General features: G+C 42.7%; 2 protein-coding genes across 2 annotated transcripts; one reads left to right on the forward strand and one right to left on the reverse strand.

The window, feature by feature from the left end:
• Positions 1-32744: 32744 nt before the first annotated feature.
• On the forward strand, positions 32745-43819 carry AQP11 (aquaporin 11; the record flags this gene model as incomplete). Its single annotated transcript, XM_084200981.1, has 4 exons — positions 32745-32873; positions 32975-33617; positions 37725-37841; positions 43767-43819. The coding sequence occupies exons 2-4, from the start codon at positions 33023-33025 to the stop codon at positions 43817-43819; spliced, it is 765 nt and encodes a 254-aa protein (XP_084057107.1). The 5' UTR covers positions 32745-32873; positions 32975-33022.
• A 3490-nt stretch (positions 43820-47309) lies between these two features.
• On the reverse strand, positions 47310-59668 carry CLNS1A (chloride nucleotide-sensitive channel 1A). Its single transcript, XM_084224507.1, has 7 exons — positions 59511-59668; positions 56803-56939; positions 54480-54584; positions 53642-53752; positions 53031-53204; positions 50627-50711; positions 47310-48105 (listed from the first exon to the last, which is right to left on the reverse strand). The coding sequence occupies exons 1-6, from the start codon at positions 59657-59659 to the stop codon at positions 50644-50646; spliced, it is 744 nt and encodes a 247-aa protein (XP_084080633.1). The 5' UTR covers positions 59660-59668; the 3' UTR covers positions 47310-48105; positions 50627-50643.
• Positions 59669-67842: the final 8174 nt, after the last annotated feature.

A 67842-nucleotide genomic window follows, 5' to 3' on the forward strand; every position in this document is an offset into this window, starting at 1 on the left:
CTAGGATTTTATTTTCCTCCAGCCTCCCTCTTGCATGGAAACTGAGTACTCCAGAGCAATTTCTCATTTCAGCAAGATTGGCCCTGTGTCAGATGGCTCAAACCCTCTCAAGCAAATCCTTTATTAAAGATATCATTAAAAAAAAAAAAAGAAAATAAAAAGAAAATCCACAAAAAAACAGAAAAAAAAGAAGAATCCACACAATACTTAGTAAAGTAGAGAAATTCACATTGGAAATTCAGTTCTAAGTCATTTGAGGTTCCATAAGGCAATTAGATCTGTAGCTTTAAAAATTGCATTTATGTACAATGGAGGCAATATACATATTTCAGAAGGAACAACATGCCCTTTCTATGCCCCACATAGTTGTTCCTTGAGTTCCTGAGCTTGAATCAAAGAATTTTCCCCTGCTGTATTTTGAGACACATTTGTCTGATTTGCTAAAATTGGCCAGTATGTGAATATCTACCCAATATTAGTTTTTGACCTTACCTAAAACAACATTAGCCCAATTATATGCTAATTTAGATCACTCTCAATAAAAGAAACTTTTTAGTACTATGCCTACATCTTTGAGTCTATTGAAAACACCTCCCTACAAAACCAATGTTTTACTAAATAAACACTGATGAACTTGGGCTCTATTAAAAGTTAACACATTCTGTGGTTTGCAGAGGAAAATGACGTTAAAATTTGTCTTGTGTGAGATATTCCTGAAAGGATAAGGACATATAAATTGTTCTATTTCCAGAAAAACTGCAAAATGTAATAGGACTTTGATGATTGAGCGTCTTATTAATTTTAATGAGCTAATCAATATTGCATTTTGAATCCTGATGTGTCCATTTGCTGCTAATCCCTCTTTGTGCTGTGCACTCCCTGGTCTTTGCAGCTTTTACCTGACAAATCCACCTTCTGTTGTGAAGGGACACAGGAGTTGAGACCCAGGTGATAAGTTTAATGAGCAAGAAAAGCAGAGGATACATTACGAGCCTGGCCTCATTTTCTTCCCTCCTCTACCTTGACACATGCTGTCACACAGGTAAGCACAGGGTCTTGAGCTGAATGAATCTAACAGCTTCACTAGTGTGCAGAGAACTTGGGAAGAGGAGTTGGAATATCCCTCCCTTCTGCTACTGAAGGAAATCAGCTTTTGCTTCACCCCAAACAGGTCTGAACTCTGGAAGCACATGAATTCCACATCCAGCTGTGACTTCTCTCCTCTCAAAGCATGATTGAAATAAGACATTCTTGAAATACTTACTAAAGGCAAATCATGGAATCATCCTGGCACAGCGCCTTCAAGTTGAACTTGTTGGCAAAACTGCATAATGTTTACTTACAGATAGCTGGGGAAATCAAATACAAGTTTTACAAAAGGAATCACTTCTCTACTCTTTCCACAGGAGAGACTGGGTTAAGAGGCCAAGCCACTCTTATTTTCGGACCAGCAGAGAATGTGATTTTGGGAACATGTAGGTACCAATCTTGTGATTTCTTTATGCTAAATAAGTGACAAGGTATTTTGCATTACACTATATGCAAAACAGGAAAAAAAAAAACACATGATGCAAGCCACTGGTTCAATTAAAAATATTTCTCACTCCAGCTCTTACTTCATGAATAGAACATCAGCCCTCAGAAACGGGCTTTGCCTCGTAAGGGAGCATCATCTAAAATACTGGTGTGCCACTACCCTCATTAAGAAAGGGGATAGTTCAAAGCCCTGCTGATGCTTAGAGTAAGTAACTCGAAGCCATGCTGTGACCTTAGCAAGCCAGGCTGGCAGACTGTTTCCTAACCTTTTGTATGTGATTTTCCTTCTCTCTGCTGCCACCTGGAAAGTCATCAAACGCCATCAGCAGTAAACCATGGACAGACACTGTAACTACACTCAGCAAGCTCACAAGGGCAGGAAACAAAGCCTTAAGGTAAACTTGGAAGACTTCCCCATTCCTGAAACACTCACAATCTGAATAGCTATTATTTTCCTCTCCGTTACCCTTTTAGATTTTTTTTAGATTTTTATTCTTTTTAGATTATGGAAAAAGAAGAAAAAACAAAGCATGACAAGTCTTTATGCCCCACCTGCCTGCAGCATATATTCCCCACTTGACTTCCTCACAGCCCCACAGCTAAAGGCCCACGGAGATCAAGGAACTGTTTGCAGCTAGATGTCATATGCTTCAAGGCAGTCACAATGTATTTCGTGCACTGTCTCTCACACAGTAGTTGGGATCACGAAGGGCTAATCTGGTGGAAGTTATTTCTTTCCTGAAAGTACATTTGGTTATTACTTCTGCAGTCTTATGATTTGGCCCAATTTCCACAAATGAGGACTTTTTTTCTACACCAGTCACCTTTTTCTCTTCCTTTCTTTAAACCTAAGCTGATACAAGGTTGCCTGATTCGGCACCACTTCTGACTTTTGACAGGAAGTAAGAAATAGAAAGGCTTGAAGACCAGCTTAAGAGTAAAACAAACTCGCTGTATGGCAGGTCCAAAGAGTACAGATTGCAAGAAGGAAAGAAACCATGGAGGGGAAGTTATTGTTTAACCTGCATCTCAGACTACACATCAGAGATTGATAGTGTACAAGTGGAAGCCGGAACACTTGGATTGCCAGCCGGAAAGAGTGTATTAGTACACAAACCAGAACTGACCACTTGGACTTTTTCTTCAAATTCCCCTGGAAATCCACTTCTTAGATGGCTTTTTGTTTGTTTGTTTCCTCTTCCCCCATCCCAACAAAAAAAATGCTAAAATTAGGAGAAAGGGGGAAAGCCACGCTACAACAATGTTTTTACTGATGGATTTGTTAGCAATGCTGCCTGCCTGCATCCCCAAAGTGAGAGGAGCAGGTAAAACTCCTCTCAGCTGCTCCAACATACAACACATGGGAGACAGAGGAGACCAGGGAGACTACAAGAGGAATCAGCGTATTTAGAGAGCAACTCTCTGACCTCTTTTAAAAATACCTACAGGAGGGTGACACAAGGCACATCCTAAAAAGGCTTTTTTCTCTCTGCAGCTCATACTGGGAGCCTGGGGAGACATGTTCAGCTCAGAGCAACCATGTTTTGAAGCACCCATGTTTTCATCAAATGGGTCCCATGAAGGGCCCTGAAATTGTGATGTGCACCCCAGGGTCATATGCCAAAAAGAAGACAGACCATGGAAGGACCCAAAGACATCCCCAGCTCTGAGGATGTGCCTGAGGTGAGATGGGATAAAAGTCAGCTCCTTTTCCCGCACAAAGCCAGGAGCAGTCATCACTACTGGAGCACTGAGCATTACCCCTCACAGCCACAACATCCCATCTGCACATGCTGTGCATAACTGCACCCGAGGGCAGGAATCTCAAACTTGAACCTCAGTTTACATAAAAACCTGATTAGTACAAGCAGCATCAAGTACTTTTAACCTATTCATTCCCAAAGAGCATCATGTGCCTTAACCTCAGATAGGAAAAACTGATCACTGACTTCTCACTGACTTATTAGTGAGAACTGGCTGACAGTCCCAGTTCTGCTGCCACCAAGGGGAATGGACCCAGCCATTCCCATCTCTGGGAACGGGGTGCAAAGCTCCATCCAGGTGAGAGCTGTGCAAGTGCATAAGAAGAATCACACACTGGATTATTTTTTCCACAAGAGCAAGCCCTCAACATCAAGCAGAACATGCTTACATTGTCCTCAACTCCTATAGAAGCCAAGACATCAGGCTGAGAAAATTAGTTTGGCTCATGGCCAAGTATAGAAAAACACTCTGACACAGTACAATTCTGGTACACAGTTTTATTTTTCCTTCCCATAGAGGTAAAAAGCCAACAGTAGGCATTCTTGTCCCTGTCAGAGGGCCAATGGCTGACTAGGCTTTTAAGAAATACGGCTCAGTTTTAGTTGTCTAGTTTCAGTCTGTGTATTGCACATCCTCACCAAGACTGGTCAGTTCCTTTACAAAGTCTATTTGCTTCTGTTATCTGCTGTTGACAGGATGAACTGTAAAACCAGAACACTTTGAGGGTGGAGCTCTGGATCATTTCGGTATTTTTCAACTGTGAAAAGTTTATTTCAGCTCTAGGTTGTTCTGTACACTCTTAAGCATATAAGGAAATTGGACCATAGCAACAAGCTTTTGAAATTACAAACCTTCCCACACCAAGGAAGTGAGACAGGTGCACAAAAGGGAAAAAGAAGAAAAGAAGCCATACTGCAGCTCACATTTATAAAAAGACAAGGCACTAGTCAGCAAACTGGTGAAATTCATGCATTGGAATCAAAGCTGAGAGAAAAGGTGTCCTTTCAGAGACCTGGAAAAGGATAATAAAACAGTTCTTTGACCTCTCAAGCAAAGAGAGCTAGCATCAGTTTTCAACCCAGTGCAACCAAGGCAGTCAGAAACACAATAAACAAGCAATATATTTTCACTTGTGGCAGTTATATTGGACTTGTCACGTATTTCTTCCTATATCCCAAGATGCACAGAAAAGCATGAACTAAAAGCCTCACTTTTCCCTAGTCTTTTTTTTTCTAAGCAACATCAAGAGCACCTAGTATTCCTCAGAAACCAGTAAAAGCATTCTTGCTGTCATTCTACGAGAGCATTTTCCTCTTCAAGTTTATTTTTGGCTTTCATTTCCAAATCAAAGAATGGCAGTTATATCAGCCCATTTAAAGATGCAGGATTCAAAAAAGGCTAAAAAAATCACCTGACAGTTTATTGTCCAGTCTTAAGACTCCAGCTTTGTTATACAGTACAGCTGCAAACAAATTCTGTTCTGTGGCACAAGACAGGCAATCCAGAGTTAAACAGAATTAGTATTTAGACATATTCAAATTCCCACCATACCTTCTGTTCCCTGTGCAGAGATGAGCTTCATTTCTCTGACTTACCCACAAAAAAATGCACAGGGAAAAGCAGTCTCCAAGCATCCAGTGGACACACGCAAACTGTTCCACAAGGAGGAGTTTTTCCAGCCTTGCCCTATAAAGCTGAGAGCAGCACGCCCACACTAAGAGATATTGGAGCAGCAGACAGGAAGATGCTGCCTGCTTGGCCAGGTAATGTGTGCAGCACTGGGAAACTCCAGGTATGGAGAAGGGGGAGGAGGTTCAGTGAAAGGCATCAGTAAGCCACTGGGCAAAGAGTAATTGTGAGCAAAGAAAACAAACATTCTTCCGTCTGTGCCCGACACAGCCATTTCCCCCAGCTACAATACCTGCTTTCACTTTGAAAATGGAAAGCGGGGCTGACTGAACAGCTTTTATTTGTTGTTCTTACACACATACATCTCTCATCCATAATTACCACAGAAAGTACATGCCTCACAGCCAGTCCCAAGCAAGAGCCAGGTTTTCACACCTATTTATAAATCTTGCTCCTGAAGAAAAAAAACTCCTGGAGGCAACGTTGAAATAAGAATCAAGGAACGCTCAGCAGGAGCAGATGCACCGTGACACACATACGGATGCAGCCAGCTATTCCCAACAATCATGAATTTTAAGCCCTCTGGATAACAAAAGCAGCAAGACCAGGGATTGCAGGCACGGGAGAGCTGTGGATTGGGGCATTTCCATGCACAGCAGAAGACAGGAGCGCTACTGCCTCTGAAGTCTCGTCCTGCTGGTGCTGCCTCCTCTATGGAGCTCCCAGGTGCATTCAAGAGCACCCAGAGGTGCCACCCATCTTCGATGTCCCTTCACTGCTCCCCACTCCCCAGGCAGAAGCCCCTGCTTTGAAGGAGGCTGGATTAGAGACCACCTGACTTTCCCTCCAGTGTGAATTATGCCACCATCCCAAAGTTCAGCTTTGCTTGTAAGTACTTTACTAGCAAAAAAGCCGCGGTTTCGTACACACCCGCGGGCGGAGGGGTTAAAAGACAAGCTCCCACCTCTCCATCCCTCCTTCACCAGCCACACAAAGCCCGAGGCTTCATCACCCCATCGCCCAGCATGGGTCCAGCTCCTCAATTCTTTGCGTTTGCCCAAAGCGCCCGCCCCTCCGGCCGAAGCCAGTACGGGGTGCTTGGCAAAAACCGTGGGCTGAGCCCCGATTCCACCCCAACCTCTGCGCCGGGACCCCAAACATGCGGCCCTGAAGTGCTCTCCGCTCGCAAAGCCCGGGGGCTGAGAACAAATCCCTTTGTTAAATGAATGAGCCGGGGAGGCAGGAGCGGGGAGACAGGAGGGGGAAGGCAGGAGGGGGAAGGCAGGGTCAGTACCCTCTTCTAAAAGAAAATTTCAAAAGAAGGGAGGAAGCGAAAGGCTGAAGAAGAACGCACCCGTCCGCTCAACCCCTGCGCAAACTTCCCGGTTACAAAACAAGCGAGGAAATCCCCTTCCCCGGCGCGCCGGGACTCACCTTCCGCCCGCCGCAAGGTGCTGCCCGGCTCTCCCCCGGCTCCCCGCCCGGCCCCGCTGCCCACACCGCCCCTATTGTCGGCGCGGCGCCGCCCCCCGCACCCTGCCCGCCTTGCCGCGGCCATTGGCTCCGGGGGGCCCGCCCCGCAGCCCCCCTGCCGCCAAGGTGGGCAGCGGGGCCCGCCGGGGCGGGGAGCGGAGCGGGGAGGGGGTAAGGGGTCGGGGGCAGGTCCTTTCCGCTCCGCTCGGCGGCGGCCGGGGCGCGGCATCGGCGCGGAGTGGCCCGCGGTGGAAAGTTTTTTTGGGAGGGGGGTGGTACCTTCGCGGCGCCGCAGACCGGGACCCCGGAGCGCCGTGCGCTGCCTCGGGGAGCCGCGGGCTGTGCTCCGGCCGTGCTGCGGCTGCAGGCGGCTCCCGGAGCCCCGCAGCTCCGCCGGGCAGAGGGCGGGAGCGGCGCTGGCCTGCCTGGGACGTGGGAGTCTTGGGCGATCACGCCATCGGCGGAGCCGCCACGCCGGGAGTGGATCGCGGCAACTGCGCCCTTGGCGAGCGGCGCTGCGATGACTTTATGTGTGCTGCTCGTATCGCGCTGCGCTATCGCGGAGCCGGCTCCATTGTGCTGAGCTCTGTGTGCGTGCAGATCCAAAAAAGGCAAGAATAAAATGGGCTCTGCCCCGCTGCTGTGTTGCACAAGCCGAGGCGTCTATACCTTATATTGCCGGGAGCCGGGTGTCCCCTCTCCCCGTGATCCACAGCTTGCTGGAAACTTGTCACCCTAGTTAACTGGAGTTTTCGGCTCAGCGCTTGTGCTGCGCCCGGAGAGAAAAATAGGAGGGGTTTGACTGCACGTACAGCGCAGGGCTCTCGAGAAGAGAGCACGGGCATGCTGAGGTGTTCTTGGGACGTGCTCTCGAGAGGTGCGAAGGGGAAATGTTGAAGTGATGCAGGTAGTTACAGGCAAAAGGGAGAGAAGCTTTATACCGAGACAGCATGCCCCTACACACGACAGATAAAAACAGCGCTGCCACAGTCTCGCTCTTCCCCCTTGTACCAACATTTATCAGTTCCCATGATAAGTTTGTTCGGAGCTAAACCAGCAGAAAATTAACATCGCAAAAGTAAACAAATGGAGGAAGCGAAAATTCGAGTCTGGGACTGATAGGGAGAGTGGGAATGCCACGGAGCCGATTTCAGCAGCTGAACCTGCTGTGGAATTGAGCACTTGAAAGCACTTCCCTCGCTTGGATACATTTAACATTGGATTCAAATCCACGCACATGGGCAGATTGCATGAGCTCCCATCAAGCATCCTCTGCCTGTAGTCTGGTTGCAACATAAAAGTTTTTATGTAGTTCAGGGTAATATGTATCAGTCCCATCACTTCAAAGACAGGATCAGACCGTGTCAGGAATCCCAGAGATACAAGGGAATTTACAGGATTGCTGCTGGGGGGGAGGGAACGAACTGAGGCAAAAGCCTTGCAGTTCAGCTTAAATGCTGGATCCATAAAGGGGACTCCATCAAAGCTGGAGTTAAAACCCAAGAGTTACCCTTTGGCCCTGAACTGAGAGCTGAAGAGTGACTTCCTTTTGTACCACGCTTGAAATCCCAAAACATTTCAGAAACATGGATGCACACTGACAATTTTAAAAAATAAATTTTGAAGCCAGACAAGAGAACAGCCCAAAACACTCCATAAACATGCCTGTTTGACAAGATGTTTTACCACATACATTCATGCAACCACACGGAGAATGGGTAAGTCAGGAAATTGCAGAGTTTGACCTAAGGCCTTGTCCATATACACCGGGTGTACTGCACTCTACTGAGCCCTGGAGAGGTCCACCTGGAGTGCTGTGACCAGTGCCAGGCTCCTCAGCCCAAGAGAAACATGGAGCTCCTGTGTTTGCCCAAAGCACCCGCCCAAAGAGCTCCAAATATGATGAGGGGACAGGAGCATCTCTCTTGTGAGGAAAGGCTGAGGGAGCTGGGCATGTTCAGCCTTGAGAAGAGACAACTGAGATAACTGAGGGACAATCAATACACAGGGACAATCAATACACAGTTCAGAAATTCTTTTGAATAAACCTTTGTATATTTGCTGCCAAGGAACCTCACCAAAATCTTAAGAATCCTTACGTTTTGCTATTCTCCTACTGTGTAGTATTGTGGAATCCTAATGGAATATCCAGGAATTACAATACAGATTTCTGAATTTACCCAAAATTCAAGACTCCTTTGTCTGAGACTATTGCTGGATATTTCAGGGGGAGTTCCTAAAGAAAAGGAGGAAGACATCCATGAGCAGCATAAGAACAGGATAGAAAGCTACCACTGCAAACCAGAATTTGGTACTTCAGAAAGGAATGAGTGAAATGTAAATCTTTTAATTTGCATTTCTGAGCACTCACAGCTAAGCGTTCAGGAGTTTTCAGGCAAAGGATCCATCTTGCCTTGCACTCAGGTTCAAGTCAGATGGCCCTTTTCCAATATGGAGGAAAAAGGGGATCTCATACACCTCAAAAGGGTCTCCTGTGTTCTGTGGGAAGAAGCCTGACACCAGACCCCGGCCTCAAAGACCAACTCAGTTAAACAATCGATTTCACAGGGATCACATAAGAGCTGCGTTTTCCTCCCCTTCAGACACACAGCAGAACAAGCAGTACACTGCCATGGGGCACAGCCTGATGATTTCTTCTTTATCAGCAGCACCAGTGCCTTACTCTGCTGTGCATCTCTGCTCCTGAGCTACTCCCTGCACTGTGCCAACACAGCTATTTGTGCAGCTGTGTAATGGAAGGGATCAAAGAACTGGTCCACCTAGGAGTTTTCCTAGGTGTTTTTACCCAGATCAAATCCCCAAATACCTTGGCTGACACGATGCAGGAGGAGCACAAGAGCATGTGAAATCACAGGAGCTGAAGCTTAACTGAGGGACAGTAACTTGTTAGGATGTGCCCACTTAGTCACCTGCAATAACCTGTCCACTCATTTAATCTGCTCAAGCAAACAGAGACAAATTGAACCCAGCCTACATGGAAGAAAACAGAATTCATGAATGACTTGAAAAACTAATTACAGGTCTCTAAATTTTAGTAGCAGGGAAAGGAAAAAGACAAAAAGAAAAATGGAGTCCTATAGTTATACAACACAAAATTACAAAGTTCCTCAGCTAAATATCATACTGTGAAGATGAAGAAACAGCAAGCACCAGCAAGCTAAACTGAAGGTGATGGTGGGTCAGCACAGTACTGCCTGGAGGTTTCTCACCCAGTAAATCAGAAGTCAATCCAGAAAAGTAATGTTATAGTGGTGTGAAGTGAAGAAGAAGACAGACTATGATTCATCACTGCCCTACATATCATGTAAGCTTGTACAGCTCTGCAAAATGTATGTAAAACACTTTCAAATCACAACTATTTCCTTTTCATTTTGTCCAGATAATGCAGTACACTAAAGCAATGAGGAATGTGTTTCTGGACACAAATCTATGATGCACAAATGTTTTTGCTAAACAAACACACAAAAGCACGACAGCAACAATCTTTCATTTCCTCAGTAAATATTAGGGAGTTATAGGTCCAGAAAAGTAAAGTAAAAAACAAAAAAGGGGCAGAACACCTGACTAGCACAGAGTAGCATCTGGTTCCTATCTTAAATACCCAGATGTTGGATGGTATGTAATACCCATCACAACAGAAGTTAAAATAATTTCCAAAATGTATACAAAGCACATTACCTCTGATGCATATTTAAAATGGACATGCACCTCCTACCATCCTGTAGAAAGGTTTGCTGTGATTTCTCTGCCCTAAAACGAATTCAAATACAGGAGTAAGAAGCAGGGTCACCATCTTAGCAAAGCTGGCTCTGGGTTACACTTCTTGATCTTAGCACTGAAGTTGAAAACCCATCTTATGTAAACACATTTCTCAGTATTTGACTCTATGCAGCTGATTTACTCGGGATAAATGGTTAAGGCATCATACTAGACACGTTCCCACTTGCCACTTAGTCCTCTGTTTCTGTACTGAGAAGCTCACAGTAAAGGGTCAGGATCTGTCTGGTACAGTTATAACAGTAATTACAACTTGGTGGGGTTTTTTGTTTGTTTGTTTTTGTTTGTGGTTTTTTTTTCTTTCTTTTATTCTTTTTTTTTTTTTTGGAGGCTTAAAGCCTGAAAAATTCTGCTTCTTCTTATGGGTTATTTACTTGTTGGTTAAGTTACCCTACAGTTGGTTGAAAACTCAGAGGAACCTTCATGCCATTCCAATTTTAAATAATCTCTTACCGCTTCATTGAAGTCCTGGAATCTTGCAAAACCTCTGGTGATAAATACACTTTTACATTCCAGATCTCCTTTAGCCAGGAAATTGCACAGAGACAGCTAAGAGCACTCAGTGCTTTGGTGAGCAGTCAGCAAGTCGGGGAATACTAGGGAAGCCACAAATGACTGTTTGATTCTGGAAGCCTTGTGTATCTCTGGAAGTCATAAAATACAGATGGGCAATGGCTTAACAGTGAGGTCAGGCTTTGATTCATTAGCTAACAGCTGAATTTAAGCACATATATCTGAGTTTTGAGGCATGCTGCTAATTCAAGCTTAAAAGCAAAGGGGGAGTTTTACCCTGTGCTGTGACTTTCTTTGGAGCTGTACAGAATCGTGGCTTTGGCTTAGGTTTTGTATGTTCTCTCAATGATCTTAATAGTTTGGGTTTTGGAAAAATATTACTGGGCACTGCTAATCTTAGGTAAAAAAATATATTTAACTGCTGTAGGCTCTTCTTTGTGGGTGAAGGTATAAACTTCAAACACACTGGTTCAGTCACTGGAGCTATAAGAATTCACACCACAGGCTGGCCGTTTGTATTTTAAAACCTACATTGTGCAATCATCTGTGGAGATGAGTGCCATAACAGAAGAGCCTGTTTTCAGATATTAAAAACAGTACTGATGTGCTCCAAAAACAGGAATTTGGTTCAGAGTTTTGTCTTTCAATCTCCCAGCTGCAGTCATAGCTATGGTTCCCTATATCAAACTTCCCTCTGCCTGCAGTCTGAAAAACACCTATCCCTGCCTGCCCCTATTCTTCTCCACCTGTATCAAGAAACATATACTCATTCCTACTTCCTCTCCTTTCCTCTTCCTTCTACCTCCCAGCCTTATTTAATCATTCACCTCACTTTGAAAGTCCCTTTCCTCCCTGATCCCACCAGCCAACCTAAGGCAAGGATGTGAATACAGTCTAGACACTCTTTTAGGGATCCATGTCCCATCTTGACTGAAAATTATCCTAGAATGGTGGGGGTGGGAAGGGACCTTGAAGACCATTTTCTCCCAACTGCCCTGCCATGGGGAGTTTGATACCTCCCACTAGACCAGGTTGCTCAGAGCCCCATCCAACCTGGCCTCAAACACTTCCAAGGGATGGGCAATCCACCGCTTCTCTGGGCATCCCATTCCAGTCCTTCACCGCTTTTGTAGTGAAGAATCATGGCAGCAGCTCTGCTTTACAAAACACAGGCAGCAGCAGACAAAGAACGAGGCACCCAGGGAGAGCAAGAGGGGCACTGCTGAGAGGGAGGGGAGGGAAGGGGGAGGTCATAAACACTGCTCATTCACTTGGGCCTTTGGAGCATGAAGGAATTGCTGCCAATGAAGGAAGTGTGGAAAGCAGTATAGTAATGGCAGGCAGGCAAACATCTCAAGCACACGAGAGCCTGTCTCCCAAGTGACAAAATACCTGCAGAAATCACAGAACAATCTATGGTTTCTGGCTCTCGTTCAGCCACCAGTACAAGGACCTAGCCTGTGAAATTGTGTGGCACAGCTCTCTTAGAACTGTTTGGGTGACTGTCCTGGCCTCAGGTGTGGACTGGTTCTCTGCACTGTCTCAGAACCATGACTCTGATTTTCTCTCCTTAATATAAAGAAATCAGAAAAAAATAACTCAATACTGCCCAAAATGTAAATTTGCTACCTAGAACAGCTTTCCCAACAGACAAGTCTGTGACAGGTTTTCCTCCCAGAATTCAGCTTACAGAGTTGCAATGGTTTTATAGCAGACACTCAGAATCGCTTTTCCATTCATTTTGTTGTGGTTTATGATGAGAAAAATTCTCCTCTGTGGAAGAACATGGTAGAAGTAGATTTACGGATTTCTTGGGCTCAACAACTCCTGCTGAACCAGTAAGAAAACAAGAATAACACTACTGAAACTTAAATCAATCCAAATTATTCTGAAATATGCTATTTTTTTTTCTTTTACCTATAAGTGGGGAGAAATTTTTTAAAAAGCATGACATCAAGGGGACACAACTCCTAAAGTCTGGAAAAAGAAGAGTGCGCTAAATTTACCTTTCTTTAGGGACTCCTCAAGTTTATTGGGCTGCCATACAAGGAAAGGAACAATAAAGATAATAATAATAATAAAGATAATTTTAAAATCAATTACCTTTTCCTCTCTTTATTGACTTTTTAAAGAATGCCTCTTGAGAGTTTTCACTTCCAGTGTCAGGGCTTAAAAACATAGCTAGGTAATGCAAAAGACAGTCTGAATGAGACATCAGACAGAGACTACTAATCCAGGTTTATTTATTACTCAAAACCTAACAAAGGCAGCTCATTTTTCTATGCAGAAAGTCTTAGTTGCATGGGAGGACACTGTAAACAGAGGAGGGCGAGGCTGAGAGAGATTGTAACATCGTAATGGCACCACAAAAGTAGATTCTTTCGCTGGTTTTGCTGAGCTTATTCAAATTGAATGACTCTGAAGAGCTGATTCTGTTTTAACTGGAGCCAGTGAAAGATTTGACACACATTTCAGAGTACAAAACCAGCCCTTCAGTCATAGCACCTCTGCCAGATTTTGTTTCACACCCTGCCAAAATGTCATAGCTTGAATCACTTCAGTAGCTTGAGCCATTTAAAACTGGACTGAATAAAACCCTGGAGAATAAACTGCAGAGAGGAATCTTCCCCTGTTCTTTCCCTTATCTCTGCTCTTCTGCCTCACTGGGTTACATGAATAGCAACCAAAATCTGCAGAGCCCTGACAGACATGGTGTCTCTGGGCATTTTGGACGTTTCACAAGCAAGCTTTGAAAATGTGAGACCTCTGTCCTTCACTTCTACCTGTCTGCATTGTATCCAAGAGGACCTAAGTGGATCATGAGAGAAAGATTATAGAGAAGCTGACTTCAAATGTTTTGGAAAAACTACGTTGAATTTGAGATTTCATGGCAGCTTCAAACATCAGTGCAGTAAGATCTTATTAAAGTGCAAAGTAAAGGTCTTCAGCAACATAATCTGAACTGACCTGGAGCAGACAAACTATCATAGAAACAGCAAGATAATTCAAGTTATTAACTCATCAAAAAGCTGGAGAGATGGAACACCCATTTTGCAGTGACTTTGATAGTTAAGCAAATAGAGGGAGCTATACAAGCTCAGGGGCAATTTGGCTGAGGACAGTGATACTGATAATTTAATCATATTGGTTGGTCACACTATAACCAGAGTTACACTAGAGATATAGATCACAACAAGCCTGCCAAGAGAGCTGGCCCTGCAGAATTCCTTTGATATGATGTACATCTCAGTGCTGTCCAAATTGCTGATGAGTCATGGATTGTTCTGCAGGACACAGGAAAGCTTAATAAATTATTTTATTGCATAATCCTTTCCTATCGATTCCTTCAATATACCTGCAGGAACTGCTAAATAACAACATGCAACCTTCTGAGCTTTTTCAGTGGCTGCCTCAGCATACCACATAGGTCTTGCAAAACTGCCAGGATAAAACTGTGGTTTCAGGAACATACCAACCTCTAACTTTATATTCCTGTCAAGTTGTCTGTGCAATCAGAGGGATGTCAGGTTGCACTGGCTGTCAGGTTGCACTGGCTGTAATTGGCCATAAGATCCTTGATGAGGTTTCTATCCTGAATCTCACCATCTTGTTTGTTAATTAACAGTTTCATGGATGGCTATTTTCCCTTTCTTTTTGCCACATTTTCCGGGATATGCAGAGATTCTCATCAAATTATTACACACTTACCAAGTAATTAACTTCATCAGCATAAATTAATCACCAAACCATCCTAGGAGCTGTATTGCAGATGGGGAAAATTAGGTAAGAGCTCAATCCATAGCCTCAGGCTCTGCAGCAAAACTGCTGCAATAATGCTTTTTAAATTCAGGAGTTCCTACTTCCCATTTTTGCTCTCAGACGAAATCAATCCTTTAAGCTGCCTCTGAAAGCTTCCAATTGCAGCAAATATAAACCTTGTAGAAGGGACCTGGGCCTGCAGTCATACAGAACTAATCTTCAGCAGGCAGGTGAACTGTAGGGAAGAAACATTTAATGTTGCCATTTGCAATTGGCAGCCTCTGTCCACAGGCTTTGGGTTGCAGAGGGCAGCCCTGCAGGACACTGTGATACTGAACTGATCCTCTGGTGACAGTGGCCTTTATCACACACACAGAGATGAAGGTGCAAATGGCTGTCAAGAGAAAAAGGGTCTAGAGGTCCAAGGTAAATGATTTTCAAGAAACAGTGCAGAAAGTGAGTTAACTGCTGATGCCTGCAGACTGTGTTTGAAACAGAAGGGCAAAGCTACTTGCTGAAGGGAAAACAGGTTTGGGAACATTTGAGCTTCAGGATGGACAATGCTCTGTTGTGAAATCTGTGTATTGAGGATTTCTTATTTTGCCTGTGTGGCTAGATTTCTGGGAAGAGCCCTTTCCATAAAACCATGTTCAAGAAGCCAATGCTGAAGTAATTATTTTCCCCCTTTAGTTTTCAAGTGGTTACAAAACAATGAAGCTCTCAGTTCTTCACGCTTCGCAGGGGAGAATGTACAAAGAGCTGCTTAATCTCTTTCAGCTCAGCTCATTAATTCTCATGGGTATCCAGTTGCAAGGTATCTGTATCAGTCTCTGAGTTCTCAGCTGTGCATCAAACTGTTGGCTCTTGTTTTAACACGCTGTTTCAGAGCCCACCAGGTTTCAGCACGAACATGTGAGGGCTGCTGTGCCTAAACCCGTTTGACGTTGGCAGAGGAGCAACATCACAAATCCAGCAGTGCTGGCTCTGGTGATGAAATGCCAAGCAAGCACTTTCGCAGTGCCAGGCTAATCTTAACGCTGACGTTCGCCATCCAGAAGGAAGCAAGCTGTACAACTAAAGGAGGCACGTCACCAAGGAGGATTTGAATGCTTCCTGATTGGCTTCCCAAATATTTATGTCATTTGTTTCTAACTGAGGCTAGCTTGCAATTCAAGTATTAGATGGTTTTCTCAAGTGCAAACTGCAATTAAGGAATCAGAAGGCAAGATGCAAACCATACCAAAGGATCAGCTAAGAAAAAATGGTGAAACCAGACAAATTAATTTTCAATTTATTTCCTCGCATTATTGCTAGACAGTCTCAAATGCAAAGTGAAAAAAAAAGAACAGAAACATATTTACAGCTAATGCAATAAATTAACACCTGTATGCTATATTAATGCATGAAATTTGCTAAATTAAAATGCTAAACTAAAATGCTATATTTGGCTCAGTCACTTAGCAACAGCTGCATCAGTTTAAGACACTTCCATTCTGCAGCTGTGAGCTGGTACCTCAGGCTGGAGCTCCCAATGAATCATAGAATGGTTTGACTTGGAAGTGACCTTAAAGCTCATCTTGTTTCAGCCCCGCTAATATGGGCAGGGGCACCTTCTACTAGACCCAGTTTCTCAAAGCCCCATCCCACCTGGCTTTGAACACTTCCAGGGATGGGGCAGCCACAGCTTCCTGGGCAATGTGTGATGGTGCCTCACCACCCTGACAGGGAAGAATTTCTCCCTGGTATCTAATCTGAATGTACCCTCTTTCAGTTTAAGGCCATTTTCTCTTGTCCTCTGACTTCATGCCCTTGTCAAAACTCCCTCTCCACCTCTCTTGTAGCCCCTTTAGGCACTGGAAGGTGCCCCTCCAGGAGACTGGAAGGTCTTCCCAGAGCCTTCTCTCCTCCAGGCTGAACAACCCCAACTCTCTCAGCCTGTCTCCACAGCAAAGGTGCTCCAGCCTCCTGATAATTTTTGCAGCACTAGCCAGATCCATGTCCCCTCCATGCTGAAGACCCCAGAGCTGGATACAATATTCCAGGTCGGGTTTCACTAGAGCAGAGGGGCAGAATCGCCTCCCTTGCCCTGCTGCCTGCACTGCTTTGGATACAGCCCAGGACACAGTTGGGCTGGGAGTATTGTCAGGTCATGTCCAGCCTCTCTTCCGCCAGCACTCCCAAGTCTTTTTCTCAGTGCTGCAATCAATCCATTCATTCTCCAGTCTGTATTGATACCAGGCGTTGCCCCAATTCACATGAAGAATCTTGCACTTGGCCTTTTTAACCTCATGAAGCTCCCACAGACCCACTTCTCGGGCTTGTCCAGGTCCCTCTGGATGCCATCCCATCTTCCAGGCATATCAGCTGCACCACACATCTTTGTGTCATCTGCAGAGTTGCTGAGGGTGCCCTCATCCCTCCACCAAAGTCAGCAGAAGGCAATGTGTGACTGCATTTTGCCTGCTTCTCTCCAAAACCAAGTGTCTTCATTCAGATGCATCTTTATCAACTATCTACTGGTTTGGCTTGGTTGTCAGGTAGCCTCAGCACCTGCTCACTCTGACAGCTGTGAGGTGAAGCAGTGCCCCACACCAGAGGGCAAAACAAGCAGACACATCTTAAACTGCCACAGCAATAATCACCAGAGTGGACCCAGCAGTGCCTGAAGCGAAGATTAAAGTAGAATTGCGAAAAAGCGTGAAAGTGCCCAAGGAAATAATCACAAGAAAAATTGCTACAGGAATTTTGTCACAGTGCAACAAACTATTTAGAAATTACTCTGCCAAAAAGAAGGAGCATAAAGGTTAGAAGACACCCCAGGGAAAAGGGACATCTAGTCTTGGTCCGAGCTATCTTGACCATTTAACTGCAGTGCTGTGGTTATTTATTTACTTGTTTCCTGACGTGACTGTGAGTGCTGTGATGTGTGCTCAGGTCAGTGCTGTCCCCTGTGAGGCAGGTGTGCCTGGGGCACAGCTTCCAGATCACAACCCTCAGTAGATGCAGATAAAGGAATGCCTACTCTGAGGATCATGGGTGGAATTAAGAGCAACACGGGAGCTGAACTGCTTGCCAAGAAAAATTCAGAAAGCAAGAAGCTTTGCCAGCCGGAAAGAAATCTCTTGGGCTGGTGATTTTGAAGGACAATGCTTTTGAACCTATACATGTAAATTCCAATAAAATAATGCTTTAAAATTAATATTTTGATCCTTAGATATTCCTGCCAGAGAACGCCACCAGAATAAACAAATTCAATAAGTTATATTCGCAGAAAGATCATATCTTGGCATGTTGCTTACATTTTCTTGTTCAAATGGATCAAAGAAGTTTCTTTCTAGGAGCTGCAGCATCTCCAGCTTCACTGAATGCCCTTGGGCAGGGCATAGTGGTGTATCTGGAGCAATGGGGTACTGGGTATCACCAGATATCATATGCTGTTCATCAGGCTGGATCTCCCTCAAGCACAGGGATGCTTTCTTCCATGCTTTCCTTTGGCAAGAAAACTACACAAAATCCACAAGAATAGCACTGCAGCCTCCATAATAAAATTTAAGATAAGGATGGTGCCATCATGCTCAGCCACAAAGAAGCAATTGGTATGCTGGAAATGCTGCTTGTTTTATTAATCATTCTTATTTCTCATTGTGTTGTCTTTCTTCATGAACAGAAAAAGACAGGAAACAGCTATCTGCTCTCAGCCTGTGTATAATCTGCACAGTCACCAGGGATGCCACAATCTTTGGCTGATGCGTTTCAGTTTTAAAAACTAAGCAGACAAAACATGCACCCAGCCTAGGCCATAAGTCATTAAAATCCCATTAAATGTCCATATGTGAAAATCATACCTGGATCACATCTTACACAGACCAAGATCAAGACCTCCAGCTGATGTTTTTATCAGTACTCACAATGGCAAGGCCACGGCTTGTAGGCAGCACCATAACACTAATTATGAGTAATACTTCCCAATCTAAATGATCTGGTAATATTTTGCCAAGCCTGAACTCACAGCTCCAGCATGACACACACACACACACATCCAAACCACCCACTGGAACTGCAAAAAGCAGGAGTTACTGTGCTTATTTCCACTGGGAGCAGCACATCCTCTTGTAGAAATGGAGGAAAACCATCCAACATTGCAGATACATGACTAATCTCTGTAACAAACAGGCACTGAAAATACACCCAGGAAAACAACCTAATAAGCTGAGTGGGCCAAATCCTCCTCTGCTCATATCCTTGATAGTCTTTTATGTCATGCCAGGGAGTCGGATAACAAGAGTTCATTGCCTCTGTTTTGTCCTGCACCATGTACATATACAAATTAGAGCTATTAAAAATTTTATCTTCAGCTTATATGCTACTATATTCAAACTGCTAGTAAGTCCATTTAAGCTTTTGTTAGCCTAGGTAGGAATTGCATGTGGTTCCTTCCTACTAAAGGAGCTAAATTTCCTTCAGCAGATGGTCCTCAGGCTTATTAAGTAAATCTAGAACTAAAGATTTGTGTTGAAACATGAAAAAGAAGTAAGCAGGTTGCTATTATTAAACAAATTCCAATCAGAGATGGCCAGTGCCTATTATCTTTTCCTGATTTTCTTTCCCAAGCATTGGAAGGTAATGTGATGACTGAGAAGATCACAAAAACAGCAGGTTACAAGGCTTACTTACTAAAGGAAAATAAAATGAAATGCATTACCTTAAGTGCTTTTAAAAAGTAAATCAGTTCAGCAAGCAAACCAAATCCTCAAAACCTATATAAGAAGTTTCTATTTCCAAAGTGTTCCCCTTCTTCAACCTTCTAGGTCTGTTTTAGTTTGGTTTTTTTAACAGCACAATTATTTGAAGGTATTCAGGGTGAGGAGAAACACAGCTAAATTATTGCTTTACATGGTGTGAGGAATGAGAGACTTCCCTTTCAAGCCCACTCTGCAAACTACTTCCAAAACCAGTTAATTAAATCTTGGTTGACTTTATAAAATAGTAGAAAAAAGATGTTTTGTAGGTTCATAGACAGTGCACAGAGCAGAATTTGCACTTGCCCAGAACTTACCAGCAGACCATGTCAAGCACACAGTCACAGACAATTTTATATATCCAAATAAGCCAAAAACTCCATGCACAGCCTACACACATGCAGTGACAACACCCTGACAGAGCTTGGCAAAACCAGAGTGGGGTTCTCCCCTTTTGCTGTTTACCTGCATATTTTCCATCAATCTTTCCTCTATGACCTGTTAGTTTAACATAGACAATATGGCACAAAACAACCAGTTTAACAACCAGTTTCACAGGATGCAATCATGCAAAATCCTAAATAAGTGGGAAACTTTGACCTCACCTGTTTATGTCACCCTTCTTGCCCTAGTCCTCACTTTTGCCTGTTCAGCTCAGTTATCTTTGTGGCAACATACCAACTACTTCACTGAAGTCCCAAGAGATCCCATTTTCCTTGTCAAAAATCAGTTATTTCACAAAATAAACATACTTTTGTTGTGATACTATCTATTTTTGTTAACTCCTTTTACTTCTTACCTGATCTCCATTTGTTTCTAAATTCTCCAGATTTGTTGTAAAGCCTCTGCTTCCATCAAGGCCAGATTAGCTCTCTGGAGAGGCTTATGGACTAAGCTGCATTTTGCTGGTTGCTCTGCAAGATGGCCAACGAAGAAATAGCACACTTGAGACCTCTGCTCCACAAAGATTTGGGTTTTCTTTAAAGTAATTTGCCTTTCTGCTTGCAATGCAATTCCAAAGAAAGCATTATATAGCAATGAAGTCATAATGTCAAAGTGTTATTTACACTTTGATTGCAAGGGAACTGTTTTGTTAGCTATGCCCACTATTTTTGTTTGCTGTGGTGTCACCTTCTGTGGCAGAGAGGAACGTCATTAGGAACATCTACACCAGCACTTCTCCCTTGTCTGACAAAGCAATCATACAAAGTGTGATCGCTGGTACTTCCTGCAGATCAAAAGGAGGCAGCTGATGAAACCGAAGTTTGTCTGAGCACATGAGATGACTTTTCTTATTATTCCAATTGGAATGGAAAGTTTTGATCCTGCAGTTCATCCACATGCCTCCAATCTGAGCCAAATTTTCCCGTCAGTCACACGTTTGCCACACACATTAGACCACAGTCCTTCCAGATGTAAGTCTACAGACTTCCATGCAACGAAATCACAACATATTCAACCTACTGTTATCTATTTTTTCTTTTCACTGAATCTTTTATCCAGGCTTCTAGGGTGCTGCAGAAAGTAAAGCGTATCACAAAACCTCCCTGTATTAAACAAACCAAAGAAGTTTAAAGAAGAAAGGTGAGACACAGCTGCCAAAGAATGCACTGACCTCCAAGAGAGTCCCAAAGAAAGCTGGAGCAGAACGATGGCTGGCATCCACAGGGACTGAGTTCCTCAGACAAGTTCCCTGACCAGAGAAAGCCCAATTCCCACAGCTCAGCCAGAGGGGACTGCTGGATGAAGAACAAGACAGACAGACTGTCCCTGACAGCCTGCCTGCCTGCCTTCCTGAGGCAAGAAGTGACACTCACTGAAGCATTTTCAGGGAAGACAATTCTACCTGGTTCATGTGCTACAAAACCAAGCAGCTTATCTAATACTGTAAGAAATGCATAGAAGCCAGAAGCTTTCACAGTCACTACTGCATGCCCAAGTCACTTTGAGCTCTGTGGGAAGGAGAAGAAGAATGGATGTCTTCAAAACCACAAGCACTTAAAACCAAACAAAATTACAATCTCTATTGTTTCTTAACAGCACTCAGCCTGCAACATCCAGCTGAGGAGCTCTAAGCAGCGAGGCTTAAGGATTTTAAAACGTTTTGTATTACAAATTATTACTAACCATCTTTATCAGCACAGAATTTAGAGTTCTAAGGTGGTAGCAAAGGACAGAAGAGATTGTGCAAAGAGACCATGTCTCCAGTTTGAAAAAACACACCATCTAAATAGACAAATCAGGGACTACATGCTGCTATTTGTGCTCCCAGCTCCAAAGCTCATACATCTCAGTTTTCCAAATGTATTGTAAGACAGTAGTAACTGAAAAATCTGGGCTTCTGACAGCTATTTCGTGTTGTGACTGCAAAGCCTTGGAATCCTTGCCTAGGGCTTCCAGGCTCTACCTCTATGCAAACAATACACAATGTTAATTAAACACACAAAAAGGAGGCTGAAAGAACACTCCTGAAATTTGCAAATCTAAGCATTTGAAGGCTGCAAAATGCCAAAGTGAATGTCAGCTGCACCACCTTAATTATTGCCCTTTGAATATATTCCTTACCGTGGATTTTAATTACCTGAGTTGGTGCTGTTTTTCCACAGGTCCCAGCTTCCTCATTTGGTTCAAAAAAGAACACTCACTCAAGAGGAGATTGATGTCATTTGTCTTTAGGCACCAAGTTTATGCAATCTGAGTCTTAAGTAAGCTGAGTTTTCTTTGGAAATACAGAGCTTACCACAATGAACTTACAAAACTGTAATTTAGATATCTCATAGATATGTCAGTAATCCACCTTTTAAAGCAACAGCACCTCAAATCCTTTTTTCCCCCCTAATTTCTTGCATGTTCCAAAGTCTTATTCACTGTAAACTGGCCAAAACTGAAGAGGGAAAATATTACTTTATTCTATAATTTTCTATGATTTTCATCATGATAGAACCTCAGCATTTCTTTCTTATTTCTATAATATCCTAGAAGATGGAGGAGTTAATCTCTCCACTCCTATAGGGAACATCTCTTGCTCAGTCTCAGTTTCTCACTTCCCATATAGCCTGTTGTTTCTGTTTTGTTGGTCCAATATATATGTCCCCACACACATCAAACTGTTTAGGTAAATCTTTCTCTACTCCCCCACAGCCAATCCAACACCTTCACAAGGCCAGTCCTAATTTCCTGTTTATGTCCCCTCTCTCCCATCATCTCATCCAGCCTCTGTCATTCTCCCACCCACTGTTTTATTTTACTGTTGAAGTTTAGCACAACTCCCCAGAACATGAGAAGTGAGATTATTTTTTGAAGGCTCCTGACTTGGCCAAATTTAGGTCAATATTCACAGGCACAAGAAGTACAGACCTGACACATAGCCCATCCTCTTGCTGAACAAAAAAGAAAAGAAACAACCCAAAATCCAACAAAGAACAAAAAAACTACACCACAAAACTATCTGGGCTTCTAAGATATTTTAACACCGAACACCAACTTATTCTTCTCTTTTCATACTGGGAAATGACTAAACATCTCTGGCTGATATTTCAGGGGGAGGTAGGGATGAGTCAGCTCAAAACAGACCCCTAGCTGAAAAGCATCAGAGTTAATTAAAACTAAATAGTCTCAAACAGAGGCCCCATTACGAATCATTAAAGGAAATAGATTTTTTTTTTGCAAGTTATGCTTTTTTGTGGTCTCCATATGAGCTGTGATTATCCTGGTAAGATATCAGTCACATTTCTGAAGAAATTTGCAGTTATGGTGTACTGACTCTTAATATCAGTTCAGTAAATTTATCTCAGATTGTCAACACTGAGGGAATTAGGTTTTCACACATTCTTATTAAATGCTTCAGCCAATGGGATCCATGCACCAAATTATTATGTTTTGAGTATGTTATGTTTTAAATGCATTGCATCCTTTGGAGCACAAAAGGCTACCTTTTTTTTTCTCCATACTCCCTTTTCATCAGAACCAGTAGGATTCAATTTCCACATAGTATTACCATGTCTAGTTCCCTGGTTCATTGTAAGTCCGTGTCTTGAAACCTTAAGCATTTATTATCCTTCTTATTGGTGGTTTACCAGTTGGAGATTTATGGAATTGGTCTGGAGTGAGCACGTTTGCAAACACTGATGCAGAATCCTACATAACCAAGATTTCTTTTAAGCCCTAGCTCATTAAGAAAGGCTCAGGCTCTGTCTTTTTAAGGTACATTTACTTCTGAAAGTAAACATATGTCTTTCTCACTTTTCTTCAGTTTCAGTTTTGCTCTTACATGCAAGTCAGTTTTCCCCTGTCCGATTTGGATCCAATTTCACTTTTCAGAGATCAGGCTGAAGATTCTGCTGAGAGCAGACTGGGAGAGACATTGCTTTACTGAAATCCTCTGTTTGATCCTCAGCTTAATTAAAACCTCTCTTCCTGTTTATATTTATTGTTTAGACAAACTATGGAGGGTCAGTGGTGCTCTGGCACAGCCTAATGAACCCTGATGCAATTGGTAACTTGACTTTGGCTTTTCTTTAAGATGACTTCCCGGGTTTCTTGGAGATTGCTGTATTTTAGCAAGGAGAAGTATTACTGACAGCAAATGAGCCCGCACCTTTTTCAGCTGTGATTGTCTGAACATAACTGATAACATGACTGGAAAGGAATCCTTGAATCATGAATTTGTGTTCTCTGCTACTAGAAACATGGGAATCAAAGCTGAAAATAAATGTGTTTGGTTTCTGGCTTAGCAATGATTGCCTACTTCACATTTCACACATCTTTCCATTTGTTCTTGTGTCAATATTGTTTTTCACACTAAACAGGTCATCTCTCTGTGGAGCTTTAGCTTCTTCCATGTATTCTGAAACAGCAACAAGAGACATTTCAATATTTCATTTGCCTTCATCTAGGCACATCTTACAGCTGGTCCACAGTTCACTGGTAGCTGGCAACTGAATCCAGATGTTTTACCTCTACTCTTTCTGCAAATCTCCTGTCTTCTATCAGATTTTTTTCCTTAGTCCCCAGTACATGATCATATGACTTCTATTACTCCAGTCCTCAAGGTTATGCAGGCTTCCTACATGATATTCCAGTTCTTCTTTGTTTTGATTTTGTCTTCCAATTTTATGTCATTGCTAAATTTAATTAGCAAATTTTCTGCTGCCTGAAAATTAGCCCTGAAAATATTGATAATTTGTTGCTTTTATAGGTTTTTGTTTGTATTGTATCACTGTTCTCTTGACATGTCTATAAAAACATTTCTCTTTATTAGATTTAAGTGGTTATCCAAGCAGTTAGCACAGTTGTTACTTTTTCTATAAACTTTAAAAGTGTCATTTTTCATGGTTACTTGGCCCCTAGGTGGACTGGGAAATTGTTACGGCACTTCAGTCCAATTCCTCCATAATATGGTAACTAAAATGAAACAATTTCATTTGTTAAGTTCAGAAATATTATCTGCCAAAAAGAAAGGCATCTGTTCATGGTTCTCAGGACTATTTTTCCCAAAGAATTCTGGAAAGTCATTTCAGTCATGTATTGAATTGTTTTTTGAAATCCTGCAGGCTAGAAATCAAAGAAGGTAGGAGAAAATGGGTGTTTATAACAAAAGCTTCAATTCTGGGAAACCAGTGGCATTATAGAAAATTAGCAGTTGTCTATGGTTATGCACTGGCTGAATCTGACCCTAGGTGACACAGGAGTTCAGGCTTGAGAGACTTCAATGTGGCACCCTTCAACAGGTCAAAACTCATAGAAAGGTAGAATAACTGAGAAGCAGCAGCCTTGACACAGTACTCGTTTCTAAGGTCTTCTGTCTCAGTGTTATCCTTCAAGTAACATCTTATTATTTGTCTTGAAGTACGATGTCTAACATCTTACTGAGGAAAAAGGGTCTCTGGATACTCAGTGCCCTCATCTCACCCTCAGGAAAACTTTCAAAGCTCCAGTTGATTCAGATTGGGCCCAGCATGTCCACTGCAAATAGCAAACCCATTGCTCAATTTTTAGGCCCAGACACCTGAGTAGGAGCAGTTGAGGATAAAGAAAACCCAACAAAATCAACCCAACAAATCTGTCTGATTTTGACAGATTGTGTGCTCTACACATGGAAACTCTGTTACACTTTCAGGTGTCGCAGTTTTTGGGTTTACCTATAACAGGTGACTGGAGGGAGTACCTGTCAAAGGTGACAATACTTTGATTTTGTGATCAAGGTTAAAACCTGGGAGTCAAGAGGCTCCACATAATCCACAGCCTTTCTGTCATCTCAGCCAAGGCATTTAACAATCTGTTGATCTACTGCCCAGTGAAATGAGCAATGTTTCACGGCATCTTCTAACAGTGCTGTGAAGCAGTTTTTAATGCTCATGTAATATTCCAATATCACTGTTACTTCTAATTAATTGCATTACATGAGGGATAGAGATCCCATCTGAGATGTGACTGCATGCCACTCTGCAATGATGATCCATACACCCAAGTGTTGACAGTGACAGTTGACAAGTAGAAGGCTGCAGACAGTCTCAGCTGGATTCAAAACAAGTCCACAACACATGGTTATGCAATAAGGATTAGACTGCACATCTCTTGACTAGCATGCATGCTTTGCTACTAGATTGCCTCATCTCTCACAAATGAATTATGATTTCTTTATGGAAGGAACGCTTCTTCTTACACTGCAAAAAAAATACATGGATTGAAATATAAAATATAAGCAAACAAAATAATCCCCAACAGAAAAAAATACTCTATCTGCTTGAGTGAATTGAAAGAAACCCAGTTGTGTTAATAAAGCTTTAATCTTATTAAACTTTCAAAGCAATTATGTGAATGCAATGATAAACAGGCATGAGATGTCTCCTAGTAGTAGAAGCAACAACTTCACTAGTCACACTCAAAATCTTCCTGTCTGAAGGTCTCCTTTGCTTCAGCTTGGTGGCATCAGGAACAGACAATGAACAAACACACTTCATCAGCAGCAATTCCAGCAAAGACAAGCTTACAAAATGCTCTCTCTGAAGGAAACCACAATGGACGTGGGCACCGTACAGCTCAAGGTGAAGGTGCAAACATAAGAACAGGCATAAATCAGTCATGCTCCTTTTCCACAGTTCCACCATTTTTCCTTTGGCACCAGAGGCAGACAACATCAGAGCCAACTACAAGTTGTGATTCTTTCCTTTATATCTGGTTCTCCACTCACCTTTGGTCAAGCTTGCTGCTGCAGCTGTCTTGTTCAAATCCTAAGATGAGCTGCCTCCTTCTCTCAGAATCTTTCATCATCTGTTCATAAAGAAAAGCAGAACTCCGTTTTGCTTTCTGAACTACTGCTATTGTACTTTCAAGGCTGTAAGCAACACATGAGTCATTATCAGTAACAACTGAGAGAGGGAGAAACAAAGATTTCACTTCTTTCCCACAAAGAAACCTCTGGCACACTTGCTAACACCTTTTTTGATAGATGCTTTCATACATGTCGAGGGAATGTGATGTCTGATTAGTGGTTCAGAAGGACACTTGGCAGGTGTGCACCAACATCATACAAAGAGATGATTTACACTTGAATACACAGTTTATCTACAATCAGACTTGAATCCAAGGTGCTTTGGTAACAAGTGCAGAAGGGAGCACTACTAGCACAAGCCCTCCTGCTCACACAGTACAGTGAATGCCACTCACAACCCAGACACACGAAGGAGAAAGACAAAACTGTGTGAACCACGTTGAAAAGTTTCCAAAGAGCGTAAAGACAGCGTGTTGAAAAGACTGCTGGATTTCAAGCCTCTAACCCAGCCTTGCAAAACACAAAGACATACTAAATATATTTCAGTGCTACAGGAGACAATACAGTCCCTAGAAACTGTATTGGTACAAAAATATTCATTGGAGCTACTCTAAAGCACAGTGATAATTTATTTGCTGGTTTTCATGGTACTTCATAGAGAGAAAGCTAAGTTTTAGTGAGAGCAAGCACACTTCAGTAATGGATCTTTCTTTACAAGTTCAGCAGAACATTGTGTTTTGCATTTACATTTAGAATATCGTTCTATGTAACGTCATATAATCAAGTAAAGTATGTTCATAAGCAACTTAAAAATTTTTTGAAAGCTGTGTGTAGCAGACATATTGAGACAACAAGCATTCATTTGATGGACTCCCTGTTCAATACGGGACCTTGTTTTAAGGCAAGCAGCTTGATTCTGGAACAAACTCCAAACAGATTGAAAAGCAACATGATGGAAAAAAAAAGATGAAGGACTGCACACTGTGCAATTCTGTTAGCAAGTGTCACTTCACTATCAGGAATGTGTTATGGCAGCTAACAGCAGCACTTAGGGCAAAGCTAAGGATTATTTTGTATTACATCATCCAGAAGAGGGGTTGAAAAAACAAACAAAAAAAGACAAATGGCCTTGAAAAACAGGAGCCTCTAAAAAATGTGAAGCTTCTTCTCTGCCTTTAGCTTTTTAAACTTTTATCCTTTTTGATTAGAGTGGATTTAGCGGGCCCTTACAAACCTCATGAAGTTCAACAAAGCCAGGTTCAAGGTCCTGCATATGAGTCAGGGCACTCCCAAGTAGTGATTTTATCTATATTAACTTGTATATGTCTTGTTACCTCAGAGATTATGAACATCAGGTGGTTTAGTGATTTCCCAGTCCATGATTCACCTCATAAAATAACATTGCTTGTTACACTTACAGGGAAAAAAAAAAGTCCTTCCCATCAAAGCAAACATCACGGTTAGAAAACAAAAATCAGTGGTCTACTAACTTGGTGCTGGAGGTGCAAGGTGCCAGTCATGAGTGAAGAGCAAATAAACCTTCTGGCCCTTTTGTATGAGGCAGTAACCTTTGGGGCAGAGTAGGGGAACAGATGGAAGCAAGGTCCCTTCAGTTCCTGGTGTCTAAAGCAAACAGGGTTTGCAAAAACAGATTTTCAGTCCAGTGCCTAGGCCTAGTCACTGTGATTATACTCACATTAGTAAATTAAACAAGTCTGGGACCAGTCTCTGCCCCTGAGGCCAGCTGGCACAGGGCATCCAATGTCCAGTCTATGAAAGCCTCAAAAAGTCTGTGAGAGCACAATCTGCCTATTTGTAATGTACCCCCTAACCCTGGAATATTTTGGGATACTGCTCATCAGCCCAGGCTAAAACCATGTAAGGATTATGAGAATCACTAGAAACAGTTGAGTTCAGTGCTCAGAAACGTCCCTGATGCTGTTTAATTTGCGGGTATCGGCAGAGCTTTAAAGAGTCTCTACCATTTCCACACTCTGAGCTGTGCCAATGCCCTCACCAAGTCCTTGTGGCAAGAGCTCTCCCAGGCAGTGGCATTTCTTGCCCTGAAATCAAAGGCTCCCGGGTGTATTGTCCAAGAGCTCGGACTCCTGTGCACTGAGCAATTCCCCTGCTGCTGTGACCCCTGGCTCTTCCCTACTGCCCATGCACCGGGATCTCTCTCTCTCTCTGCACACCAGAGCTGCCCTCTGGTGCAAATCCTGCCTCTGGCATCCAACTGCTGTGAAACGTAGCCAGAAAGGGGAAATGTCCCAAACCTCCAGAGCCGCTTGCTAAGAAAAGCTGTGCTGAAGCTGTGCCTGAGCTTGCCAAGGCCTGCTCAACAAGGATTTTCTGTTTGGAGGCACTATCGCTACTTTTACTTTCTGTATTTCCAATTCCCCTTTAAATGTCAGACTAATTTTGGGGGAAACCAGCTGAACCACAACAGAGAAAACAGGCACACAGATTCCATGCTATATTGCTACCTGAACTACAGATTCAGCTCCTCTGCAATTATTTATTAACATTAATGTGGATGGAAGTGTTTGCCAGCATTTTCCAGCATGATAATGCCCAATTTCACCCCTGCAGAACCTATCCAAGAATTCTTGGCATGTTGATAGCCTCAAAATGACTCAGCCTGACATAGAAAAAGAATTAGATGAGGGAATTTTAGGAAGGAAAGGGACTGAAGCCCTACACACAGCTAAGAGCAGTTAACTGCGTACAGAAAAAGCAGGAAATACAAGGGCTTGGGCAAAGAAGGAAAGTAGGAATACAAACAAATAGGAAGGAAAATACAAAGACTGATTTGCATGGAAGGGAGCATAGGAGAAAAGGATACGGAGGGATTCTGAAATGAGGAGAAAAGAAAATGGGACAAATCAGACAAAAGGGAAATTATATATGTCCTGGTATAGAGCAGGCAGGAGTGTGAGGGAATCCTCTTCAGGGAGGACAGAGCATACACAAGGACAACCTGGAATGAGACCAAGCCACCAAAGCCACCAAGAAGAAGAAACTGACGAGCCTAACTAATTCAGTATCAAAAAACTATATGTTGTAAAGTGACTTTTAAAAAACATTTCAAGCTTGAACACTCATTTTTACAAATTACAAAATTAAGGGCTTGAATTAATACATAGGAGATGTACTATTCTCACCTCCTTGTGGCAAAATACAAAATAAAGCCCCTACAGGAACGCACCAAGAGCAATTGTTTGGAATGGCACCACCCTCTAGTGGTCAAAAAATACAGATACAGGTACACCAGAAAGTAAAATATTCACAGCTGGTCGTACAGATACAATCAATTCCAATCCACACTCCAGAAATCCACCTCGAGACCGTGCTGTTAAATGAAACATCTTGTTAGTCTGTTTTAAAATGACAAATTCATGACCAGTCATCTGCACAAGTAACTGTCCAGGGCTCTGAAAGAGATCAGGGTTTTTTTCTTCCACATCACATCTACAGCACATCATTGCTGGGAAAAGCAGTTGTTTCAATGCATAGTTTTCATGGAAGTGTTTTGAGACTTATGAAATGACTTAACACAGTCGTGTCTCCTGCCTTGCCTCACTCAGGTTTTTTTGACATCTAACCTTGTAGAAACAGTAAAAGCCAAATACTAACTGCTCTGTCATTTTCTCCTTTCCTCTCTTCATATCATCACTGTTCAACTATTGTGTTTCTCCTCTCCTGTTAAAAAAAACCCTATTTCTCAAAGCCAAATGCACCTTCCAAATACTCTTTTATCACCAGACTTCTTAAGCCCAGATGTCTCGATGGACCTACATTTCTGGAAATGAGGAAGAGCTTGTCATGTCACTCCCTTCTAGAGAAACAATTCTGTATGTTTCAACTTTGATCTTTTTGGTAGGTTGACCTTCAACTAAAAGCTGGCTGTTGTTGCTTGGAAGTAACAGATTTGTGTATTGCTCCTTGCGGACCTTGATCGGGCAAAAGTCATTCCTGCGAGGCCTGATACACTGTCATTGATGCCACCTTGTGGCAAAACTACTGGATTTTGGAATTCTGGAAAAACATTCAGCATTTGCCCCTCCTTGCAGGTGCATAGAATAAGCAGCACAGTGGTTATTGCTGCTTGCAGTGCTTCGGTTTTAGAGTTCATAAAATCAGTATTTGCACATTCCTAAAAACACATCATCAGTCTGTAAAAGAGAGAAGGAAAAGTAGGAAGAAGCAAGAAGCACCATAAAACACATTTATTTTTGTTTTATTAGAGTGAAAACTAAATCAGTATAACCAATGACACATGGCACAGCCATTCATGTGCTCAGAGCTTGGGCATTTTTTTCTCTTTTCCCACCAGAAAAACACTCTGGCAAGAGGTACAACCCATTCCAAATACTGTAAAATAGCACTGCAGGCAGAGACTGAAGGAAAACTCAGCCCCAGCCTAACAGGACAGGAAGCATCACTCAGTTACCTCATGCTGGGCTCACCCTTCTCAGATACCAGGCCCAAAGAATTATCCTAAAGGAGCCCATGCCTATTTTTCCAGGACAGTTCTGGTGCCATTTGGGCCCTGCTATGAAGGCCAACATTACCACATTCAGCAGAATGAGGCTGATGCCTATTTTTAGCTTCACTTCCACTGGAGAAGCCTGGGAATCAGCACCTGCTTCCTCCAGGCACTCTGTCAAACACCCTCTCCCAGCAAGCGAGTGGGAGGAAGAGGCTGAATCAATCTGTGCACCTGCATTTTGCACCAGCAGGTTCCCAAAAACACAGCAAAGAAACCCCTCTCGTTACAAAATGTGGTAAATGTAAAAATTTTCTTAAGAAAGGATGTTCCTTGATGTTTGATCTTTGTATATTTCAATCCTGATCAACAAGGAAGGAGGTTTTATCCATGAAACAGAGCAGCCAACAAGCTCTAAGTGATGTCCAGGTGTTAGAAACACAAATTAATTGTCAGTAGAATTGCCATGTCAAGGTTTAGAGCTTAACGTGTTTCCATGACCTCAGACCTAAGGGGAGCTTGGGAAGAAGAATGTGCTGCTGATAGTGGACACAGCACAGAATTTATGGGCCGCAAGCATATTTAGCAGAACTCACAAGATAAGGAAGAAACTAATAAAGACAACTCAGCAACTGTGCTGAATCAGCTCCAACTGGGTAAAAGGTAATTCTGGCAGGGTGAGATCCCAACCACCAGCTCACACACCCCTGACCCAAGAAACACACCGACTCAAAAAAGATAAACCCTGAGCATGCAGACTAATTAGCATGAGAAATGAATCATTAACCAATAGAAGATAGAGTACTAATTAATAAGAGAAGTATGCAACTTGTAGTCGGTGAAGAAATCTGATGAGGAGTGGCTGAGGGCGCGGGAGGTGCTTAGTCTGGAGAAGGGGAGGTTCAGGGGGGACCTTATCTCTGAAAGAAGCTCCCTGAAAGAAGGCTGTAGCCAGGTAGGGGTCGGTCTCTTCTTCCAGGTAACAAGGGAGAGGATGAGAGGGTATACAAGAGAAATTTAGGCTGGACATTAGGAAGAATTTCTTCACGGAAGGGGTAATTAGACATTGGAATGGGCTGCCCAGGGAGGTGGTGGAGTCACCGTTCCTTGGAGGTGTTTAAGGAAAGACTGGATGTGGCACTCAGTGCCACGGTCTGTTGACATAGTGGTGTTCGGTCACAGGCTGGATTTCGTGTCATGTTAGAGGTCTTTTCTAACCTAATTGTTTCTGTGACTCTGCAATTCCTGCGTGTGCTACAACATACAAATAGTAAAAAAAGTTCTGATAGTTGGCGTGCTCCTTTTGCTGAACACCACCGAGCACGCAGGCTTGCGCAACTCTAAATAAATAACCCACGTCTCTCTCTCGAGCTCGGGGCGAACCGCGGGGCGAGGGATGTGATCCCCGCGGACGGCCGGGGCCGGGGCCAGGGCCGTGCCAGGTGCCGGTGCCGATGCCGGCCCCGCCGCGCAGCCCCTGCCCGCCCGGCCCGGCCGCTCCCCCCGCCGCCCGCCCGCATGCGCGGTGCGCAGCGCCCGCCGGAGGGGGCGGCGCGGCCGAGCCCGTGCCCGGCTCCGCGCCGGGGCTGGAGCCGCTCCCGCAGCCGCGGACACACCGCAACGACGATCCCGCCGGGAAAATCGGCTCCCCTCCCGTTCCCCCGCAGCCGGGAGCCGAGGCCCTCCCTCCGCTCCCTGTCCTCCGGCAGGGTGAGGGGACAGGGGAGCCCGGTCCGTCCCGCGGCGGAGGGGCTGAGGGGGCAGCAGAGCCCCCTTGCCCCCGCTCCCCTCCCCGGGCTTTTCCTCCGCCCGGAGAGAGCTTCCCTGTCCTAACCCGTGCCCTGGCAGGAAGCGGGATCCCCCTGCCCTCACCCCTGCCCTTTGCTCCGCCGAGCGGAGGGTGAGTCAGGCTCCCGGCAGGTGCCAGCAGAAGCTGGTTCCTACCTCCAAGGGAAAGCGGGGGCATTTTCCCTCCCTCTCCTGCTTTCTTTCTCCCCGCAGGTGGTGGGGCTGGACCTTCCGCGAGCCCTCGGCCTGTGAAGCTCCGGCATGGCTGTCGGTGGGGTCGGGAGCTCCCTGCTGCTGATGTCCGGCGTCGTGGTGGCCGTGGGGCTGTGCCGGAGGCTGGCCCGGCGCCGGCTGCGCTCCCGCCCGCTCCTCTTCGCTTTCCTCGTGGAGATGTTCAGCACCTTCCAGATTTGCGCCTGCACGAACGAGCTCAGCCTGCTCGGCAACGTGGAGCCGAAGCCGCACACCGCCCTCACCCTCACCTACGGCTTCACCGTCCTGCACGGCCTGAGCCTCGCCGGCAGCACTTGCAATCCCTGCGGGACCCTGCAGCCCATGTGGGGCGGCGGGACGTCGCTCAGCATGGGGGGACTCAAGATCGCCGCTCAGTTCGTGGCTGCAGTGCTCGCCAGAGTGTTCATGCACTTTATCTGGAGTCTGGAGATGGCAGAGCCACATCTCGGAGCACTCTCACAGGGCTGCAGTAGCCCCATGCAGACTACAGAGATGCAGGCGTTCTGCATAGAACTGCTCTTTTCTGTCGTTTTCCAGCTGGCCGTCCTGCAAGCAGAAAGCGTTAATCCCAAATACAGAGTCCATTTAATTGCTCTTCTCATCACCATGCTCGTGTATGCAGGTTAGTCTTTTTACTTTTTCTTCTTCTCTTCCTGCAATAAACTTGTAACAGAAGGGGTTCTTACTGTTTTCTTAGAAGTGTTAAGATGCAGAATGCTCTTTCTTAAATTAGACTTTACTTGAGGATTTCTTTTTGTATCATCCAATGCATGCAAAGTTCATTTGGTGTTTATATAAAGTTTGCCTGGTTGCATTCCAGGCAGGTATGGGGTTAAGAATGAAATGAGTTATGTGGTTAGAGTGATGTCAGGTCTGCAAGTACATATGGTTAAGTGTTAAAATATCTCAGTGAAGGATTGTTTCATAATCCAACTATTTATACAGCGTGAGAGATTTCATACTATGTGCTCTGATTACTAAGTGACATTGGGAGAGCACCGCTGGCTGCATCAGGAGAAAGTGCTGATTGTGCAACAGCAGGGTACAGACTGGTGGGTAATATGGAAGCTCTGCATTTAAATAATGCATAATTCATATCAGTGCAGTTTATTTAACTACGTCCTTAAATCAGAAGTGGGAATGGTTATTTGTGGAATGCACACAGAAATAATACCTTATGAGACCAAATGCAAAAAAAAGAGGGAAAAAATAGGTGCCTGTTTTATTAGAGCCTCCCTTGTCTGTAATGCCATGTGTGTCCATATATGTAGCCTTTTGTTACCTGATTGTCACCTCGTGCTTCCCAGAGCTGAGATGCTGTCACCTGTGCATCCCCTCTGGACCAATGGGAAGGGAGAGGTGAGGGGAGTCAGTCTGAACTTTCTTCTGACTGGTGATGTGTCCCTCTTGTCCCCACTGAAGTGGCAAGAGTTGTTAGGCCACTTGAGGACTGCCCTGCTGGGAGTCCTTTTCCTGCTGGCAAGGAGATTGTGTAGCTTGGAGAAGTGAAAGAGATGATTACAGAACTCTTGCTGTAGCTGCTGCCCCCACCACAGAAAAAGTCATCCAGGGAATCACCAAATCCCTTTGAGAGAGAGAGAGATCACTTCTCTTACCTGCAGACATCCAGAATGTCGTTGATGCCTTGTCCTAAAGGCTTAGCTGTATTAATGCTATTTAACATAACAGCATCCAGAACAGTGTACAGTCACATTTTTAGATGTAGTAATGTAAAAATCTTTACTCATTATCTTTAGCTGAGATTAGCTAATACCTAAAAGATGAAAATCGTTGGGGAATTTTGAAAATTAACTTAGCAATTTGAACTACTTTCTAAAAGCAGAAGCAGGGTGTCAGTGCATTTGAGGACATTAAATATATTTCTGAGTTGTCTGGGGGAAGTGTAGCCAAATATCCTCCTCCCTCTTCTACAAGCATAGAAATTGGGATTCCTGATTGCTAACATTCTTCTCCTGCTTAGCAAACAGTCATATAAAATAATACATGTCACACTGCCTTTGTTTTAGCTAATTCATACAAAGAATTCACTCCCAGTGTCATTGGCCAGGTTCCTATCTTTTCCTGGCAGGAGAAGGCCAAGTGTGCCACGTGCAGGCTGAGTGTACCAAGTGCCCTTCTGTGCCATCAACTTGGCCTTGTTGGGACTCCCCGGTGCAATCGATCTGCACATACTTCTAGGAAACCTCAGGCCTCTTTTGCATCGTGTGCACAACACCCTGTGCTACCTGGACATTTTTCTTTGCAGTTTTTTAAAACTACAATCTGCTTGTCTACTATAAAAATATACAGGGATTGAGATCCTGTTGTGGCTGGGGCGGTAATGAGGAGCCTGGTAAGTGGCCATGGACAATGCCTGCTGCACATATCCCGTATATCCTGTGGATATCAGGGCAGAGCCCTAGCCATGTCTGTCCCACCTCTGCTGCTTGCACACGTAGGGAGAGTCACTTACAAATCAGGCGTCAAAAATAGTGGCCTCCAGCAGAGTGGGTTCTCATCTGCAGGCTGTGAAGACAGACATCCATAATTTTAGCTGGTCTGGATCATTCTTAGGAAATCTTCTGCACCTCTTAGTTTACTGTTTATAGATCTGCCATGCACCTTACTCCAACAAATAACACCAGGTTATACAGTATTTTCAAAATCACAAGCTGTTCCTTTTTGTTTTTCTTATACTTTTTTATATTTAAAAATATTTGGATTTTGTTTTTCATTTAATCCTACACAAACCAAATTTTTATAGTAGTACATACTGTACATAGAATCTCCAATACCGCTTCGCTCTTTTTCTACTAAATAAAGACAAAAAAAAGAACATTATGTCTTTACATATTACTTTAGCTCATTAGCTAAGAATGCAGACCATATACAAGATGGTAAAGAATATTTCTGTATAATTCCTTTGGAAAAGTACTTATTTAGGGGTTAAAAAACACACCCTTTGTGGGTTTTTTTTCATTTACAGGCAGCATTACAGTTAGGTCAGAATCATATGAAATTGGTTAGATTTTTCTGAATCTAACAGATCAAAATAGAAATGGCTTACATATTTTTACTTCTGAGCTTCTTCCTAATTTTGGCCTTTAATAAAGGCAAAAAGGTAAGAATACTTTCTCATGCACTGTGTGGCATTACTTGCCCTTTTAAAGTTTTTATGCACACCCCATCAAAGAGATTACACTTCTTCTGCCATAAAATAATTTGTCTTTTCTGGTACACAGACTGAGGTGCTAAATGAATAATTTTAAGTAAGATTTTAGTGGTGTCCCTGACCTATGGTTGATATTCCAGTAGTTATTAGTAATGAATATTGAAGAAATACAGCAGTTAAAATTCTGTCTAATGCTTAATGTTCATCAACTCCATCCTGAGAGTGAAATTCTGCTTTCAACTGTATGTTTGTGGATATAACAGCAGAAGCAGTGGAGTCATAAACAGATTAAAGCAAAGTAAATTATTGTAGCTGGGCTTCCTGGCAACCGTGGACATTGCTAATATGTGCAGAAAAACAGACTGCACAGTAAATCTGACTTGTTCTTGAGAAAAGTGCAAAACCACAGAAAACTGAGTAGGCAAAAAAAGATTAAAATTTTACTTAAGTGTAATAATAGTGAAAGAAATAATAAGGAGAATATGGAAAGAGAAATACAGAAGGAGAGAATGACCAAGACCTCACTAAAACTTTGGATAAATGATTGCACAGTCATAGCAAATGAGGATTACAGCAGCAGGGTATTTGTACAAAGGGTAAGTTCAAAGCTCATACAAGCTTATTTGGGGAGAAGTCAAGAGTAAACTGTAAGGAATTATACAGATGCAATTATAGAATATTTTATGGTAATAGGTTAATAGATAAAACAGGTAGGGGATGGTTAGTAGCTAACAGTACAGGAATACAGGTAATTTAGCTATGAGTAATGCTTTTTCTGCAGCATTGCAATGAGAGGAACAACATATGTCAGAATTAAACACACTTAGCTCCAGGTTCATCTGCAGTGTAATTATAGTGTACTCCCCAGAGTAACGTGTTTGGATCTTGTTATTTAGAAAATGTTTAGGCAACTTCATTTACATCTGAAATCAGAGGCAAGGAAAGATGCTTGGCTTCCTTCTACAAGACAGTGGAGTGGCACTTGCTTCTGTTTTCTTTGAACAACATGTAGAGTTTTCCCACAGTTCATATGTAAAAATCCTAACAGTTCATGTAAAAATCCTAACATTCTCTACATTGATTAAATAATATTAGTATTCTTATAAGAAAGTATAGAGGTCAGCTTAGCAAGAACACTACTTGACAGTTTTTTCTTTTATCTTGCATATGTGTTTCATGTGACACCAGGCTGTAATGTAATGGCTTATGTAATTTCTGTCTCCTCTAAAATCATACATATACAACACAGAAATAGCTTCTAGTTTTATCAATAGAAACATTCAGCATTAGCCAGACCTATCTCTTTAAAGAATGTTTGCTAGAAAGAGATAAAGGAAGTTATATCTTACCCTTCATATGTTTTAAAGCCTTTGAGAAAACAGTTAAACTGTTTACTGAGTCATCAGGTGAATAACTTCAGAAGAGTTTTACCTGTTCAAACTGTTTTGCTAATTCATTTTATTGCAGGGTGTAGATTTCTTGTAGTATGGTGCATTTGAATTTAAAGTAAGTATTTAAAATATGGTTTGATTTCATGCTGTTTACATCTTATTGCAGGTGGGAATCTCACAGGAGCAATATTTAACCCAGCACTGGCATTTTCATTACATGCAGATTGTTTCTATGACAAATTTTTGAGTTACTCACTAGTATATTGGCTAGCACCATGCTTAGGTAAGTTCTTAATACTTTACGTGTTTGAGAAAGTGTTATTTAGTACATGGTTCATAAATCAAGAAATAAGTGCTCTTTATCTGAGAGTGTTTGACTTTTGCATTAAATAAATCTAGAAAATAGTAAATTATATTGTACGTGTTAAAATCATTCAGAATTGTGGTTTTGTTTTGCAAATGCAGGCTGTGTATTTTTAACATTTTTTTTAATGCTCTGTGTAGAGTACCTGCAGCAATGTTTAGCGAATTATAGAAGTATTTGGATTGGGAAGGACCTTTAAAGATCCTGTGGTCCTTACCTGAAAGTAAATATCAGCCTGATTAATTTCAAAAAGAGAAACATACTGGTTACCACACAGTGTCTTTCTTGTTTTGTGACAGTTTACAAAAACATGGGGATGATAAATTTTAGGAAAAAACCTACCCACAGGTATTGGGACAAGTGCCTTAAATATGCTTTCTCAATTACCACTTTTTTGATATCAAATATTTTATTCCCATAGTGTCTAATCTTTGCAGTTCTCATTCTGTGTTTTTTCCCTAGTCACTGTTGGACACGGTCTGCTCTTAGTTTAAGAATAAGAAGTGTTAGCAACTAGGTTTTACCTAACTTAAATTCTGGTTTTAATTTGGAAGCTATTGATTTTCACTTCTAGCTGTGTGCAGATGAAAATGGTCCATGTGATACTTCATGCTGTTGTTTGTTTACAGTTGGTCCCTACAAATCTTGAGCTTTCTGCTTAGGGTATATAAAGAAGCAGTCTGCTAATCCTGAGTTCTTTCATGACTGTTAATCCTATTAGAAGGTACAACAGTAATGAAGGCAGAACAGGATGTAAAATATACACAGGAAACACTGGAAAGGGATCCTGTTATGACCAAAAGCTTCCTTTTCTTGAGTTCATGTCTGTGCATGTTCTGCTTGCCTTGACCCTCAGTCAGCCGAAAATTAAGACAGAAGTTTAAACCTAGCTAAAATTCACTCTAATATAATCTTGTTGAATTAGATCGCTAAACAGGGTGACTGAACAAGAGTAAGCTTGATAACTGTTCAGTGAGTAACTAATGAAATGTCATAGGCAAAGCTGATCAGCATTGCTCGGGTCCTGACAGACCACATAATATTTCTCAGCTTTAGCTTTCATTAACTGATTTCTACCCCATAACCATTTAAAGATCTTCCAGGTTATAAGTATATGACATTTAATCTTTTGGCAAGTGATATGAGGAAACAGGAGGCATTCTGAAGCCCCATGTCCTACTTACATGCCAAGATGTGTCCTGCAGAACAACTTTGCAGCAAACCTCCAGGATTTTTGACATAAGAATATCAACAGTTGTTAAGAAATGGACCCATGACTTGAGGAGCTTAGAATGTGATTAGGGAGCAATGTTACCTTTCTAGGAAAATTCATAAACAGTGGTTTGTCATTAGTTAACATCTAGAATATACAAACAAAATACATTGATTGCTGTCTCTTGATTTATGAGGGAAAGGAACTCCTCCAGACTGAGCAATTGTAAAGAAGTGAATACTCAGGACACATCGCTTCTTGTACAGTGTCACAATTGTAGCCAACATTTAGTGACAGATCTCAGGTCTGTGGATCACCTGAAGGACTGAGTAACCTATTTGTGATAAAAATATCTCATTACAGAATAAGGATGTTTCATGGATACATTTAAGAGACCTTATAAATCAAGAGTTCAAAACAAATACAGTGTCTGCGTTACAAGTATAGAGAAGATTATTGTATTTGAAAACTGAATTGATGAATACAGGAGTGCAGATCTATGAATTTTAACATGAAGTGAATTTTTCTGACACTTTCTGAAAGTAAGAAAATAGAATAGAATTTTTTCTTTCACGATTGGACAAAATAATGAGGCATCTAGGAAAATGACCTGTTATGATGATAAATTCTTGTAGAAAGAACCTCTAAACAGAATCATGAAAGTAGATGATGAGGGAAGGGATATTTTAAATTCAATTGTAAAAATTACTTTCAGAATCCATTTGTCAGCAGAAATGCTGTTTCAGACTTCCTAGAAACTGGCAGAGTCCCAATGTTATGTTAATCTGATGTCTGTCTTCTTCCAGCATCAGCCTCTCAGATGGTTAAATTACTTTGTTCTTACTTTGGGAAATTCGTTCAGAAGGGTTTTTTTGTGTTTTGCTGTAATAACTACCTCACAGTAGTACCTTGGTCTTAACATATCATGAAACTTAAAATAGCCAGTGGAAAGTGCAATATATTCTCATTTATGGCTATGGCAAAAATCCATGAGGGCAAGGATATGGAGAGCATTCAGAATATAACTGAATCCTGATCTGGCTGTAAGCACATCGTAAACAATGTTCTTAGAAAGGACACTTGGAAGAAGAGAAGATTGATTATCACTTTCACAAGACAAGGATGAAATGGAGGTTTTCTTTTAGGATAAACAAATCTACTGGTGGTTTATGGTCTTTCAGGAATTTAATCTTGAAACTGTAGTTAATTACTCGTTTTTCAAAATGGCTTCACCAATGTTCTGGTAAAGGTGATTCTACAGCAGCATTAAATTCTGGATTCCTGCAATAAACATAGATGCCAGCAAGTGTTTATAACTTAGCACAGGCAGGCCAAAGTTCTGCACTGTGAAGACAGACTCAGTAAGTACCAGTGGAACAAAGATGGTTTCTGTTTTACTGCCAAAGGAATTCATGTTAGTTGTTCAGGCATGATTATACCATCAGTAATGATGGGGACTGAGCTAATGCTGCTCTTTCAGTACCAGGGAGATGGGAGCTACGATTGGAAGAGTTGGTGACAAGATAATCATGAGGTCGATAAAATGAAATGCTCTTTCCTGGACAAGTACCAGCTTAGCATATCATAGAATTGTATTGTAGAGTGAGGGATATTAAAAATCACCCAGTTCCAATTCCCCTGCTAGGGGCAGGGACACCTTCCACTGGACCAGGATGCTCAAAGCCATCCAGCCTGGCCTAGCCTCCTGCTACATTTCTAACACTATAGAACAAGAATGAAGGCCCCCTTCTTTAGATCTGTTTTACTAGAAAGACTAATACTATTCCTTAGAAAATAAGTGCCACAACAGTCACTTAGCAGTAGATGTAAATGGAGGAGGTAAGCAAGGGAGAAGGCAACAGGTGAGACTTTGACCTTTCTGCTCAGAGGAGAGGCTATTCTGAGGCTGCCAGCAAGTTCAGAACACTTAAGCAAAGAAACAAGAATTCCAAGTCTGTGTCTAGTGAAGTGTTCAGTATCTTTGCTTGGAAGCAAAGGAGGTTTTCAACAAAGAACTGGAAAACAAACTACTCCTATTCCCAGACCCTGGTTCTCACCAGTTTTCAGCTCCACAGACATCATCTGACAGAGCGAAAACTCTTATGCAATGAGGGGATGCAATCCATGAAGTTCCTAGAAACTGTCAGTAATTATGTGTAATTCAAATCCTAAAGGGCCACTGAGTGGTAATGCTGAACTTGACCTGCCTACAGAGAAGAATGGGTCCTGAATGTGGCCCCACTTGGGTTGTAGTCCCCACAAGAGTTCAGGGTGCAGAGGAAGACTGGGAAGGTAAATAGCAGAGCTGTCCAGACTTTGGACTTCAAAACAAAAGTCTGCTTATTTAGGGAATTGCTAAGTCAGTAGTAATTCCCTTGGAAACTGCTATAAGTGGGAAAAGGTGATTTTTAGAAAAAGCTCATGAGAGCTCAGTAGTAGATTTAGATGTGCAGAAGGAATCTGTCACATAGTGTTAGACTGGGAATTTGTACAAAAAGCTTTTCCTTGCGGGCTAGACAAAGAGCTTTCCTACAACAAAGGAGAACATGTAAGAAGTTGAAACTGGGAAAGGCAGCAAAGGAGGAGTATAGGAACTTTGCATAGACACTTGGAAACAAAGCCAGGAAGGTTAGAGCTCAACTGGAACTAAGAGAAAAGACATGCAGAGTTATAAATATACTAATCCCAAAAAAAGTTCAGAGAAAATGCAAGTCCATCAGTGGAATGGGGGAGACAACCTAGTGACGGGTGGCATGGAAAAGGCTGAGAGGTACCACTCAGTCTTCCCAAGCAAAATTTGCTCCCAAACCTCTGTGTAAATCAGTAAGGTTTTGGAAAGGAAGCAATAAAATAGGGAACAATAAATGGGAACAACATATGTGATTGTGAATCCATTGACTCTAGTGGGATTCACCTAGAAATGAAGGCAGCGTTGGCCAATGTTGGAATTGTCCTTAATTTATGAGAAGCTGCAGCAGTTGCAGGAGGTTCCTGCCAATGGGAAATGTGCTAATACTACGCCTGCTTTTAAGAAGGAGAGGGAAGCCAGGGAACTACAAGCTAGTTGGTATCACTTCAGCCAGTGGGAAGATGGTGGAGTATCTAGCCTTGCAATCTATTTCCAACCATGTGGACAACACAAAGATAAACGCAGGAACAGTCAGCACAGATTTAGTGAGGGCAATCCATGCTTGACCAGCTTGGTGGCCTTCTGTGATGAATGCATTGGGAATGATGAAGGAGCAGGGATGTAGTGTACCTTCACCTCAGTAAGGTTTTTGAGACCACCTCCCACAGCGTTCTTGGTTCAAAGTGCGCTCACACAAAAGACTGTTAGATGGAATAAAGATTGGCTAAACCACTGACCTCAAACTGTCACAATCAATGGGTTGACACCTGGCTGGTGGCCAATACCATGCAGAGTATGCTGGTGTGATTATTGCCTCCTTCTACTCAATGCCTGTGAGGTGATATCTGGAACATGGGTGCTTTGGAGTCCCCAAGATCAAGAGCAATGTGTCAAAAAACAGGATCCAGGCAGTGGAGGACCACAAAGACAATGAAGGGCCTAGAGTACCTGATCTAAGGGGGAAGGCTGAGGGAACCAGACTTGTTTAGGCTGCAAAAATAAGATGAAATCGTGTTTTAAGCACAGTCAAGCATTATTTCAAGAGAAGTTACAAGGGTAACAGAGATTAACCACTCTTTTTGGCAACAAGTAACAGCAAGGCCACAAATTTGGGCATGGGAAGTTCAGCTTAGACTCCAGGAAAACATTCAGGAGGAAGGGTGCAGCAACACTGAAATTGGTCCTGGAGAAATGCTAGTCTCCAGCAGGGAGGTTTTTTGGACTCAGCCAGAGAAAGTCTCACTGACCCATCCAGCATAGGCAAAATCCTGCACTGAGTGGCAGACTGACTAAACAGAATCCCTTTAAATAAGCTTTTTTTGTGATCTGAGAAGTTTCATAAATTCAAGCTTATGTGTGGGCAACACCCTCAAGCAGGATCCTCTTTGTCTCAGAAAGAATAATCTGATATTTTTTACTGCAGGAAATAAACTGTAGCTGAATGCCCTTTGAACTCAGTGATCCTTATGGGTCGCTTCCAACTTGAGATAGAAGTTTCTTTATGAGAATTGTGTACTATCTCTAACTAATATTTTTTCAGCTTCAGAATAAACCCTAAATCAGAATGATCTTCAAAAAAACACCCACTATCCTATACCCACTTGGCAGCACTAAAAAACAATGTGGTTATCAAAACAGGCAAAGCTAACAATCTCAGGTGAGGGATGGAGGTTAAGCTGCTGGTTCAGTCATTTATACATCCAGCCACAAAGAAAGCAGCCCTGACCAGGAACAGAAAGGTGCCTGTGTTGCATTCACCCAGACAAACTCTCTGCCTTTGGCTTGGCTTACACAGATCAAAGCATTAACTGCACTAGGAAAAACAAGATTATTATCTCACAGGGAGCACTTGCATGGCCTGTTGAAGCTTCCTTTGCAAAAGGTGCTGCTGTATTGTGTTAGAGACTCAAATACTTGAACTCGGTGTTTATTTCCCATACCAGTAGTGTGTCCTTCTCAAACGCATTTAAGTAAAGGTCCTTTCTGTAACCTCTCATTTCAGGTACAATACTTGTAGTTTTTATATGGGATGAAATCTTTCCTCGGAAATCTTGAGACATCAAATCCGAAATTTGGGAGCACTACGTTAAAAAATATTTCCAACGTCGGCAGACAAACCTTTCAGAGAACTGTTGACAGACTTCCGTGCCATCTTTATGCTGTATTTTCAGATTTCATGTTTGAAATATTTGACTTACCACTTTGTATTCAATTAATTATTTTGTAAATGAGTATTGGGATTTTGGGAATATCTGCCACCATTTTCACTTATGCCATATGAATGTGAAGGACTGTTAAAACCCAAATATGTCACTTTAGCCATAAGTGCCATTTGCTGAACTTTATTAGCATGCAAAACTAATTTTAGAGAAATACCCCCGTCCTTTCAAGGTTTGATCTTGTTGGATTTCTTCCCATTGAAGGCACCTGCAAAAAGGGAGCTGAGGATTTCTTATACAGGCATCATCATATTCCTACTTGCCATATACCTCTGAGAGGAAAAGCTACACTACTCCCTAGAAGAGTCTCCACAGCTCTGTTCTAGAGGCACACTACACCAAAATTAAAGCCTGGATGACCAACATTCCTTTAATAATGATAATTTTAATACCTGAGTGCAGGGAAGTAGCCCCTCACTTCCTTCCAGGAAGGCTGTCACATCCTGTCACATTGGAGACTGTTGAATGTTTACCTTGGTTGGAAAAAGCAGTAATAAAATACCATAAAATTCTGTAGACACACACATCAAATGATATTTTAGGCAAAACCCTAGACTTTTTATCAGCAATTACTGCTGCCTCTTCACATAGACACAGTACCATAGGGATGAATCATGTAATACTCAATTTGTCCTTGATTTTATGGAGCTCTTACCAACTTCTTTAAAAAAACAAATGAATCTGCAATGCAGGAGAATAAATAACAGAGATAAAAACTACAGAAAAGCTGGATACACAAGCATGCCCTTTATAGCCTCAGCTGAAGCAAACACCACTGATGGGTACTACCCTCTGAAGCTCTGTTTCTAGCACAAGGTTTCTTCTTCTGGCTGCAGCCTAATTTTTAAACATGCCAAAATATATTTCTCAAATTTAGGAGTAAATTCAGTTTTTCTTTTTATGGTTACTTGGTTTGAAAGGAAAGATGGTTAACAAATTCTACAATTATCTCAGTATCATGTCCCTCACCTCATCATCCAAGTCACCTTACAAACCATATTTTAAGAAAAAGGAAATCAGATGGGGGGTTTTTCACAGTAAACTGATGAAGTCTTTAACAGCTACTGTTGTCAGCTATCTTTTTTGCAAGAGTTTGGGAAGTAAATATTTCCATGTAATTTCTTCCTTGTTGCAATAAAATCTTTTCTTGTTTTATTTTTCCAAGGTATCTGTAAGATTATATTGCAAAATTAAATCAACTGTATGAATGTGCTTTACATACAAGAGTCCTATCCATGACCCTGTATTCAGTTATTAATAATAAAAACAATTAGCCTGCTAATATGCTGAAGAGAACTAGAACTGCTGGGTTATCATTCAGCAGCTCTTCAATTGTAGTGTGAATAGATCTACCAATGGAAAATCGTCCTTGTTAAAACTCTCCATAGCAAGGACCATACACCAGCACACTGAGCCTGAAAAGATGTCATCCTCTGAGAAAAATACATATTTTTATACCTTGTTCTGCTTCTAAAAGAGATCCTTTTGGGGGTTTCTACCTTCCCTTTCTTGCTTTACACTTTTTATCTCTTTTACCTCCTTTTAAAGCAATCCATACCTAATAACTTTTTCACCTCATATCTTATGGAAACAAGTCTTTCAAAATCTGAATGATTTGATGTCTCCTCTGAAGCTATGGAGCCCACAGGATAAAGGTCTCAAAATTAAACCTCCAGGAGCATAAAAATAGACAAAGAAAAGAGAAAAAGAGATATCCAAACCTACAGGCAGCTAGAATTTGTTAGATTAGAGGCCCTACTTCCACATCATTTTTGATGGCCTGCAAAAGCAAAGTCCATAAAGTGAAGAGGTCAAATCAGATCTGACTTCTCCTTGTCTGCCTTGTTTATTTTGGTACAACATATAGTTTAAAAGAAATTGGTACAAATCTGGGTTATTAACAAGTAGTTGCTGTATTTACAGGCACTAAAATATAATTTTTTTTTAAATCACTAGGAATTAGACAAGCCTTGACTAAATAAATACAAAAGAAAAACAACAAAAGTAGCAGAAATAATGAAAAATAAACCTAAGATAGAAACTGAAGAATTTAACTGGTTTTGGTAGTGCAGGCAAAAAGGAGTATTTTACATTTGAGCTAACAAATGCTTATGAAGTCCAGAACACTTACACACAGCCTAAATACAAAGTTTTATTGAAAATAAAACTTGTCAATCCACACAAGACACTTCTCAATGCTACCTTCAGCATTCATCCAGGTTTGTTTCCACCTCACCTCAATTAATCTCGCTCCATTGATTTGACAGGAAAGCATTACAAGATGCTCCTGGAGATCCACATTAGTACAACACAAATTCTCTTTCTGGATATAGTGAGAGTCCTGAGAGGAACTGTGAACAGCCCATCTGCCAGGGTACATAACAGGCTGCCATTTAACATGGAAAACAACGGACACACCACATTCCAACTGAGATTTTCACACACTAAAAAACCCCCACCAGTCTGCTTCAACAGTGGATGCTGACATAGAATTCAATGAGCCTTATGCCTCTATTTTGGTGCCAATAAGAGTTTTACCGGTCTCAAAATGTCACCATGCCAACATTCTCCCAACACCAGTGCAAAAATCAACTCTGTATCCTCCTTTGTAACTCTGAATACCTAACAATAACATGCACACACTCACATGAATATGTTTATAGGTATACAGAGGGGCTGGTAGAGACATTCCTGTAGAATGTCTTGATGCATAACATACCGAATACCTCATTTATTCAGCTACATGAGTGTTTCACAGCACTGTTAAGACATCCCTAATTTGACTGGCATTCCTAATGAATATTCAATAGAGAGTGGGTATTATTAGCACGTACCTTGGAACCAAATCACATCCTAACATGTAAGCAGAGTATAGGGCCAGTAAACTGCTCGTATACCAACACAGCAATACCTCACCACCACCCCCTCCCTAAAATATGACAGGTCAACTTCAAAGCAAAAGAAAATGGAGGAAGTTTGGTCCAGACTTTCGTTTCAATACTGGGGGAAGAGAGGAACAACCTGAATTTCCTGATATTTTCCAACAGAGAAATTTTTCAATTTTCCCGCAGCGAGGTGAAACAGGGAAAGCTCCAGCAGGACCAACATCTTGGCCATCTAAAGCTGGGTTCCTAAGTTTGGGATGTGTCTGGCTAACTCTGTCACAGGCATACGCTGCAAATACTCTGCCCTTTTATCCTCACATCCAGGTAAATGATGAAAATGGCTTTGGCTTCACTGAAGATTGATACAGAAGAGAGTTCTGAAACTCAGGGGCTCAAGATGCTTGCTGAAGTAAAGGAAGGAGAACTGCAACAGTGAGCTGGTTGTGAGATACAAAAATCTTAGTTTATTTAACAATGTTAACATTTCATACAAAGACACAAAACAGTTCTCTTTGTCCGGACCTTACAGACTTTATTCCATCTCCTCTACCACCCAAGCTCAGCTCTCAGAGAAATGAAAGGGATAGCACTGAAATGGTAAAGCCAGTTACTTGAGGGGGTTTTAATTTAGCTTTTCTTTTGATCCTTGGCCAACCCTATTTCCTTTTAGTCATAACATTTCTATTCTCATTTCTACTCCACAGAGTCAATGACAGGTAAAAAAATATGAAAATTCTAGGACCATCTAAAATTCTGTTCTACTTACAGTTTTATTTCTGAAGTCCTAGAATTCCTACAAAGGCTTCTTTAAAAGGCCAGAGAGTTTCATCAGAGAGACTGTGACTGCCCCATTCCTGGAAGTGTTCACAGCCAGGTAAGGATGGGGTCCTGAGCAACCTGATCTACTCAATGGCATCCATGCCCATGGCAGGTGGGGCTGGAACCAGACAATCTCTAAGGTCTGTTCCAACCCAAATCATTTTGTGATTCTATGAAATGCCCCCTGATTAGCCCCATTCAAATGTTAGATGCAAGAGGTTTTATTGTTTTTGTTTATTTTGTTTTTTTTAAATAACCCCATAGTGGTCACAAATGTCAAACCCTGTTTTAAACATCTCTACAAGTATTTATAGACCTAGATGTCTAAACTTAGGTCATTAAAAGAAAGGTTAACTCCCGATAGTCACTGCAATGCCTTCGGTTTTACAGCTTATTCTGGAAGTGCCACAAGAGGAATCTGAAAGACACAAGACACCCAAGTTTACAAAATTGGCATTAAAATAAAAGGTTATTAAGCAGCATAGAGTAGTAGCTATCTGTTGGTTGCAGTAAGAGGACAGCACTTCACTACAAGCCCATGAATTTTCAGAAGGGCTGAGCATCTTTGCCTTTGGCAGCAGCTCTAACTCAGGTCAGCTAAGGACAGCATGTGCTCACAGCAGGCACCAGGGTGGCCTGGCAGACCCCGCTGCACCCACATGCAGACACACCAGTTGCTTCAGAACAATTGCTGCAGCCTCGTGATCCCACAGACAAAACACCCCTTATTGCAGGAACACTGGAAACGTCCTGCACCAACTGCCAGCAAGTCTCCAGGAGCTTCAGCAGGAGACTGTCACATCTCATTTGGGTGGCATGCAACATGAGCATCACACAAGGGCTTTGTTTGGGAGGCAGGGCAGCACACTGCTCTCTAAGGGATCACCAACAAGATGTTCCTTGTAGATCATTTTGCAGTTAAGGAGGTTAAAAGGGCCAAGTTGCTCCATGGAGTACCCACAGGATCACAGCATGCTCCCTCTCCACCCCTATATACAGAGTGTAGAGCCAAGTCACCCTCTGAGCAGGGTGATTAGCACAGACCTCCAAGAGCTGTCCTTGTCACTTTCTACCTTCAGTTCCTTGCTGCTGCCTTAGATCCTAGATTCTTAAACTTCCTTAGATTACATCCACACACTCAGGCTGGTGGTTACTCTAAAAAGGGCCATCCCAAACTGCTACCTGGAGTGATGTCACTGCAGCACCTGACACTGCACATGTAGGTCACAGGCCCTCAGCTGTGATCAGCACAAGCAGAAGCACAGGAGGAAATCCTCTCCAGTCACCTCTCACAGCATTCATCTCCCACAGCCATATGCTATACCATGGAAGGCAGAGTAACAATTCCACTAACCAATACTACTTCTTACTGTTTGTCCTTTTCTAGAAGAACAGTCTATAACACTTCCACCAGCACTTTCAGGCTTCTCAGAGATCTGCTATCAGCTACTAATTCTCCTTAATCCAGTTAAATTTTAACCAGGATAATAGATAAACCAGTCAAATTTGAATTTTTCAACAGCATGATTTTTTTTAATAAACCATTGACCAAAGTAATCTCGGAGATGGAGTCATCAGAGTCTAAATTTCCATTCACTTACTAAGAAGCACCTGATCTACAGCTAAAGGCTTTTCTCTGATTTTTAAGTGTGTCCTTTACCAAACTGGTGGACCAGCCAATGGCAGGACAGCCAGTATCTAATATTTTTTTTTTTTTTAAGAACTCCTCTCTGTTCTACAAAGTCCTTCCCAGGGTAGAAATGTGACTACGGAAGTTTGAGCTCTTACACTGGACAATAAATACCAATTCAGGAGCCGTGGCAGTAGTGGAGGTCAGTAAGAGAACACAAGACTACTCTGAGACTTTCAGAACTGCAGCAACAAAGAAAAATAAGCAACAGAGGAGGAATGCAGATATGCAGCACCCTTCCACAACAGCCCTCCTGGGTACTGCAACCTCTTTCTTTGTGACACCCTAATCAACTATTTTCCCATTTTTCTTTCAATGTGTCACACTCTTTTTTGTGTCCCTTTCCTTGTTCCTCCCCTGAGCTTTTGGCTGTCTGCTCCACAGCTGCTCTCTCCAGCATTTCAAGTGGGATAGTTGGACGCTCACTTTAAGGTAGGAGCTGTCAGTCTCCCTTCTGAGATAGGCTGAAGAACTGGGACAACACAGCACCACTTGAGCAGCACATACAGACTAAGCACTGCTGGAGCAAGGGTGGCATCACAACCCCACTGTGCCTGTGCATCTCTACAGACAGTCCCAGAAAAAGCTGCTCTAACTCTCCCTCCCAGCACCAGTGAGGAACCACTGGCACATCTAGTAAAGCTACTAAGAGGAGAAAAGCAAGCACAGGTGATGGAAGACAGGGGATCACACTGGCACATCCACCAGAGCAGGGTGTTGTCGCTTAGCTGTTCACTCCTGAGAGCAACCCCATCCAGATAGCTCAGTAACTTTACCAGGAACTGTTCCTGCTCTGCTTATAATGAAGGAAGAGATGGATTTGGAGTGCTGTGAAGCATTCTGCCCCCTGGAACAGCCAGGGAAATCCTACATACCAAGGGCAAAACAACAGACACTAAAGACAGTAACTTCCCAGGGATGCCTCCAATGTTCATATATCAGCATCCAGGAGCTTTTGAGATCAGACAATTCTTAAATCAACTAAAAAGCTGACCTGTCTTCCAGACAGGCACATCCATGCAGGTTGCCTCTGCAGGGTAATGGTTTGTGCCAATAGGCATTTTGGCACAGATCATTAAACATCTTTCTACATTTGTGATAACTACAGCTCCCTTTTCCTTCTTCTATATCACCATCATCCTGACATCATGAGACACTTTCTGTAGGACCACATACCCTACACAAATTCCAGAGAGGGAAGGCTCTGCAGGACTGAAAAGCATTGCTGTGAGAAGCCAGAAGGACTTACAGCAGCACCTGTCCTCCTCAGTGATCGACTTCGGCATCTTCAAACTGCCCGGCAACTACTGGTGCTACATCCACCTCCATCCCATCTGAAAAAAACAGCCAGTGCTCGTAAACAAGCGGGTGAGGGATGACGTTCTCACGGGAAAGAGAGCAGATGCCCTCTGCCGACAAGAGGTGGCCAGGACAGAAAACCACTTCACTGAACTTCTGCAAGCAGCCTAAGGAAATGCTGATGAACTCAAAAGTTTCTGGGTTTGCTCCAGCACTGCTGGTCAGTCATTCACAGATGTCACCGCTTCCTACAACCTCATCTCACACTGTCTTATTAAAAGACTTAAATACCGGATTTTAACTATTTCATGTTGTAAATGAAGTTTTGGTGTAACAAATGTCATGATTCCTTTGAATAACTTTATTCTAGAAGAAAGAGGCTGTATCCTGTTCTGAAACAATTGAAAGATTGCCCTATGCTACAATGTCAAAAAATAAAGTAACTCTGAGCAGCCCTGGGGATATTTATAATTGCAGCAAACCAAGCAGCAGTATTGTAGCAAGTAAGAGTAGAAAAGTAAACAAAACTGACGAAGAGACACGTGACATACCTGCTGTTCAATTTATATTCATTTCTGGAATTTTGGAATTCAGAAACCTGACTAAATTTTCAAACAAAGGGCACTGCTGAAACAGGAGCCTATCACCTATGGTTGTCTTTATGTAAGTTTATTCAAAACTGCAGAACAAAGAAAACCTGAAAACAACTGACAAAACAAGTAAGAATAAAAACCTCTCCTTGTGGATGAGAACAAATCAGTTATTATTTTCTAGAAATCCACAACTGCTGGATCATTTTCCATCTTTCAAAAACATGAGGGCATATTAAAAGCACTGCAATTTATATATAAAAAACGAAGCAATGCTACTAAACTACTTCCCTGTTCTTCTCCCAGATAATATATTGCTCTAGTGAAAACAGCACACAGAAAAAACAGTCTGAGAAATCAGGTGGCTCTCCCTCAACAAAAAAGAAATTTTATTCCTTAAATACACACTTGAACAATCAAAAGAATTAAGAGACACCATCCTTCAGAAAAATAGATCTTTTTTTAATAATTCTGTTTCAGTGTGAATGTTTGAATGTTTCAGAATTCACCCTGAACTCTGTTAAGATAACTGTTAACTTATCATTTAGGGTATTAAAAAAAACCCAAAATCAAAACCCAAATAAAAAGTACAACTTGTTTAGAGTAGAAACTGCTTCCTAACCCTGGTGTAGACTGTTAAATTGAATTTTTTTTAATCCTAAATCAACTTCACTTTACCACTGCTCCAGGAAATACTACCAAGAAGAATCAAGTGTTCTTAACTCTGAAGTGCTCACTCTTTAACAGAGCAGCCCTCAATCCACAGCAGACAACAGGCATGTGGGTGATCCCTCACCTTCTGCAGGGAGGTATCACCCATGGCATTGCACTCGCTCAGTCCTGCTTTATGGATTAGCCAAACTGGAGAGCCACCGCTTTCATATCGTAGAACCACAGAATGGCTTGGGTTGGAAGGGACCTTGCAGCCGTGGCAGGGACTCCTCCCACTAGACCAGGCTGCCTAAAGCCCCATCCAGCCTGGGCTCAAACACTTCCAGGGATGGGGCATGCACAGCTCACCACCCCCACGGTAAAAAATCTCTCTTTTTATCAATGTGAGTCTCACCTCCTTTGGTTTGAAGCCATTCCCTCTTGTCCTGCAACAACCGGCCTTACAAAAAGTCTATCCTCATCTTTAAGTACTGAAAGGCATCAGTGAGGTCTCCCCAGGCTGAACACCCCAACTATCTCAGCCTGTTTCCATAGCAGAGGTGCTTCAGACTCCTGATCCTCTTAATGACCTCCTCTGGACTCACTGCAGTAGGTCCCAATCCTATTATGCTGAGGACCCTGGAGGTGGATGCAGCACTCTGGGTGGGGTCTCACCAGAGTGGAGCAGAGGAACAAATTGCCCTCCCTCACCCTGCTGGCCACACTGCTTTGGCTACAGCCCAGGGCATGACTGGTGTTTTGGCTGTGAGTGCACATTGCCAGGTTAGGTGGAGCTTTTTTCATCCACCAGCACCCCCAAGTCCTTTTTGGCAGGGCTGCTCTTAATCCCTTCATCTCCCAGTTTGTGTTGATAATGGAAGTTGCTCCAACCCAGGTGCAGCACCTTGCACTTGGCCTTGTTGAATCTCATGAGGTTCCCATGGATTCACTCCTCAGGTTTGTTCAGGACCCTCTGGATGGTATCCCATCCTTCTGGAGTGTCAACCGCACCCCTCAGCTTGGTGTTTGCAAACTTGAGGAGGGTGCACTCGATCCCACTGGCTGTGTCACTGATGAAGACATATTGTTTAGTAAAACAAAAGCATGTCTTACCTTCAAATTCCCTTATGGAGTCCTCTGTTCTCACTCCAGCCATGTTGTACTGGGTGCTGACAGACTGGGCTAACATGCCTTCTAACCTCTCCAGCGTGGCCTGCCCTTCTGCAGTTAAATGTGACAATCCCTCTTCATATGTGTAAAAGCTTGGGATGTCACCTTGTTCTAGCTCTGCAAAAACAAGTTTATGTTTAGCAGACTCAAGTTTAGGAGCCAGAAACATGCGGGACTGGAGGAACAGGGGAGCAACTGAGCAAGTTATGCCCAGATTAACTGACAGATTAAAAAGCTGCTTTCATCAGGTAAAGAATGCACACAGCAATGTGAACTGATCACAGCAGCACAGGCATTGAACCCAGGCTAGGCAGAGCCACTGGGAAGAGGAAAGGCTGCTCTTTGTGTCTGTGGGCTTTAGAGAGCCACAACAATCCTTTTGCTGAATTCCTGTCATTTGCAACAGGAATGACAAGCTTTCTGCAGATTTATGAATTTCTATACTGTGCCTGTGACAAAAGGGATGTTCAGGCAAAATGAGTAATAAACAATTATGACAGATCCCAGGTATCCAAGTGCTGGCAGGTATTTCAAAAGAAGCAACTGTTACCAACCGCGGGCCTCAACATCGTACTCGTCCCCTTCGTAATCATTGTCTGAGTCCTCATCGTCCGGGTCTGGGTGCAGGGCCTGGCACTCACACATTGCAGAGAACATGGCTTCCACTGCAGGAACACAAGTGAACACATACCTCCATCAACACCTCAAAGAACAGGCAAGAAACCCCCTCTGAATGATCAGAGGGAGTCAGAACACTCCTTTAGCAGAACCACAACTGAATTTGTATTTGAAAACATCATCCAATAAGCCAGAAGCCATATAAGAAACAAATCAGGTTTCAGAGATCCAGCCTGGTGCTTTAGCTTCTTAACAGCACGTTTGCATTATTTCATTGATGATAAAGGTTTATTTCTGGACAGTTATGTCTGTGGTTACCTACTGCAGGAAAACTTGCAGCATGTTGTCCAAGAATCCAACTGTAAGCTCCACTGTCATATCCACAGGATATGACAGCTTTTCAGTAGTAGTTTCAGGGCATTAGAATATTTCTAATGAAACTGTCACTGACTCAAATATCACTGAATTTTTAATTAAAAAGACATTTCCCATACATATTCTCTGCAAATGTATACAAGTGAGATTATCCACGTTATGTATTTATACTCAACAGTTTCTACTTTAAAGCACTGGAATTCTCCTTGAGAAGCAGCTGCTTGAAAGAGTCCATTTTTCAAGCCGGATAAAACAATTTGCTTTATTCTTTCCAGCACACAGGAATCAAGTCACTAGAGAAGGACACTGAAGGATCACGGTATTTACACCTCTGCAGCCAAGTGTCTCCCACATATAACCAGGACTTGGAAGTAAAACACAGCTCCCATTCGCACTTACAGGCTGATTTGTCGCTAGGTACAAATCTGAATTCCGCAATTGGTTCGACATCATCATCGCTGTCATCCCCCTCCCCTTCAGTCATGGGAGCCTCTTTTGTCTCCTCTTTAAGAAATTGAAAGATTTAGAAGAAACATGTTTATTTTGTTAAAAAAAAAAAAAAATCACATTTGTTTATTCTTTCAGGAACACACACATCATCAAATCAGAAACAACCTAGGAGAGAAACAAAGCCTCCACTCTGTTCTCCCAAAAAACCCCGTGACACTCCAAGACCTACATGGATATATGAGGCCCTTTCAGAGCACCTCAACAACACTTGCAACACATGTGAAATCTTCTCTGTTTGTAACTTAAAGAGTAAAGATCTCTTTACTGGTCACACAATGTACTCAAGTATTTCAGGAAAAATTGCCTGGTTCTTATTACAAACAACAATGCTCAAAACTCCCTGTTATCATTTTTTAAATCACATGTATTTTTTATGGATCCTTAACATTATTGTCACAAAAACAGCTAGCTTCCAGCGTGGCCCCTCACAGGGGACTCTGACATATGCAGAGGATCTCTGCTCCATTTCCAACATTCCTAGTCAGCTAGAAAGATGTCAGAAATACAAAGTGCACCCAGAACTAGTGACAACTCCGGTACTTCCTGACTTCTGTACGCCATGTACATGAATAAATAAGCATCAGTGTGGTGTTTTACTTTCTGTGAATAAAAACCCCACAAAAATGGCTGCAGTTCCTCATTTCGGGGCTGGGGACACTGCATTGACAGCCCTATAAGTGCACAATTATTTTCTACAGGAGAAGAGGCTGTGCCACTGAGAGTGGCACCACTCAAAATCACACACAAAGCTGGCACCACCAAGAATACGAAGACGCCAAGAAGCTGCCAGCCAGCTGCCCCAAAAATGAAGTGTGCAAGGAAGCTACCCAGTTCTTTTCCAACTGACCCCCACAGGCACAGCTTGTTACTGCTGAGTCCAGCTCTTTGTTTTCAATGCAGTCAACCTCTGAGTGCCTTTTTCTAAAAAGGGGTGAGGACAAGGCACAAACACACAGAGAGCACACACAAAACTTTGAGAGGAAGAACACAATGTACCCTGCATAACTCCGAATGAAGACTCCTCAAGCCAACTAAATGGAAAGGTTTAACACTATTCAGCAGTTAAAACTGCAGGCCAGGGCTAGACTTTGAAAAGTAAAACTTATCTGCTGTGGAAGATTTACTGTAGGCAGAGTTGATAAATCAAAAAATATACCCATAAAAATACCCATTAAAAAATCAGTCTATTAAGGATTTCTAGATAAAGGCTTTCACAGGATATCCATATTTTCAAATGCCATAATCAGAATGAATTAAAAGCTACAAACAGTATCTTTCTTCAGATGAGGTTCTTTTTACTTCAAAATAACCACAGTTAAAGGAAAATGAGGAAGAAGAACAAAGAGGCAAATGCAAATGTCCTCTTATTATTTGTAGTGATAGGCTACCAGAGAACATTGGTAACATAAGAGAAGGAAATAATGCACTAATAGCTTAAAAGCATCTCCATCTCCTCAGATTCTTGTCAAAAAAATTAAATGCCAGATTTTAACCTTTAGCTGTGATGACCAGTAGGCATGAAGGGGAAAAGGAGACCTGCTCAGGACCTAACACCCATTTAATCTCCAACTGCAATGGCAGTTTTTGACACATTTAAAATATTAACAGGTCTGCTGGAAGAAAAATATATCTAGATCTAGATCTAGCTATCTATATATATGTATACAATTTTCATACAAACAAGGAAACAGAAAGCTTGTTTTCTCTACATCAAAGCAAAAATGGTAAAAAAGGTGTGTTTTGTGGGCCATCAACAAAGATTCATTAAAGCCTGGTAACATGACCTATTGCCTTTTCTTGTTTGTATGTAACCAAGCTGTGGGAGAAAATGAATGAAAAGTTCCCTGGCTGTGAAACAGCAGGAATTCATCAAGCCTGGAGAGGGCAGCAACATTAACATAAATTCAATAAAGAAAAAAGCATACTCAAGATGGAATCACAGGGAGACTGGCAGAGGAACTAAATTGTTTAAAACATTGTAAGAGGGCAAAGAACTGATTCTCAGCAGCTTCAGTGTACACAGCCACAAGCTGAGAGCAGAACTGCAAAGAAGTGACTCCAAACAAATGCTAAGCTGTGTTTCTACAATGACTATCCTTCAGGAAAATAAAAAAGAAAATACAAACAATTACTTAAAATCAACACTTCCTCCTACTGAGGAGGAAATCCTGTCACTCAGGACTGTGTGGGAGCAGCAAGCAACACTCCTTACCCTCGAACTTGGCGTTCACCATGACGTACAGGTGCTCCCTTGGGTAGGCACTCAGGTCCCTGGAGACAGCATGCAAACTTATGGTGGGGTAATCCAAGGAGAAGCCAACTCCAGAGCTGTCCAGCCAAGACAGGCGACTAACGAGGGAGGAAAACAAGAAAAGTTAGAAACTAGCAGAGGAATTCACAGTATTGGATTCAAGCCTGCAGAAAAGCAAACAAACCCCAAAACACGAGTAATTGCGGACAAGGCACTTAGCCCACTCTGGGGGCACACATGGTCCTAGACCTGCCTGAATAGGACTTTGCAAGAGCATCAACTGATGGCTGAAGTAAAAGACACCTCTGCCTAAAGAATGCGAAGCTAAGAACTCTAAACCCACCACAGCTTTATCACATTTGCACTAAATGCTCATTTTTCCTCCCTGACTCTCCGTTTTCTCCTCCCTGCAGATACCTATCTTTCCAAAGTCAACGACAGAGGTTCCAGAGCGTGATTTGTAACTCATGCTATTAAATGCGGTTTTCCAAGACAAAGAGGACACTGAAAGGCAGGTCAGTGTCATAATTCCTAGAGGATCATAGATCTGAGCGGGTATAGCCTGTAGGTAGAAGAATAGCCAGTTCTGTAATCAGCAGAGCCAGGTTATGGGTATTCCTCCAGTCACAACTTCTGTGCTACAGCCTCTGTTTTCCCCACTTTCACTGTCATCCCTAGCCACAGCAAGAGACAACACAGATTATCACCACCAGGATGCTGCCTCCTTTGTATCAGAACAATCAACATCTTTCTACACACTGAGAAACGTGTAAAACTCAAACTAGATTTGGGTGCCTGTAATCAATGATGTCACACAGTGAACAGAAATACTCAGTGCCAGAAAGCAAGACCTCCACCATGTGCAAAACTCAGCATTCACAAGCTTTTGTGGTGGAACAAAACCAATCTGGCTGAGAGCAAGAGCTAGTACAGTGGGAGCAAGGAGTTTATTTCCTACCCTCAACTATCCAGTCCTCAATGTTTACAGCTGCTGGTGGAGAGTCACTACATGGATCAAGAGCCACATTCTGCTCCTGGATGCCCTGTTCTCCCATGGCACTCCTACAAACGCTGGTGTTCTCTGTTCATCCCAACAAGTGACTCTGGTGAAAGCTCTGTGGTGCACTTGAAACACATGGAGAGGAAGCTGGCAGACCTGCAGCTGCCTCACACAAAAGTCTCCTGAAAGCAACTTACAAGGAAACTCAACATTACACGTCCTCAGAGCAGATACCCCACAAACAGAAGTCCTGGTAGCTGCAACCAAACAAAATAAAACAATGAACAACATTCCAGAGAGATCCTCTCCAACACAGCACTAACAAGCTCAGGTGGGGCAAAAGCTCCTCCGACAATATTGGCCATTTCATTAAAGTTTCCTAGTCAGAGGTTTTTAAAAGTGCATATTTTAAATTACGCTTTTGTTCCAAGAACGCTCTTCAATTACAGAATATAAGTACTTTTCCATGGTTAAAGAAAATTACGTTGTTTTAATCATCAAGCTGTCTCCCTGAGCTATACAATGCAGGGAGAATTGAAAGGAGACCATCCAGAAAAACCAGACTGATTTCTGCCTAGTAAGAACAGTCTCCACACAATTAATGCAACATGATAGACTTCACAGAACCAGAGTAGTTATTAACAGCAGAAACCCTACAGCCCCATCTATTCCCCTGTCAATAGAGGAGAGCTGCCATTGTTTTAATTATAGAATGGTTTGGGTTGGAAAAGACCTGAAAGATCATCTAGTTCCAATCTACTACCTTGGGCAGGGACACCTTCCACTACACCAGGATGCTCAGAGCCCCATCTAACCTGGCCTTGAACACTTCCAGGGATGGAACATCCACTGCTTCTCTGGGCAACCTGTGCCAGGGTGTCACCCTGCTCATAGTAAAGAATTTCTCCTAATAACCAATCTAGTGCTCTTTTTCAGCTTGAAACCATTTCTCCTTGTCCTCTCACTACAGTTCCTGTCAAAGAGCCCCTCTCTGCCCTCCCTGCACACCCCTTCTGATACTGGGAGCTTGCCATGAGGTGTCCACACAACTTTCTCTTCTCTAGGCTGAACAACCCCAAACTTCTCAGCCTCTAGGCTGAACAACCCCAAACTTCTCAGCCTGTCTTCACAGAAGAGGTGCTCCAGTCCCTGTATCAACTTTGTTGTGTCTGCTAGACTTGCTCCAAGACTTCCAGGTCCTTCTTATGTTGGGGATTCCAGTGCTGGAGACAGCGCTCCAGGCGGGGTCTCACAAAGGCAGTGGGGCAGAATTTCCTCTCTTGCCCAGCTGGCCACGCTGTTTTTGCTGTGGCTCAGGATACAAGTGGCTTTCTGGGCTGCAGGTGCACATTTCTCTACCGTGCTGAGTTTTACAAAACGTTTGGGTGGGAAGCAACCTGACAGCCATCTCGTTCCAAGCCCCCGCCGTGGGCAGGGACACCTCCCACTAGACCAGGTTGCTCCAAGACCCATCCAGCCCGGCCCTGAAGCCCCAGCCAGCCGGGTCCCTGGACGTGCTGCTCCCTCTCTCCTGCTTTAAAACGAGCGGGAGCAGCGGGACGCCCCGCAGAGCCTCAGAGCCCTGAGGCCTTCCCCCACATCACGGCCCCTTCATCCGAGCCCCCATCTGGGACCCCCGAGCGGTCCCAGCCCCGCGCGTCCCCCGCACCTCTCGGCGATGTAGAGCGTGCCGGAGCCCAGGCTGCGCCCCGCCAGCAGCGCCTCCGTGTCCGGCTGCTGGTGCCGGACGCCGTCGGCCGGCGGCGGGAAGCGCTTGAGGAAGCTCATGGCGCCACCACCGCCTCCCTGCTCCACCATCGCGGCCGCCGGAAGCGGAACGCGCCGCTCTGTGATGCGGTTCCGCCCGGGATGCGATGTCACCGCCCCGGGACGCGGTGGCACCGCCCCGCTCGCGTTCCGCGGGGCCGGGCGCGGCCGCGGCTCTGGGTGCCGGGAGTGCCGCGGGCAGGGTCCGAGCGAAGCCCTCTTTGTCTGGAGAAGAGGAGCAAAGGGAGCCGCTGTGGTAATGGCTGAGGGCTGGAGCACCTCTGCTGTGGGGACAGGCTGAGAGCTGTTCTCCGAAGAGAAGGCTCCAGGGAGACCTTACACCCCCTTCCAGTACCTAAGGAGGGATACAAGAGAGCTGGAGAGGGACTTTGGACAAGGCTATAAAGGGACAGGACAAGGGGAAAAGGATTCAAATTGACAGAGGGCGGAGTGAGATTAGCTATTGTGAAAGAATTCTTTGTGAGCGTAGTGAGGCACTGGCACAGTGCCCAGAGAAGCTGTGGATCTCCCATCCCTGGAAGTGTTCAAGGCAAGGCTGGATGTGGCTCTGAGCAATCTGGTCTAGTGGAGGGTCTCCCTGTCCATGGTACTGGGGTTGGAACAAGACGGTTGGAACATGTCTTTAATGTCCCTTCCAGCCCAGAATGTTCAGATTCTATAATCGACAGTAGCAAGAGCAGTCACAGAACCACTGAATATCCAGAATTGGAAGGGACCCACATTGATCATCCAGTCCATCTCCCAGCCCTGCACAGGACACCACAAAAATCACACCTTGTGCTTGAGAGCATTGTCCAAATGTGTCTTGATCTCTGCCACAATTATTTTAGCCTGTGAGTCTCATTGGACAGGTGACAGAGGGAGAGATAATAAATAAGATTCACAATTTCCATTATTGGATGCTGGAAGGGGAATTTCTGGTGGGTGACCAGCACCTAATGTCTCATAAATGCACACAGAGAAGAAAATCACAAGTACCTGAATTGCTTAAAGGGTATCCAGCTGATTTCCCCCAGAAGTGATGAAGTTGGGGTCAGGAGCCCAACACTGCTGCAGTACTGGCAAGCAGTGGGTGTCACAGGACAGCACATTTCAGGGATAGGAAGGCTGCCACCCCCCTCATGAGCACTGGCCCTGCTTCTCCCCCGGATTTATACCATTTCTCTTGTCACTGCAGTGAGAAACAGGGATTAGTGATGCATCAGTGAAGTACATCTCTGTCAGGGGATGCTTCTGTTAACGCCATCAGTGAGACAGCATCATTGCATACATCCCTTATCCTTGACTTGTCAGGACAGCAAATGCTCCTGCCACAGCAATGTACCAAAAGCAAGTTGTTAGCTTGTCATGGATGTTAACCTTCCCTTTTATCAGTTTAAATTTACTTTTTAGGAGTCATTTAGCTACCTGTGTGCAAATGCAGGTTCTCACGAACATGAACTTCAGTCTCCATCTTTGCTTTCTCTGGACTTTCCTAGCTACAGTCTTGGACAGCAAAGAGCAGAACATAACATGGTTCTCTTAGTCTGAGAACCATGGAAAGCTGGTCAGCCATGCCTACCCATTTTGGATTTTAATTAAGAAAATAATAATGCAAATAATTGTTACACATACAAATAATCACCTAGACCTAAATGAAAGCAAATTCCACAGTGAATATTTAAACACCACTGGAATAGCTTGAAAAAAACAACAGAAGCAACAGAACATGAGGAGAGGGGAATTTCTCAGCCATCTTCAAGTTTGCCGCACCAAGACAAGTGGTCAACTGGAAACAAAAATTTGCAGTTCATCCAAGAACACAGATCAGACTATGGTAGCTGGTGGGAAGAGATCCAAATACCAGTACAATACAGAAATACTATTCACTACACGTAGTGGTTATAGAGCAGTGCTTCTCTTGATGTCCACCCCCTCTTACCTAATGTGGCTGTCAAATCGGCCACAGAGAGTTCTCACCACCTTTGTAGCTGACTCCAAATCCCACAACAACTTTAGGTCATTATAAATTAAGATTTCTGAATGGTTGGGGTTGAATTACTGCTGGTTGAAGCCGCGGCAGTGGAGTAGTACAGAGTTTATTCCTTTGGCTGCATGCAAATGCAAGTCTTCTGTGACACACCACTCTTCCAGAAGAAAATGGGAAAATGGATAGTTTAAGCCCAGGCAAGAAGTTGGTTTTGAGGATGAGGCATTAAAGGAGAAGAAGAAATCCACATCTTCCTTATTTACACAATCCAGATACTTCACACCAGAGTACTGAGTGCTGCACCTAAGAGAAGCTTACAGGAGGAAGGCAGACATTTCCTCTTAAGTTAGAATGGAGCAATATGGCATTTCCTGAAAACTTTCCTTCAGCTCTAAGAGCTTTAAGAAATTAATTCAGATCCAGCCCCACACTGACATCTGAACACTGGATGTCCAACAGTAATTTAGTCAACCAGGGCCGTGTTCAGAGGCAATGGAGAGCAGCAGGTACCTTCACAGGATTGTCACCTTAGCACAGAAGGCAGGACTCACCATCCAGGGGAGCTTGTTTCTCTCCACAGCACTGCCTGCCATAAGGTGGCCGGTTCAGACTCAGATACACAGAATCTGTTAAAAATGGAAGTGTAAAGTTTTGGCAGTGGAGCAAGAGGATGTATTTCACAGCAATTTCTCATCACCACAGAAACAGGCAGCAGCTTGACTGCAGCCACAGACACAATAAAGATTGACAGGCTTCAGCAATTCACACAGAAAAACCACTCCATTCTTTGATTTGTTTCTTTTTCCTTGACTTTCTCCTGTTAAAGTCCTGAAATATCATCCTTGTCCATTATCATGTGTCAGAACATCTGCTTCTTCAGTGTGTCTCTGCAAACTTCTATTTTTTCCCCCATTTCTTCCAAGGTTTGTACATCTCAGCCTAAATAAATGAACCTGGCTCCTCTGTGCAGCACGTTGACACCTCGTGGCTGTCTGCTGGCAGAGCCTTCCTGGGTACAGTGCTGGCTGCAGGCACATTGGTTTTTGTCAAGTGACTGCAACATCACTAAGAGCTGAGATATAAAAAGCATATAAAAGATGGAATACACACAGAAAACCATCATGACTGCAAATCCATCAGGTCTTCCCCACTGTTAGCCAGAGCTGCTCAAAGAAAAGAAGGTTCTGTCAGCTGAGCTGCTGCAACAAAACCAACATAAACCAGGAGCTGTCCATTCCCATGGCAGGCAGTGGCACCATCACAGGCTGGAACAATACACAGCAGCCATTACTCAGAGCTTGCTCTAAAACTAAAAAAGGTATGTGCATGTGTAATGCTCCTTAAAAAGCACTTGTATCTGCAATACACATTATACTTTGTACATCAAGTTATTTCAATTTTTTTTTATTATGACAATTTACATGTCATATTTATATGAAAGAAATGACAGTAGATATTATAACAAAACCATTATGAAAGAAAAGTTACACAATTAGGCCTACAAGCTATAAAATGGCTTCAGGCCCAGCTTATACACAAAGAGTTCTGACCAGACTGTAGTGAGAGACAACGCTGAACAATTCATTAACAAAAATATTGGCACCAGCCTTAACATTTTTTCTTACTTCATTTACAAGGAATACAGTATTTTAACAGTTGTGTACTGCAAATCTAAAAACATTAGCTGTTAATAAACTGCAGTTAACCCTTTGAGCACTATGCCACCATGATTTCCATTTAAAAAAGTTTTAACGCAGCATGTTTTACATGCACGTGATATTACCAGTGGGAGGGAAAAGACAGTGAAAGCACCACCCAATTTATGTGCAACAAGAATAACACTTCCAGTTTTTTCAAGGTATTTCCCCCCCTTCCCACACACACAGTGTGTGTCCCCGGGTCCTTTCCCTTTGATATTGTAGCAAGTCATGACTGAAGACTGAAAAAAACAAGGTTCAGGACTCAAAAACTGCAAGGATTAAATGCTACATAAAGAGCTCCGCTTGTGGAATTTTACTGTGTTAATTCTTTAGAGAAAAAAAACAGAAGATGAGGCCAGCTGTGGAGACCATTTTTTAAGGAACTCAAGGTGTCTTTGCAAACACCCAAACAGCACATGGGAGCAAGACGAAAGTGTATTTCATGTAAGCATATCTTAAATTTTAAGAGACCTGTCTGGCAGATTTGATCCCATTGTCAAAAGAATACTGGAGGGTAAGCATCCACATGGGACACTGAGAATCCCCAATGTTTGTCTCATGGACAGGATTTGTGCCTGTGTGAGAACTGCCCTGCACCCAGGAATGGTAACATCATGCATTTGGATCAGTCCCATCCGTCCCCTTGGCTGAAGCAAGAGCACTGTGAAACACAGGCAGGAACCAGCAACTGCATTGGCAACAGTTTAATGGCAGTTTAATGCCAGTTAGGGAGAGGAGCATCCTTTGAGTGAATATAGGGCAGGAATAAGGTACTGTACAAGATTTTAGAGTCCATATAATGAGTACAAAATGAAAAACTAAACAAGGCTTACAGCTTTATGATTTGACTTCCTTTCCTACCACTACCTTGAGTGGCAGATCAGTATCTATTAAGGACTTTTATCTGTTCTAACCAACAAACAGTGCACTGGTTACTAGATCTACCATATGTTTTTGCAGAAGGACTTTATCCCTGTAGAACCACTTAAGTTCTGACAGACTGATCCAAGTTCAGTTGTGTGGGACACAGTAAGAAGAACAAAGAAGCAAACTGTGTCACTCTGGAGACAAACATTGTCATAATAATCTACAGACTGATCCTAATTTTTTCTACATCCACATTGCACTGATGGAGGAACATTATTTATTCCCTCAAGGAAGGAGACATCAAGTACGTTTTCCAGTTACTTTGAAAATCAGGATGAGAAAAGGAGGCTATCGGGATGATTCTCCTAAATGGAGACCTTCCTTTGGAAATCCCACCTGTAAAGAGCAAGTCACAAGTAGTTTCTAGGCCTGTCCAAGACCGCTCTTGCAAATGGCATGAGTTTGCATACACACTATTCCCTTCCACTTCCCTCCATCCATTCCCCATCTCCCTGTTGTTGGAACAAGCATCCAAACAGCAGGAGCAAGTGACTCTGTCTGCACCTGGGGACCCAGTGAGACCGACTATACACAAAGTGCTGCAAAGTGCACGAAGTAAACCAGCCGAACAAACGGAGCCGCGCCGTCGCTCGGTTCTCCTCAGCAACCTTTGGGGTTGTATGGAGCAACAGCAGATCTACTGGCAGGCACGTGTGCCCCTCTAACTCCAGTGCTGTCCCCTCTCCTGCTCCTCAGCTCAGGTGTGGGGGCCCAGCATTTACAAGATGACAGTCAAAAACCCAAGCTGTAAGATTTGCTTTAAATTGCAGTTGAATCTCAATGCTTTACACCACAGATTCAACTCTAAAAACTTATCTACTGTAGAGTGTTTTATTCTTTCCCCCAGCAGCTCTCTGCCATCTTTTATTTACGCGTTATACTAAGCAATATATATTTTCTGCAATGTACAAAGTAGGTTAAATTACTCTGAAGTGTTGGGACAATCATTCCCATGTTTTTATTGTTTGGAACTACCTCAGTTAGTTACACCTAATCTAAAAGAACAGCTTGGTAAGTGACTTGTAATCCTCCATACCCCAACTGCTGGGTCTCCAGAAATAATTTCCAACTGATAAATATTTCTGAAGCCAGACCTCTCCGTTGTGTCTCAGACTGGGTAAAGCATCAAAAATTAGTCATAGAATTTTTCTTATATCAGGATATACCAGCAAAAAAACCCCAACCAAAACAACAACAACAAAAAAACCCAAATGGATAATTTTTGCTGGATTTTTTTACTTTCTGCCTTCCAACATTTTACATGAGCTACAGTCCCTATGCTAACTGTTAGGGAAGGGGAGGCAAAAGACACTATCAGCAAATGTGATCTTGATTCTTGATCCTTACTTCAGACAATATCCTAAATGCTTCTATTAAAGTTCTGAACAATTAAGGACTTGCAAAATTCTGCTGCCTTATTTCTAGAGATTCCCATACCATATTCAATGCAATTTTCCCCCCAAACTTACTGTTTCATTTGAAGATACTTGATCTTCTACATATATTTATATATATTTAAGGACTTTATCTATCCACCAGATCAGAAGCATACATCAAATGCAAATACATACCTAGGGTACACACTGCACATCAGAACCACAATACAAGTTTGTGAATAGTAGTCACTGCACATGTATCAAACCAAATTTTCAAGGCCTATGTAAAGCTTTTTTGAATTAGATGATACAAATGTCTTTGTCAGACCAGTTCTGGGGGCAAGCATTACTGCCATAATTTATTTAAATCACTGTGTACAAAGAGAATTTTAAAAAGGAGGTGCCATAAAAACTCCTTGTTTTCTTTTCATAAAAGAAGTTTGTAAAAATATGTGATTTGAAATCATTATTTGAAGGTTTAGACTAGAGCTTCCTACTGCAAAAAACTGAAAACCAAGTTATTATAAGCACCTAAAAACAGAGGTATAAAATGAACCCCCTGACAATGAAGGATTAAAATTATTACACAGTCGCAGCATCTTGATACCAGTGTAGTTTAACTAATGGGTGTGAAGAGCAATCTGAACAAGTGTACCACTACCATACAATTTTTCTTTTGTGAACATACAATCTTTTGCCCCTTGAGCTTCTCAATGTAAGGTCTCTCACCAAAAGTTCAGACACAGCAATTAGGAAACAGAAGTGAACAGAAAACAAGTCCAACTAAGTCATTAGCTCCCATACCATGGAGGGTAACCAAGACACTTAATACAACAAAATCTTGAAGGTGACACTTCAAAATGAGCTTTTAAGAAAAAAACGTCTCTTGTTTCTCTTAAGTGCTGCTAGACCAGAACAATCTTTTCATTCAAAAAAACAGTCAGGAAGATGCAGTGATTTTAAAATGTCATTCCGCTTGTACAAAATGAATTATCAAAGAGTTGATTGTTCAGCACTGACCTTGCTAGCTAAGGGCTGTTAAATATGATGCCATTTTCCAACTTATATCAAGAATATGCTCAGGTTTATCAGACTCAACAACCAGAAGACAGCAACTGTGGTGAAACTCAACAACCAGAAGACAGCAACTGTGGTGAAACTCAACAACCAGAAGACAGCAACTGTGGTGAAACCAACCCAATCATTCATTCTATCCCCCTTCTGCTTAGATTAACATACCCCATCATTCATTACTGCAGTGGCCCTGCTTGTGTGCTTTTTGTCACTGAGTCACAGAAGCCCCACACAGGGAAGAAAACAGCCAGCATTTACCTTGGTGGCACAAAAAAATCCACTCCTCCACTTGATCTATATGTTCTTCTTCCCAGCAGTGCTACTTAGACTACACATAGAAATTAGCTTTCCTCCAATTACAAAAGAGCTTGCTGGTAAAAAAAGACAAAGCTGTTGGTAACAATCCGTGTAGAATAAACAAGAGTTTGCTAAAGAAATGCTCAGCATGTTCAGCCAGTAGCTGCTTGATCTCGTTAAAAACAATCCCCGGCCTGTTTGCCGTTTCCCATACGGTTTGAGCTTTAAGCCCAAACCTACACCTGAAGATCACTGTTCAAAGACAACTAACTTCTGATCTCACACTGAGCACAGAAGGGCACAAGACTGTAAGGACACCAGGAAGACATTTTCACTCTGGAATCACATATACATCCTGTAACAGTGTGAACCCTGCGTGACAGATGGCCTCTTGTCAGAAAATGCCATCTTCCCAAATAGGAGATTATACATTTTCCACCAAGCAGGAAGCCTTAAAAATGACAAAAATACCAAGTTTTTAAATGCTAATACTTTCCAGAGTATTTTTTGCAGTTTTTCCTTGCACATCATTCCCACTGATCTGAGGAGGAACTCCAGATCCTATGGGATGAAGCCATCTCAGGTACCAAGGGTGACTTCTAAGAAGATAGAAAAATTGCTCTTAAGAAGAGACCTACAGAAAGTAGAATTTGGTAACAACTGGCCATTTTTAAAACATGACACTTCTGATGCAAGCTTCAATGCTCCTATTTTGCTTCCTGGTCTTTCCTGCTTTTACATTGCTCTGAGTACTCAATTTTTCTCATGATTGGTTTATCCAGAATTGTAACTCTTTTGAATTTTCTTATGCACACAAATACCTCCCCACTAAGTATTCAGCATTTGGAGTTGACTCTACAAGCAATAATG

Source organism: Fringilla coelebs, assembly GCF_963513975.1.
Source record: "Fringilla coelebs genome assembly, chromosome: 2".
Classification (NCBI taxonomy): domain Eukaryota; kingdom Metazoa; phylum Chordata; class Aves; order Passeriformes; family Fringillidae; genus Fringilla; species Fringilla coelebs.

Bases quoted from the DNA above. Each gene is read 5' to 3' on its own strand.
- CLNS1A (XM_084224507.1), bottom strand. From the start codon at position 59,659: ATGGTGGAGCAGGGAGGCGGTGGTGGCGCCATGAGCTTCCTCAAGCGC. The intron at 54,585-56,802 runs GTAAGGAGTGTT...AATTTCTTAAAG, and splicing joins GGTGAACGCCAAGTTCGAGG to AGGAGACAAAAGAGGCTCCC. The intron at 50,712-53,030 runs GTAAGACATGCT...TGTTTTTTTCAG, and splicing joins CTCCATAAGGGAATTTGAAG to ATGGGATGGAGGTGGATGTA.